Here is a 72,089-nt window from a genome sequence, read left to right as displayed (position 1 = left end):
GCTTGCCTCCCAGGGGTGGCTATGTGTGTTGGGTGATCAGATTGGTCGAATGTAATGGCAGTCTGAGACCACTTCAAATAACTGGGTGTCGCCGGAGCGACCATGTTCACTTCTCTGTTGATGACTTTCAGTCGACTTTTGCTCTCAACATTAGCAAAAATCATCAGAGTGGAATTGACGTGGGGGTAACCATCATCGTCTTCTTCTTTATCTTCAACTTTGTCCGATTCTTTCTCCTTCTCTTTGGGCTGTTTCTCTCGGAACTGTTGGATTAGGAGCCGACACTGTCGAGTGGTATGTTTCGGGTAAATGAGATTACCCTCCTCATCTTTTTTTGGTGTGAATGTGGCATGGTAAATCCAACACATCATTTCCATCTTGATATTTTACTTTCTTGGGGTTCCATGGCCCTTTGGGCTTCCCCTTGAACTTTCCTTGAGTCACGGCTAAGGCTTCTCCGGGAGCAGCTGGCTCGGCTTTGCGCTTCTGCTTCCAACTGGAGTTCCCTCCCCCGGTTTCGTGGGCGACTGTTTTGTGCTTGCCACTCCGGAGCCGATCCTCCTCTTCACCATTAGCATACTTGGTGGCAATTTCCATCATTCGACTCAGAGACATATCTCCGGTCCGACCGAACTTCAGATTCAATTCTCGATACTTGACACCTTCCTTGAAGGCACAAACTGCTTGGTGATCAGACACATTCTCCATCGTGTGGTGCAACGTGATCCATCTCTGGATATAATCCCTCAAAGTTTCATTCGGCTTCTGCACACAAGATTGTAGCTCTGTTAGCCCTGCTGGCCGTTTGCATGTACCTTCAAATGTTCTGACAAACACTCAGGCAAGCTCTTCCCAGCTATAAATACTGCCAGGTGCTAACTGATTCAACCACGCTCTGGCCGAGCCCTCCAACATCAGAGGAAGGTGCTTCATGGCCACTTCATCATTGCCACCACCAATTTGCACAGCTACTCGGTAGTCCTCAAGCCAAGTGTCAGGCTTGGACTCACTAGTGAATTTGCTGACTCCAGTCGCCAACCTGAAGTTGGGAGGAATCACTGCTGCTCTGCTGAAACACTCGGGACCTGAAACATGCACTTTGTTGCCAGTCGGGTAATCTCTATTGTGGCCATCTCTGTGTGCCCTGTTCCTGTCAACCAGGCCTTGAACGAGAATGGATCTCGCGTCAAAGCCCGGCTCCCGGGGGTCGACTGGAATCCTTCGCCCTCCACTATGAGGGCGTTTGTCATCGTGTTGCCGAGGCGCGTATGACCCACTCCTTGGGGGAGGTGTGGGCGCTCGACGACGATCATACTGCTCACGGTTTCTATACTGATCCTGTCGATCTCCACGTCCCTCACGTCTTGGAGGTGATCTTGCGCTGTGAGCCAACTGAACTGTGTCTGCCATTACAGATCTACTATGCATCCTATTCCGAGACTGTGACACTGTTGTGTTCTGCTCCCCCGCCGCCGGAGCAAAGCCCGGATCTGCATCAAACCCCTACCAGCTCCCGACTGGGAAGGCTGAATCGACTCTGCTATTCGGGCTGCAGCTGTGAGATTCTGGATCGGAGTTCGGTATACCTGGGTGGGAGGCGGAAAAAGTTGTCATCGACTGGACTCAGGAACCCGCTGCCGAGCACACTCGTCGAGTGTGTGCTGGAGGTTCTCCAGTCGAGTGCGCTCAGCCAAGTTGGTCAAGCGCGCCTCTTCCAAGGCCCGGGCCTCGGGGGTTTCCCCAACGATAGGAGTGTGAAGTGCATCCATGTTACGGTGGCGAAGCTCTTCCCTCTGCTGCGAAGAGAGGGGCTCGGGGCGGTACTCATCGTGGACGCGCGACGGATCGCCTCCGCCATCACCACCGTCGTTGCGGGGAAAGCCAGGGGGACTGCACGGTCCGTTGACCATCAGGACTTCCGCCGCGGGGTCACTGCTGTCGCACTCGGATGCAGTCTCGACGAAGCCAGTCGAACAGGCCGTAGAGAGTTTCGTCGGGCTCGATTGCCGCGACTTGGGAGGTGGCCGACTGGCGAGCCACCGCATGCCTCACCCACCGCTGGAGCCTCGACCGACCGGAACGCTTGCGCCGGCGGGCAGCAGGGAGTGAAGCCGCCACAGGAGCCGACCGATACTGGGTCGACGGCTGCCGCAGGAGGACGCGTGGACGCGGGCGCGAAAGTGCGTTGCCCCGCGGACGGGGAGCGCCTCAACGTCGAGTGGAGCCTCTTGGAGCCAAGCGGAGTCGTCGGCGATGAACACGAGCGCGCCGAGACGGATCTCACGACCCTCGGCCAATCCTCCGCCTGAAACCATGCTGATGGGGATCAGAAAAATCGCAACTTCTCCAATAAGTCGCTAAGACACCTGCCCCACGGTGGGCGCCAACTGTCGTGGTTCTAAGTCTGACAGTAGAATGGGGGTAGGTATGTAGAGGCAAGATCTTAGCTATGGAGAAGTTGTACGCATGAGTTTTACGAGTTCGGGCCCTTCTCGGAGGAAGTAACAGCCCTACGTCTCGGTGCCCGGAGGCGGTCGACTGGATTATATGCGTGTGTGTTACAGGGGGTGCGAACCCTTGTCACTGAGGAGGGGGGTGGCTTATATAGAGTTCGCCAGACCCCTCCGGCCCTTAATTACACAGGGTTTGAGGTACATTAAGATAGGGCGTTACTGGTAACGCTAGTAATAAAGTGACATAATGACCATTAAAGCTATGATGTAATGACCAACCGTTGCAGTATGGGGTGGCTTTAGACCTTCTGGCGGTCGAGTGACGGTCTCCATGGTCGAGTGACTTCAAGTCTTCCGAGTGGAACACTTCATGGTCGAGTGGATGATGATTCTTCTTCGAATGCTTCTGGTTTTAGGGTGATGGCCTTGGGGAGGGTATCTTGGACAGGCCCATGACCCTACCCTAGGTACATAGCTTCATCCGCCTCTTTTTTTTCTTTTCTTTTTTTTCGTCCGGAGTCTCATCTCGACTTGTGGGGGAATCATATTCTCCATCATCCTTTCCTCACTTGGGACAATGCTCTAATAATGATGATCATCACACTTTTATTTACTTACAACTCGATACTTAGAACAAAATATGACTCTATGTGAATGCCTCCGGCGGTGTACCGGGGTATGCAATGAATCAATAGTGACATGTATGAAAGAATTATAAAGGTGGCTTTGCCACGAATACGATGTCAACTACATGATCATGCAAAGCAATATGACAATGATGGAACGTGTCATAATAAACGGAATGGTGGTAAGTTGCATGGCAATATATCTCAGAATGGCTATGGAAGTGCCATAATAGGTAGGTATGGTGGCTGTTTTGAGGAAGGTATATGGTGGGTGTATGATACCGGCGAAAGGTGTGCGGTATTAGAGAGGCTAGCAATGGTGGAAGGGTGAGAGTGCGTATAATCCATGGACTCAACATTAGTCATAAAGAACTCACATACTTATTGCAAAAATCTATTAGTTATCAAAACAAAGTACTACATGCATGCTCCTAGGGGGATAGATTGGTAGGAAAAGACCATCGCTCGTCCCCGACCGCCACTCATAAGGAAGACAATCAATAAATAAACCATGCTCCGACTTCATCACATAACGGTTCACCATACGTGCATGCTACGGGAATCACAAACTTAAACACAAGTATTTCTCAAATTCACAACTACTCACTAGCATGACTCTAATATCCCATCTTCATATCTCAAAACAATCATAAAGAATCAAACTTCTCATAGTATTCAATGCACTTTATATGATAGTTTTTATTATACCTATCTTGGATGCTCATCATATTGGAACTAATTTTATAGCCAAAACAAACTACCATGCTGTTTTATAAGACTCTCAAAATAATATAAGTGAAGCATTAGAGATCAATAATTTCTATAAAATAAACCACCACCGTGCTCTAAAAGATATAAGCGAAGCACTAGAGCAAAATTATCTAGCTCAAAAGATATAAGTGAAGCACATAGAGTATACTAGTAAATTCCGATTCATGTGTGTCTCTCCAAAAGGTGTGTACAGCAAGGATGATTGTGGTAAACTAAAAAACAAAGACTCAAATTATACAAGACGCTCCAAGCAAAACACATATCATGTGGTGAATAAAAATATAGCATCAAGTAAAGTTACCGATAGACGAAGACGAAAGAGGGGATGCCTTCTGGGGCATCCCCAAGCTTAGGCTTTTGGTTGTCCTTGAATTTTACCTTGGGCTTCCTTGGGCATCCCCAAGCTTAGGCTCTTTCCACTCCTTATTCCATAATCCATCAAATCTTTACCCAAAACTTGAAAACTTCACAAGACAAAACTCAACAGAAAATCTCATGAGCTCCGTTAGCGAAATAAAACAAACCACCACTTTAAGGTACTGTAATGAACTCATTATTTACTTATATTGGTGTTAAAGATACTGTATTCCAACTTCTGTATGGTTCATACCCCCCGATACTAGCCATAGATTCATCAAAATAAGCAAACAACACACGAAAAACAGAATCTGTCAAAAACAGAACAGTCTGTAGTAATCTGTATCAAATGCAAACTTCTAGAACTCCAAAAATTCTACCAAAATAGGACGACCTATATAATTTGATTATTGTTCTACTGCAATTGGAATCAGTATTTAATCACTTTCTTGTGATTTTTAACAAAAATTTTCGTGAGCAGAAAGTTTCTGCCTTTTTCAGCAAGATGAAATAATTATCACCCAAGAAGATCTTATAGGTTTTACTTGGCACAAACACTAATTAAAACATAAAACCACATCTAACCAGAGGCTAGATGAAATATTTATTACTAAACAGGAACAAAAAGCAAGGAACAAAAATAAAATTGGGTTGCCTCCCAACAAGCGCTATCGTTTAACGCCCCTAGCTAGGCATTGATAATTTTAATGATGCTCACATGGAAGACAAGAATTGAAGCACAAAGAGAGCATCATAAAACATGTGATAAACACATCTAAGTCTAACATACTTACTATGCATAGGCATTTTATAAGCAAACAAATTATCATAGCAAGCAAAAATTAGCATATGCAGGGAGGAAGAAAGAGATGATAGCAATCTCAACATGATGAGAGGTAATTTAGTAAGATAAAAAATTCTAAACCATATTTTCCTCTCTCATAATAATTACATGTAGGATAATAGGCAAATTCAACAAAATAGCTATCACATAACATATTCTCAACACGATCCACATGCATGCGAAGTTGACACTCTTCCAAAATAGTGGGATTATCATTAACTAAAGTCATGACCTCTCCAAACCCACTTTTATCAAAAATACCATAAGATTGAACATTCTCCAAATATGTGGGATCTAAAGTTCACACTCTTCCAAACCCACTTTCAATATTATTGCAAACACTATTATCAATCTCATATTCATCATGGGGCTTAAACAAATTTTCAAGATCATAAGAAGAATCACCCCAATCATGATCATTGCAACAAGTAGTAGACATAGCAAAACTAGCATCCCCAAGCTTAGGGTTTTGCATATTATTAGCACAATGGACATCAAGAGAATTTATAGTAAAATCATTGCAATCATGCTTTTTATTCAAGGAGCCATCGTGAATCTCTTCATAAATTTCTTCATCACAATTTTCAGATTCATGAATTTCAAGCAAAACCTCATAAAGATAATCTAGTGCACTCAAATCACTAGAAATTGGTTCATCATAATTGGATCTCTAAAAAGATTAGCAAGGGGATGAGGATCCATAAACTTTCAGCAAGCGAAGATGCAAGCAAAAAAGAAGGCACATGGTAACACAAGATCGAACAGAAGGAGGGCGAAGAAAAGGCAAAGGTGAAGTGGGGGAGAGGAAAACGAGAGGCAAATGGCAAATAATGTAATGCGAGGGATAAGAGTTTGTGATGGGTACTTGGTATGTATTGCCTTGTGCGTAGATCTCCCCGGCAACGGCGCTAGAAATCCTTCTTGCTACCTCTTGAGCATGCGTTAGTTTTCCCTTGAAGAGGAAAGGGTGATGCAGCAAAGTAGCGTAAGTATTTCCCTCAGTTGTTGAGAACCGAGGTATCAATCCAGTAGGAGATAACACGCAAGTCCCTACTACCTACACAAACAAACAAGAACCTTGCAACCAACGCGATAAAGGGGTTATCAATCCCTTCACGACCACTTGCAAAAGTGAGATCTGATAAAGATAATAAGATAAATATTTTTGGTATTTTTGTTGTATAGATTGGAAAATAAAGATTGCAAAATAAACAGCAACAGAAATTGGCTAGTTGACGGGAGATCAATATGATGGAAAATAGACCCGGGGGCCATAGGTTTCACTGGAGGCTTCTCTCAAGATAGCAAATTCTAGGTGAACAAATTACTGTCAAGCAATTGATAGAAAAGCGCATAGTTATGAGAATATGTAGGCATGATCATGTATATAGGCATCACGTCCGTGACAAGTAGACCGAAACGATTCTGCATCTACTACTATTACTCCACACATCAACCGCTATCCAGCATGCATCTAGAGTATTAAGTTCATAAGAACAGAGTAACGCATTAAGCAAGATGACATGATGTAGAAGGATAAACTCAAGCAATATGATATAAACCCCATCTTTTTATCCTCGATGGCAACAATAAAATACGTGCCTTGCTGCCCCTGCTGTCACTGGGAAAGGACACCGCAAGATTGAACCCAAAGCTAAGCACTTCTCCCATTGCAAGAAAGATCAATCTAGTAGGCCAAACCAAACCGATAATTCGAAGAGACTTGCAAAGATATTAAATCATGCATATAAGAATTCAGAGAATAATCAAATATTGTTCATAGATAATCTTGATCATAAACCCACAATTCATCGGATCTCGACAAACACACCGCAAAAAGTATTACATCGAATAGATCTCCAAGAAGATCGAGGAGAACTTTGTATTGAGATCCAAAGAGAGAGAAGAAGCCATCTAGCTAATAACTATGGACCCGAAGGTCTGTGGTAAACTACTCACACATCATCGGAGAGGCTATGGTGTTGATGTAGAAGCCCTTCGTGATTGATTCCCCCTCCGGCGAAGCGCCGGAAAAGGCCCCAAGATGGGATCTCGCGGGTACAGAAGGTTGCGGCGGTGGAAATAGGGTTTCGTGGTGCTCCTGGATGTTTTCAGTGTATATGAGTATATATAGGCGAAAGAAGTAGGTCGGTGGACCCACGAGGGGCCCACGAGGGTGGGGGCGCGCCTCCCTACCTCGTGGCCGCCTCGTTGCTTCCTTGACGTCCACTCCAAGTCTCCTGGATTGCGTTTGTTCCAAAACAATCCTCGCGAAGGTTTCATTCCGTTTGGATTCCGTTTGATATTCCTTTTCTACGAAACACTGAAATAAGCAAAAAAACAGCAATTTGCACTGGGCCTTCGGTTAATAGGTTAGTCCCAAAAATAATATAAGAGTGCATAATAAAGCCCATTAAACATCCAAAATAGATAATATAATAGCATGGAACAATAAAAAATTATACATACGTTGGAGACGTATCAGCAGTCGCCTTCACGATCAGCCGGATGTTGATGACATGGAGCTCAGGTGCGCCATGCGGGCGGCCAAGCTTCGTGACATTGAGGTCACCACTGGTATGTCGTTCAACACGTCAAATTCGATTTTACATTTTTCCAATGATGAGATTGTTCACAATGCAAATCAATTAGGGGTTTCACTAGGTAGTAATGGTAGTGAAATCACTGAAACAGTTAATGATATTCTCGATCTCGAAGCGGAGCGCGCTTTGGAATTGATTCGTAACTTAGCAGCCATCAAACCCATGAACGAGTCAGACATAGATGCGTTGGGTGTCAGGGTTCTTGACAATCTTTGTGCGGATCTGGCCCCTTAACTTCCTGAAATAGAGGAGGATGAGGGTTTCGATTCCCCAGGAAACTCGATACATGTAGATGTTCCAGAAGTTAGGTCCACGGAGTCTGGTTGTGAGGACCGGATGGAGGATCCAAATAAGCCTAAGCGGAAGTGGAAACGGAAGGTTTATCCAACTTCAGCTATGCGTAGAAGTGCTAGGATCCGTACCTCTAAAAAATTTCATGATGAAATATGAGAGGCATTTTTTTGGAATAGCAGAGGTCTTAAGGACTTGGCTAAAAGAAGGTTTCTAGTGGATGCGTCTATTGAGTACCAGTTGGATTTCATTGCCATTTCAGAAACTGGAAGGGACAATTTCACCCCCCCCCCCAGTTTCTTAGTACTTTATCGGGGGTGTTGATTTTGATTGGCATTGCCTACCCCCAAGAGGAAGGTCCGGTGGGATCTTACTTGGGGTTAAATGTGAGTCGTTGGAAGTTCGGAGTGTGGTCATGGGAGATTTTGCGGTAAAATTCCGGGTAAGATCAAAGGCCGACGGGTTTAATTGGGCATTGGTGGTGGTGTACGGTGCTGCGCAGTCAGAGCTCAAGCCGGATTTTTTGGCTGATCTTGTACGTATTTGCGGGAGTGAGCAGCTCCCAATCCTCGTTGGGGGCAATTTTAACATTATTCAAAGGAGGGAGGAAAAGAATAATGGTAATTTTGACGGCAGATGGTCGTTTATGTTCAATACCATAATCGAAAGCCTGGATCTTAGAGAGATTGAGCTTTCGGGTAGGAAATTCACTTGGGCTAATACGTTACCAAACCTGACATTTGAGAAGCTGGACCGTGTCCTTGCTAGTGTCGAATGGGAACAGAAGTTTCCCCTGGTCACGGTCCAAGCGTTATCGCGCGCAATCTCGGATCACACCCCGTTGCTAGTTGATTCTGGCGAGGCCACTCACGTGGGGAACAAAAACACTTTTTCTTTCGAATTGGTGTGGTTTGAAAGAGCAGGGTTCCTGGATCTGATAGCCAGAGAATGGGCTAAAGATTCAGGTGAGAGATCTCCTGTTGAAAGATGGCAGAATAAGATTAGGCATCTACGAAGATTCCTTCGTGGATGGGCTAAGCCCATGCATTGGATTTATAAGGCTGAAAAGGAAAGGCTCCTTATACTTATTCAATCCCTAGATTTAAAAGCCGAGTCCACCATTTTAGATACCAGAGAGCTGGAAACTAAAGTGGAGGCGGAGTTCAGACTGAAAGAACTCCTTCGTGAGGAGGAGTTGAAGTAGGCAGTGCGGGCTAAGGTTCACAAAATCGTCCAAGGGGATGACAACACTCAATTCTTTCATATGATTGCTAACGGCAAGCACCGAAAAAAGAGGATCTTTCAATTGGAGCAGGACGAGGGGATGATTTTAGGACAAGAAAACCTCAAAGTATATATAACCAATTACTATAAGCAGCTGTTTGGGCCTCCGGAGGACAACTTTGTGTCCTTAGATGAGTCCAGGGTTGAGGATGTCCCTCAACTTGCGGCGGATGAGAATGATATTTTAACCGCCCCATTTACGGAGAAAGAGGTGTTTGAGGCTATCTCACAAATGAAGAACAATAAGGCTCCAGGGCCGGATGGTTTTCCGGCGGAGTTTTATAAAAAGTGTTGGCACATTATCAAAGGGGATTTACTTCCGATGTTCCATGATTTATTCTCTGGATAGCTTCAATTGTTTCAATTGAATTTTGGGACGATAACTTTACTTCCTAAGAAAATAGAGGCTGTTCGTATTGAGCAGTTCAGGCCTATCTGTCTTCTTAATGTAAGTTTCAAAATTTTCACCAAGGTCGGGACCAATAGGCTTACGCAAATTGCGCACTCTGTGGTGCAACCATCCCAGACTGCTTCATGCCGGATAGAAATATTCTAGAAGGGGTGGTCGTTCTGCATGAAACGCTCCATGAACTCCACACAAAAAAACTTGACGGAGTTGTTTTCAAAGTGGACTTTGAGAAAGCGTATGATAAGGTCAAATGGTCGTTCCTTCAACAGGCCTTGCGAATGAAAGGTTTTGATCAGGCCTGGAGACACCAGGTAGACTCTTTCACGCAAACAGGGAGTGTTGGGATTAAAGTGAATGATGATATAGGTCACTACTTCCAAACACACAAAGGATTGAGGCAAGGCTACCCGATGTCACCTATCCTATTCAACATAGTGGTTGATATGTTGACAATTCTCATAGGAAGGTCTAAGGATGCTTGGCAGGTAGGTGGCCTAGTTCTGGACTTAGTTGATGGAGGTGTATCCATCCTACAGTACGCTGATGATACTATCATCTTCATGGAGCATGACTTGGCAAAAGTGCGAAACATGAAGCTTGTGTTATGCTTATTCGAACAATTGAACGGGTTAAAGATTAACTTCCATAAGAGCGAATTGTTTTATTTTGGAAGAGCAAATGATGACCAAGAGGCATATAAACAATTGTTCGGGTGTGAATTGGGGGCTCTACCTTTCACGTATTTAGGTATACCAATCCACCATCGTAAGCTGACTAATAGAGAATGGAAGTGCATTGAGGATCGATTTGAAAAGAAGCTGAGCTGCTGGAAGGGCAAGCTGATGTCATACGGAGGCCAATTAATTCTCATTAATTCGGTCCTCACGAGTATGCCCATGTTTCTTCTTTCCTTTTTCGAGGTACCTGTTGGGGTCCGGAAAAGGCTAGACTTCTATCGATCACGATTCTTTTCGCAGAGCGATGAACTAAAGCGAAAGTACGGACTTGCTAAGTGGGATATCATTTGTAGGCCAAAAGACCAAGGAGGTCTAGGCATTGAAAATTTGAAGGTGAAGAACAGAAGTCTTCTTAGCAAGTGGTTGTTCAAACTTTCGATTGAGACGGAGGCCACATGGGCTCAACTTCTGCGTAATAAGTACCTTCACTCCAAGACCTTGTCCCATGTGATAGTGAGGCCGACAGATTCGCCTTTTTGGAAGGGATTGATGAGAGTCAAATCACTCTTTTTTAACAAGACAAGGTTCATAGTTGGAAACGGTACCACTACAAGATTCTGGGAGGATACATGGCTAGGGGACACGCCCCTTGCACTCCAATATCCGTCTCTGTATAGCATTGTTCAGCGTAGAGACGCGTATGTGGCTTTAGTACTCCAGTCCACTCCGCTCAATATTCAATTTAGGAGGACGCTAGTGGGAAACCGTTGGGAGGCCTGGCTCAATCTTGTGAGAAGATTGATGGATGTTCGGTTGTCTCAACTGCCCGATCGGTTATGCTGGAAGCTAACTAAGAATGAAGAGTTTTCAGTCAAATCCATGTACTTGGATGTAATTAACTCTAGCGTGATTCCTCGTTCTAAGCATGTTTGGAAAGTCAAAGTACCTTTGAAAATCAAAGTGTTTATGTGGTTTGTGCATAAACAAGTTATTTTAACTAAGAATAATTTGGCAAAACGCAATTGGACAGGATCTACAAGATGTAGCTTTTGCGACCAACATGAGTCAATCAAACACCTTTTCTGGATTGCCCTCTGGCAAAAATACTGTGGCGGTCGGTTCACATAGCTTTCAACATCACTCCTCTGAACTCTATCAACACGTTATTTGGGACGTGGCTAGATGGGATAGATTTCGCAACAGCGAGACACATTCGTGTAGGAGTGTGTGCTTTATTATGGGCAGTCTGGAACTGCAGAAATGATTTGGTCTTTAACAGAACAACAAATATTCATTTTTTGCAGGTTATTTTCCGAGCCACTGCGTTGATCCGTATGTGGCCGCTACTCACTCCGACGGAGGCCAGGGAGCGTTTGGTTACTGGATCTATCCGATGGGAGATGGTAGCTCGGGATATTTTCAACCGGTTTGGATGGCGGTCATGTAATAAGATAGGCATTTAGTTCCTATCGTTTTTGCCAGCCGGTTGTGGCTTCTCTTTTACTTTTTAGCTCTTCGTGAGCCTTTTTTGTTCCTTGATTGAGACAGGAAGACTTGTGTAAGACCTTTTGCTTATTAATAAACATGGTCATATGCATCGTTCTGATGCAGAGGCCGGGACGAACCCCCCTTTTCGAAAAAAATGAGAGGGGACGCGTAGTTTCAGCGAAGTTGTTCATTATGGTGCTCGCTAATTGTTCTACATTCACAGCGAAGGATGGTGACAAGTGGTCGACTGCATGTGCGACACTTGTCATAACCACGAAAGTTTTGCACTTTTTCATAGGTTCATTTTTTCAATACAAAACTGCTTCTTGGACGACACTTGTGCCCGACTTGTGCACGACGTGCACATCCAGCAGCTAGTGCCCTTCTCAGATAAATGTTGTCCGCCTGGATCCAACTTTCATGTGTGAATCGTGCATATTTTGTCGTGTGCATAGCATGACTCTTTTCAAAATGTTTCATCTTTTCAACCATGCGTCCAAATCACGAACCGCTTTCATCGTTGGGTTTCTCACAGCAAAATCTTTAAAACTAGATCTCATGCTAGTAGTTATAGACGAACATTTTCTCTCTCGAAAAAATCCGTAAAAACTGGAAACGGGAACAAACATGTAACAAAAGAATTGCAACCAAAAAACCCGGAAAACACAATTGCGCTTTTCACTTTTTGTGAAAGCACTCTTGCTTTCACTTTCGGGGAATCACAGATGCGCTTTTCAGTTTTCGAAAAGCATGGCTGTGCTTCATCGTGAAGCACACATGTGCTTTTCATATAGCGTGCTTCACGCGTGAAAAACTAAAAAATTATTTTTCTCAAGGAAACATAGGAAAAACTAAGCAAATCTGAAACCTTGAAAAAATCGGGTAAAACCCTAAAACGCGTGCAGAAAAAAAAGTGTGATCCCGCGGGACGCCCAACACATGACATGTGGCAGCGCTGGGAAGCTCCCCATGCTGCCAGCTAGGAATCCCCAAGGGGAACCTGTCAATTAGTTGATCTTTGTTTTATTGAAAATTTGTGAAGATTTGGATTTGATACAACTACTTGGGCAAGCATTTTACGATTAAGAATCAATTTCTACTTGTACAGGTTGTGTAGTAATTTACTATAACTATTGAATACTTTATATACCCGAGTTGTTGTGTTTATCCAAGTGATCCACAAACGACAAAAATCCCCCTTTTGCCTACCCTCTATCTCTCCCTTATTGCAGTCACTGAGTAATGCTAGATGTGCTAAAAGTTATGTAGATGTTTTACCGGATTGCTGATTTGGAGGATTATGATTGAAAGTGGGGGGGATGAAGGGGAACACCCCCATTGAAATTCCCGTCGGAGGGGGGGGGGGATTCAGTTTGGAAGGTTACGTAACGTAAACCGTTGTAAGTGTAGGATTATCGCTTTCTTCACTCCCTTTTTTCGAGAGTGTTATGTGATTGTCGGCCCAATAACGCACGGGCTACTGGTTCCACTTCTTCTTTTCTCTCTTGATCGAATTGAACAATAATGCCATAAATATGAATTGTTCTATGAAAACTTTTGTTAAATTGTTAGAAAGTGTGTTTTCATGTGTGAAATTATAACTTATTACTACCATTGATCTACAATAAGTGTCGCGGTTTTGAACTAATCCAATTTAAAACCGCGACACTTATTTTGGACCGGAGAGAGTACCATTTTTTTGCCAGAAACTTTTGTGTAAGTGAACAAACTAATAAGTAATGTGAAAAAATGCTACTAGAACTAGCATCGTGCATACATATGGACATTTTACTGAACAATGTGAATAATATTTAAAAGTTGGTGAACAAAAAGTAAGTAGCCTATGTATTACTAACATTTTAGTGCTTTAGGAAAACAAATTTTGTAAGTGGACAAAAAACTGGGTTACATGAACCGCTATTTTAGAATTCTTCAGATTGGTGTGACGTCGATCGAGGTGAAGTTAACAAGCAACTGGGCATCAATCTGTTTGGTGTCTTGGTGCTAAAAAACTCCATTTGTGGACAAAAAACTCGCCGCTGCGCTACAGCAGGAGAAATATTCTTTTTTGCGCAGCACAGCAAGAGATATTAACCTGCCACATTCAGCAGGCATTTTTTCTTCAATTAACGATTGATGAAAGAGGTAGCGACGTACCCACAAAAAAAAAAAAAACAGACTCTCTAACAAGCTAGCTAGTTGGCTGGGATCTTCACGGAGAGAAAAATCCTGAATGATCCCACGAGAATCTACAACTAACTGCGTCGCTAACTAAATTCAGAGAATTATTAGTCGATCTAAGAACAATCTACTCATTGCATGATCAAACAAAGACTATCTCTAGTTTACAGATCAATGCGCGGGCACGCCTGGCATGCAGCCGAAGGCTCTGGCCACGAAGGCCAAGCAAGGGCAGACGAACTTCTTCACGAACCTATGCATGGCGCCGCCGCGGCGTGTCCCGAGCGGCCCCGGGGACCGCCGGCGATAGCGGCGATGGGCGACGCGCGTGTACATCCGCGACGCCGTCGTGACGGCCCCCGCCTCCGACGAGCGGACATTGCCCTCCCGGAACGCCTCGAAGAGGACCATGTCCTCGAAGCTCACGTAGCCGAGATCGCCGGCGCGGCGACGCCCCTCGAAGCAGACCTCGGCTTCGTCGCTGCCGGCGCACTGCGTGCGGCCGACACGCACGTCTTCGTGGGAGCGCGTCCGCAGCAGGCCATTGTTGTTGTTGTTGTTGGGGAAGGAGCCGTCGCTGCTGCTGCCCTGCGCGCAGGAGAGGAGGTCGCCGGCGTTGTCGTGGTGGTGGTGGGCGAGGAGAGGCTGGGAGCGGGAGTGGGAGATCGGCATCGGACGCGTGAGGCGGCGGCGCTAGGAGGAGGCGGCGGCGGCGAGAATGAGGACTGTGAACTGTGATCTAAGTTGGTCTAGAATCAAGGGAAGTGGTTAAGATCAATGGGCTCCAGCGCCGGGCAGGTGGATATTCCCCCATGGGACGCGCGGGCGCTGACCGCGCACGCGTCGCAGGCTGACTAGCCGGCCCCACATCGGGTGGGCCCACGGCACATCAGGTGGGCCTGCCGCCACCTCTCCTTCCCGCCACGCGTCGCCCCTGGCCGCGGCAGAAACAATCTCAACGTCGCCGTCGTCCGAGCCGACGCGCTGGGCCCGGACGTCAGTGGCTGGAGGCCCCCCTCCCCAGTCCGCATCCACTCGAACTGGGTGAGCTCTCGTCCCCTCCTTCCCGGGCCGCTCCACCTCCACTCCTCTTCTCGGACAGTCCACACCGCCGTCGCCGCTCGCGGGAGCCATGCGGGCCCTCGTCTCCCCGGCCCCAGCCGCCGCCGCATTCCTCCCGCGGACCCCGAGCCCCGGCGCGAGCCCTCGAGGGGCCACAGCGCTCTCGCGGCACCGCTCTTCTTCCGGTGGCCGCGCTGTCGCCGCCGGGGCTGCTGCCACGGGCGACCACTGGGGCGCCGACGACCAGCAGCACCACCGGGAGCAGCAGCAGTGCCGCGGTGGCGCCGGCAGGGGCGGCACCAGGCGCGCGGGGCCCAGCGTGCAGTGCGACGTGGACGTGGTGTCGTGGCGCGAGCGGCGGGTGTTCGCGTCCGTGGCGGTGGCCGCCGACGTCGACACCGTCTGGCGCATCATCACCGACTACGAGCGCCTCGCCGACTTCGTCCCCAACCTCGTGCACAGGTACGCGTTTCCTTCTCGTCCACCGGCCCGTCTCGGTCCCTTCTTCACCATGGGAGCACCGTTGAAGGGTTCTGATTTGGGGGAAATTTCGTGCAGTGGGAGGATCCCATGCCCGCACGAGGGCAGGATATGGCTGGAGCAGAGGGGGCTGCAGCAAGCGCTCTACTGGCACATCGAGGCGCGTGTCGTGCTCGATCTCCGGGAGGTCCCGGATGCCGTACGTGCCGTCTTCTCTTCACCATAATCTCCTGCTAGTAATTGTTATTCAGTTCAATTGCATTGAACTTGATAATAGTTCAGTTTTTACTGCTTACTAGTACATTTTTCTCATTGGTTGCAAAATCGTGGGGCAAAATGAGATGCCACTGAAATGTTGGCGGTGTGCTCTTACTTACTGAATGTATTGGTGGCATCTGTAAATGATCGGTTGATTAAGTCATGACTACTGCATGCATATTACTGTTGGCGTCTCTGCATGTGTTGTTTCTTCTTGTTAGGTTGTGGGTAGCAGATTCAAAGAGGATTAATGGTCTCCCTCGTTCTCTACCTATGTCGAGCTATATAGCCTTATTTACTATAAATTGTTCAGTAAAAATTACTGCGCAGGTTGATGGACGAGAACTCCACTTCTCCATGGTCGATGGCGACTTTAAGAAATTCGAAGGGAAATGGTCTGTCAGGGCTGGTCCAAGGTGGGCATCTTTCAGTCATTTTTATGCCTTGTTTGTAACATATGCCTTAAGTGAGCATCCAGCCTTTTAAATCCACAGTGGCTTACTTTGCTACCGCTTAAGGCCTGGTATAGAAATATTTTGATTTCAGGGATCCTTAGATTATTCATCGCTTTAGGCTTTTGAACATCAGAAAAAGAATTCCGCTCATAAATCTCATATGACCCCTGTTTGGTTTTTAACAGGTCCGCTAGTGCGATTTTGCTGTATGAAGTTAATGTGATACCACGATTCAATTTTCCAGCAATATTTCTTGAGAGGATTATAAGGTCGGATCTTCCTGTGAATCTTACAGCCTTGGCTTTCAGATCTGAAAAAATGTATTTAGAAAACCATAAATTTGGACCTACAAAATTTACCGGTGCAGAGTCCAAGCCACTTAACTTGCGTAGTGCAACAGTCGAGAATGATGTCATATCTTCTAGTAAGTTCAAAGAAGCGCCTGCCTCTTCCGGTTTTGGTGGTGTGCTTGCTTCACCCCCTCCTGAGTTGAATGGGAAATGGGGTGTATATGGAAGTGTCTGCAGGCTTGATAGGCCTTGTGTGGTAGATGAGATCCATCTTCGACGATTTGATGGCCTCTTGGTAACTGACTAAGCTTATACCCATCAAATAATTATTCTTCGATTCTTAAATTTCACGGAAAGCGCACTAAGAAAATTATCTTCTCTTGTGGAATGCTTTGGGTGAAGGAGCGTGAAGGGGCTCACAGGTGTGTTGTTGCTAGTATCACTGTGAAAGCACCAGTTCGAGAAGTATGGAATGCACTAACAGCATATGAAAAGTTACCCGAGTAAGTAGTTTTATCTTTATGCGGTATTTGGAGTTCACATAATCTACTTCCAATACACAGCTATGACCTAATATAGCTATCTTGTAGGATTATACCAAACCTGGCAATCAGTCGGATTCTTCTTCGTGATAATAACAAGGTTCGAATATTACAGGTAGGAGTTCTGTTAATGTTTTACATGATATTCTGGTTGGTTGGTTGTAAATAGCTTTTAAGTTTGGGGTTGGAGCATTGCATGGATTTTTCACAGAATTGTCAGTCCACAATTCACTTTCTGGTCGTTAGCTAGCTCATCTTTTGTAGTTTCTTTCTTTGGCTTTTACTGAAAAGATTTCTGAAACTTTCTGGTGCTTAAGAGTTCATGTTTTATTGCACATATTATCCCAGAATACTGTACAGAAGGGATCACACCTGTCTCCTACTAGTGGGAAAAAAAAAGATCAATGCCCCCTGTCCCAGAAGATCCTTCTCGACATAATTTTGTTCAATTTTATTGTTTTGCGAGCTTTGCAAGTTTTGTAACATCTCAGATTATTTTTCCAGGAGGGCTGCAAAGGCCTACTTTATATGGTTCTTCATGCCCGTGTTGTAATGGATCTTCGTGAGAAACATGAACGTGAGATCAGCTTTGAGCAAGTTGAGGGGGATTTCTACTCATTTAAAGGAAAATGGCGCCTCGGACAGCTTGGAGATCAGCACACACTGCTGAAGTATATGGTCGAGACTAAGATGCATAAAGATACCTTTCTCTCAGAGTCCATCCTTGAAGAGGTATTCACAACTTTGTTCTAGGAACAATATGTGCATCTTATGCATGTGGCATTTTGCACTTAATCCAAAAAAGGCCCTATTGTTGTGAAGTAGAAAAGTTGAAATAAAAAATGGTTGTGTGTGCCCTCGACCTTCTAAATCATTTATTTGGGAAAGAACTACACTAGGACTGACGGAAGCCTGTGGTGTTACTATTAAGAAAGCAACCTTTGTGCGGATGTATCATCTTGTTGAATGTACCAACCATGCTCATGTGACAGATTTTACTTTTTATCCTTTTACCCATTCATTTTATTTCTGACACCAGTTACAGTCACAGGCTTGTTCCTGACAAATGATGAACTGAATGACTCTGTATACTCTGAACCAATATAAACTTGTATCCACTATCTTTACAAACTGACATTTATCTCCCCCAAGGATAATAACTGGTATTCCATTCCCTTGATAACAATAATTCTGTATGAAGTTATCTCTGAAGTGTCTGTCTCCTAGGGATTATTTATCCTAATTTTATGCTAGCTACAAACATCTATCTCAGGCATCCAAATAATTTGTTTTGAAGACATTCTTGTTACAAGGTATCATCGCTATGCAAACACGATGGCGAATTTAATAAAAACAGTTCTGATCTCAAATATTTGTAGGTCATGTACTTGTGTGGCATCATTGTGCAAATGACAACATTTCATGGTTATCTCACTGTTGTCGTTCTCATCTTTGGGGAAAATAAACTAAAACATTTTATTTTATCCTTTTCAGGTCATATACGAAGACCTTCCATCAAATTTATGTGCAATCCGTGATTATGTTGAAAAGGCAGAAGCTGAGAGAGGTAATTCCACAATTCACTCGGATGCGCCAACCAATCCAGATACTGTTCCTTTGTGTTACACAGAAGGACGACAGTCGGAGCAAGCATCTGTACATTGCTCTTCAAGTTCCACGAGGCAGAGACCAAAAGTTCCTGGCCTGCAAAAGGACATCGAGGTCCTGAAATCCGAACTTGGTAGTTTTATTGCAAAACATGGTCAGAATGGTTTCATGCCTAAGAGAAAACATCTTCGTACACATGGGAGAGTTGATATCGAGAAGGCTATAACACGGATGGGTGGGTTCAGGAAGATTGCTACCTTAATGAATCTTTCCCTTTCTTATAAAAATCGGAAACCAAGAGGTTATTGGGATAATCTGGAGAACTTGGAAGAAGAGGTGAGAAAATACTTTTTTTTTTCATCCCTCTGCTTTGTAGTAGACGTCCAGTCTTGTCATACAAGGCTGCTAGCATCATAATTTTCTTAGCTTCAACGCTGTATCATGTCTTGGAACTGAAGAAGCTAAATTTTTTCCGGTTAGATTTTTCTTTTTAATAACTTTGAATTGCTAGTGAAGGAAATGGTAGCAAGCGCTCCGTTCTACGTGTGCCGTACTTGTTGTATTATGTTTGCATTTTAGTTGTTACTTGTTCAGTTTACGGTCATAATTTAACTCTGAGAATGGCCATTGTCCGCAGATCAGGAGATTCCAGAAGAACTGGGGGATGGACCCTTCTTATATGCCAAGTAGAAAATCTTTTGAGAGGGCAGGTACCTGATTACTTGTACTTGGACCAAGTTAAATATGGGATTGACCGTTCTTCTTGCTAATGTTGGTTGCAGCCGGTACTCCATTTGGGTGTGTAATTAGTCAATGTATCCTTTTTATGGCCTAGTTCTATGCGGTCAAGTAGCCATGGGCCATGCCACTGCACTATCTGTTAGTACTCCAAATAGCCATGGCCAAAGAGTATTGCTTAAGATACCTAGGACCCCCCCCCCCCCCCCCCCCCCCTCACCTTTTAGCACCAAATTTCTGTAGTTTTCTACTACAGCCGTTATTGCTGACGTTTTTGAGTCCATGATCAAGAAATTGATGCACTAGTTGACATTACTGGTCGCATTCACGGTTTCGTATATGTCAGATTGATGACGGCAACATCGTCGTGCCATGGGTTTCTATCTATCACATGCTAGTGCCACCAGTCATGTGGTCTATAATTCTCTATCGGTCCACCATGGCCGGTCTTCCTCCCTAACGGTCTCCACACTCTGTTATCCTGTGCAGGGCGCTACGACATTGCTCGCGCCCTGGAGAAATGGGGCGGGATACAGGAGGTCTCCCGGCTCCTCTCGCTTGAACCAAGGCGGCCCCGGAAGCAAACGGACCCTGACGGCGAGCTGCAGCCCGAATCGCCAAGCGCCGCCGACGCAACCAAGCACCCGAGCAGCAGCAAAGCAGACAAGGCGAGCGTGCCCCTGGACGCGCAGAAGTGGCTCCTGAAGCTCAAGGACCTGGACATCAACTGGGTCGAGTACTGAACTGCAGGGCCGCCCGCATAGTTGACTAATCCGACCTGTAAAAACAAGTGTGTAACAGAAAAATAAAAGGTGAGGTACTGGCCGTGGTTTTCCTGCATGGAACGCCGATCGAGTTTTCTTTTTCTCCCGTCTGTCAAAGCTCTAGAACCGGAGGTTTCTGCCGGGTTTTCCTGACGTAGGGCTTGGGAAGTCTGTACAACTGTCAGCTTCCTCGTCGCGTAGAATTGGTAAAAGGGGATCATTATAAGTGGGAAGTGCGCGCATATGGTGGGAGAGGACTTTGTTTCAGTGCTTGCATTGCACTGGGTGGTCGTTGGATGGACGGACCTTTTCAAGCACACGTGCGTTGAAAAAACATGGAAGAATGCCTGTGCTCTAGATCTTCCTTTCCGTCTTCTTCCTCTTGGCCATTAGCCGGGACAGGGACAGTGATGTGCCTTGTGCACGGCTTGGGCTGATGATGATGATGATGCTCTTGTTTCTGTCACTACATAATATACTCCTACTAATAAAATAGTAGTATAACCAGCTGGAGTATAGATACAAGATAAGATGCGAGCGTGTCTGTTTTCTCAGGCGACATGGAATGGACTGCAAGTGCGAGCAAGTCGATGTTTTCTTTTACATGACAGCGTAATTGATGGTCTTGCAACAAGGAAAAATGAGCTAATAAGGTGCCACGTACGTACTAGTTATTACTACAAAGGAAAAACTAAAAAATGTAAAAACAAAAGAGGTCTCGCCGGGATTCGAACCCAGGTCGCCAGATTCAAAGTCTGGAGTGCTAACCACTACACTACGAAACCATCTGATGACAAGATTTCTGTCTTATCCTATATTAATTAAACCCCAGCAATCAAGCCGAGAAGCCGGCAGTGGATCTGAGCTCCCCGGCTCTCTCTCCACCGGCGACAGTACGCAGAGCAGCTGTTTCCAGGAACCAAGCATTAAACACGAACCTCAGCCACATCACATGCTTGTCCTCGTAATCATCAAGTGATGACAAAGAGTGACACATGATGCAGGATTCTCGTCTGGTTGGTGTGCTGGCAATTCATCCATTCTTTTCCTTTTTTTTTGCGGGGGCAATTCATCCATTCAACCAACCAACTTGCACACTTGTTCAAGTTGATGGACAAGTCTGCTGAAAACGGAACCCTGCACCCACCCACGTCCGTCCAATGCAGCCACACCCAGTGCCAGTGGTAGGTGCCAAACTGCCAGTGCCATAACACCAAGGCACTAGTACTAATGACAATCATCATACGAATCAAGCAAGCACCAGCGCAGAGTGCGGTCGGCATCCGAAATGCATCACAAATTTCGCCCCTCATCCTACAATACTCTGCCTCAAATTTGAATTGTTTGTACATGTGCAAATTACGATTAGTAGCGTTCGGTCTAGTTCTATTACTTACAAATTGTGGTTCATCTGGCACATACATGCATGCTTCTCAACCATGCCAAATCTCAAAAGGCAGAGCAGCTCCATGCTCTCCACCAAGAACAAAACCAAGCAGATCCTAGAGCTAGACCACCCTACCAATTCACTGACTCGCTCGATGATCTGCGCGGTTTCCCTTCGATCCGAGCACGGACGAATTTTCCATCGTTTTCACTGCGCCGGAGAAGACTGACGCCGGCAATGTTACATTGTCATGTACGGCTCCGACGAGCGCAGCGGGAGCGACGCGATCTCGCGGGTGCGGGCGGAGGCCGACCGCCCCACGGACATCTCCTGCTCCACGTTCGGCGACGGCACGGGCGCCGGAGGCGCCGCCACCGACGACGCGAACGTGGACGCCACGCTGCTGCTCACGCCGCTGCCCGACCCGCCGCCCGTGGTGGCCGTCGTCACTGTCATGAAGCTGTCCGACGACTTGGGCGGCGGCGGCCGCTCCAGCTCCATGATCCCCTCCAGCATCTGCACCACCTTGCCCATGCTCGGCCGCTGCGACGGCTGCTCCTGGATGCACCAGAAGCTCACCTGCAGCGCGCGCTCCACCTGCGCCATGTCCACATCCTCCCCGGCCAGCCGCCGGTCCACGATGGGCAGGAGGTTCCCCTTCTCGTACTCCTCGTACGCCCACACCGAGAACTTCTTCCGGTTCGTCTCCTCCGAGATGTCGAAGTTGCGGTGGCCGCTCACCGTCTCGAGCAGCACCATGCCGTAGCTGTACACGTCCGACTTGACGGTGATGGGCAGGTTGGCGAGCCACTCCGGCGCGAGGTACCCCCTGGTGCCGCGCACGCTGGTGAGCGTCCGGTGCCGGTGGTCCTTGGGGTTGATGAGCTTGGCGAGGCCGAAGTCGGACACCTTGGCGTTGTGCTGCTCGTCGAGCAGGATGTTCTCCGGCTTGATGTCGCAGTGCACGATGGTGTCGCGGCACTCCTCGTGCAGGTACGTGATGCCGCGCGCCGTGCCCACGGCCACCGCGAACCGCGTCGCCCACGACATCGCCTTGCCGCTGTCGCTGCTGCTGCCGGCGCCGAAGAGGAAGGAGTCCAGCGAGCCGTTCTTCATGAACTCGTAGACGAGCAGGCGGTGCCGGCCCTCGGAGCAGAAGCCGATGAGGCGGACCAGGTTGAGGTGGTGCGTGCTGCTGATGGTGGCCACCTCCATCCGGAACTGCTTCTCCCCCTGCTCGATCCCCTCCAGCTGCTTCACCGCCACCACCGTCCGGTTCGCCAGCACGCCGCGGTACACGGCGCCGAACCCGCCCGCGCCCAGCTTCTCCTTGAACCCCTTGGTCGACCGCTGCAGCTCGCGGTACGAGAACTGCACCGGCGCGCCGGACGCGTACTCCAGCAGCGCGTACTGCGCAGACGCCGGCCCGTACTTCGGGCTGTTCCGGCAGAACGCCCACCACAGCGCCCACTCGGCGAGGACCAGCCCGGACACCACGCCGAGGACGACCAGCGCCACGACCCACCCGCGCAGGCCGGAGGACCCCGAGGAGGACGAGCCGCCGGTGCTGAGGGGCGGGTTGGCCTGGCCGGGGAAACAGACCTTGACGAAGGACGTGCTGGGGAGCGACGCCGACTGGTATGCGCTGACGAAGTTGGACACCTTGAGGAAGCAGAGGCCGGAGCCGTCGGAGAGCGCGGTGGAGGCGACGCAGGAGCTGCCGGACAGGCAGTTGAGGCGGCACGCGGTGATGCCGACGAAGAACTGCTCGGTGGTGATCTCCGGCGGGTAGGTGAGGAACTGCGTGTTGTCGAGCTGGAGCATGGTGGAGTTGCCCGGGCAGTTCTGGAGCTCCACCTTGCGCTTGCACCCGCTGCGGGGGTTGTTGGCGTCGTTGAGCTCGAAGTTCAGCGACGGGCACCCGCACACCGGCGACGTGCCGTTGTAGCCGCACACGCCCATGTTGCCGCAGTAGCCGAACACCTCGCACTGGTCGGCCACCGCGGACCACTGCTCCGTCGCCGTGCCGCTGCCGCGCCCGGCGCTGTAGGCGCGGAAGTTGCCGTCCGAGTCGAGGCGCACGAAGCGCAGCATGTCGCCGCTCTCGCCGTAGTTGCTGCTGTAGGCGACGACGACGGGGGCGTTGAGCGTGCCGTCGGTGAGGGAGACGATGCCGTTGGTCTGCATCGTGAGCGTCGGGGAGCTGAGCGTCTTGTTGGCGGTGAAGGTGGAGTTGTAGCCCTTGTTGAAGTAGGTGACGGTGGCGGAGCCGGCGGTGGCCCACTTGAGCGTGAGGTTGCCGGTGGCCCGGTCGACGGCGAAGACGTAGGGGCCCGAGGTGAGGTTCATGCCGGAGGCGAAGTTCTGGGACATGACCACGGTGTCCGTCGGGTGGTCGAAGGACTGCCACAGGGCGCCCCCCGTGGAGTTCTTGAGCACGAGGTTGCCGCTCTCCTGGAGGGCGGCCGCGGAGACGCCCCGGCCGGCGGTGCCGGACGACCAGAGCACGGCGCCGGAGCCGTTGACCAGCTGCAGGTCGCCGGTGGACGTGAGGCGGAGCGAGCCCCCCGAGTCGACGGGCGCGCCGGCGCCCGCGGACCAGACGGAGATGCCGCCGGCGTAGGTGACCGCGGCGACGGAGAGCGAGGGCGCGGTCGGGGACGGCGCGAAGGCGAGGGAGAAGGTGGAGTTGGGCGACGACCACGCGGCCGAGTTGCCGCCCGGCGTGAGGGTGGAGCCCAGGGGCATGTCCTTGCCATGGGACAGGAAAGGGAGGAGGAGGAAGCAGCAGCAGCAGAGGACGGCGAGATCCCCCCGCGGAGGCCGCATCTTTCTTGGACGGACGGGAGCGTGGAAGATGACCGCGGATTCTTGCGCCGGGAGCTGCAGCGGAGAAGCTAGCGGGGGCTATGTAGCTCGGCTTCCCCTCTCATGGCGTGAATTGCGGCTGTGAATCGGGGCTTGGGAAGAGGGGGAGAAGCAGGGGAGGGGAGGGGATGAGCGTGAGCGAGGGAGGGAGGAAGGGAGGAGGAACTAGCCGGAGCAGGAGAGCGACTGTGACGCACACGCACGCTCAATGACCGTGCTCGGTCCTTGTAGTTGTTCGGTCACATTCCCGTATGTTTTTTTTTTCGCGAAAAACCCCGTATGTTTGTTGTGGACTACAGTATTTTTTTAAGAAAAATTTGCGAATAAACTGGTATTTTTTTTGAACTGGACTAGTAATTAACAACTCTGTAGACCAGTGCTTCCCGATGGGAATTTTAGCCGAGTAAAATGCACACTTGTTTGGACTTGTATTTTGTAGTTCACGAAGTCAAAATCAAAAGTTGCATCATAAATTCACTTAGGTGATCCACTTCTGATTCAAAATGATTTGTTTGCGAGGGGGGAATCGGCCAGTTCTTCTTCGTCGAGCCCCCCTCACGAACTGCCTTCCGCGCCGCACCCTTGCCGGCGACGAACCGCCGGTGCACAGACCTCGGCATCATGCTTGTCATTTAACTTGGGACGGTTTTTGCACTAGCATGTGGCGGTTGATGACGAGGGCCTCAGTGTCACACGACATTACTTAGCGATGACTAAGAAATCCTCTCTCCGTTTTATAATATAAAAGCTTGACAATACACTAGTGTCAAAAACGCTCTTATATTATGGAAGGGCAAGAGTAGTATAGTACTCCCCTTTCTATTTATTTTTTGGTTGAAACAATAAATGTATTGCCCTGTCGTTTGGGAATAGCGAAAACACAAAGTAAAGTGGATGCTCGTATATACCATATATTTCCATTGGATGACATCCAATCATTCAAATTTCCAGCCTAACCAATGAGCAAACGGCTGTTTAAGCTACCGGTGGTTAGTTTGAGCATAATTATGGCCTATGCTAATCAACTGCTGGCACCAACCAAAAACTAAAGGTATAGAATGGTCAAGGTGTCTCCGGACCAGACGAAACAAATTGAGCGAGCATGGCCGGTGAACTCAAGACCAAGCCCACTCACTGCCCTCTTAAATGTCAGCTGCTCTAAGCGATCTCAGCCGTCCAAGATCACACGGAGGGCCCTGATGAGACGGTGGCGACTGGACCATCGACATGACTTGGTGGCACCTGCAGCGCTGGTCGTCGGTCGGAGGGTCAACAGGGGCGGCGGCTTCCGGACGATCGAGCAGCCCACTTATGTTTGTTCGGTTGCTTAAACCAAATGGACTTGTTTTGCTAATACTGGCATTCTTTTCACCATCTTGTTTGACTAGCACTGTGTTACTGTTAATTTGTTGTGTTGCCCAAAAAGAAAAAAAAAACTGTTAATTTGTTACTAGATGATCATGGGCGTGTACGCTCGTTCCAAGAACAAGAAGGAAGACAAGACAATGCAAAACAAAGTAACCCACCAGCGTCAAAAGTATTGAATGTTTGTATTGACCTTGACTTTGCAGAATGAGTTTTTTTTTTGTTATACTAGCAAATTTTTATGTGAGGATCCAGGCTAGCTGAGCAGAACATCGTCTTACGCGTACAACAACGATGTTAGTGTGTCACGATCACTGCCATCAACTTGCATCCGTATGGTGGCGAACATAGGCTTACACTGTAGGGTCATTACGACCAAGTCTTACACATGGAAGTCAGGTGGGAGGAAAATCAAATAAGGTCATGTTTGGAACACAGAATATGGAACCATTATCATGTGGAAAACACGATGAGGTTTTTTTTTTATTAAAAAACGACTGGGGAGTTTTCTCACTCGAATATATTACCCAAAGAGGCAAAGCCAATATATTGTCGCCATCTTAGTTTCGGTTGATCCACTTTATAAGGAAAGTCGGATCGAAAACCTAAACACTTTGACTTATTTAAGAGGGAAATAGTGCCGAAAACCATACAAATGTCAAAGAAAACTAAAGAAGATGAACTTGGATGTCCGTGACAAGGCATACCCTCGCCAAGAGACATCATTACCATCACCAAGAGAGACACAAACATATGTGGTGTGTTGTCGAGGGTATGACAATATCAAGAATTTACTAGCCGCCAAGAACGCCCACGTGAATGCCGATCCCCATGACACGATACAGGAACACAAACAATCAACGAGAAATATAGGCATGATCACAGGCTCCGCTAGAGGCGACATGATACTAGAGCAATGCAAGTCGAGAGGTTGTCGAGGAACATGAACCCTGATTGGGAGCTCCGCCGCAGAAAGCCGGACTGATTAGCAAGTAGGGATGCATCTTGCACCGTCTTAGAGCAAAGATCAACCGAGATAACACCAAGAGCATGTTGCTCACCGCAACACAACGGCCATCATGGAGAGTATTGAGCATGCATGACAATAGGGGGTAGAAAATGGCGACACTACGACGTAGAAGGCACCGCCACCGAGCCCCAAAGAACACCGCCGAAGACGAACACTTTGGGGGCAATTGACAACTCAAAGCACCGAGATTTCTGTTGTCTAGACCCCATGAACACACACACACACACACACACACACACACACACACACACACACACACACACACACACACACAATGCACGCATGCACACACACACGCACCCACACGCAGACGCGCGCACACACACATCAAAACATTGAACTTGATTTGGCTTCACAATGTTACTAGCAACAAGGTTTATCCCATGCCCTCAAGAATGTAACGAACTACTCACAACACATCATATGGATCATGATTAGTGGAGATGAATATATGAATAACAATGTCAACATATGAATTTTTTTCACTAATAAAACTTCTATGCATCAACTACAAGGAGTAAAAATATGAATAACAATATGAACATATGAATGTATGGATTTTTGAGGAAATGTAGTACCCTGTCGTTTGAGAATAGCGAAAACACAAATTAAAATGGATGCTATTTTATTCCATTGGTCGACATCCAATCGTTTAAATTTCCAGCCTAACCAATGAGCAAACGGATAAACTGCTGTTTATGCTACCGGTGGTCAGTTGGAGTAAGTAATTATGGCCTATGCTAATCAACTACTGGCACCAACCAAAAACAAATAAGGCAGAATGGTCAAGGGTGTCTCCGGACGAGACGAAACGAGTGAGCGAGCATGGCCGGTGAGCTCAAGACCAAGCCCACCCACAGACCTCTCTGATGTCAGCTGTTCTAAGCGATCTCAACCGTCCAAGATCCCACGGAGGGCCCTGATGAGCCGGTGGCGACTGCACCATCGACACGTACGCTTGACTTGGTGGCACCTGCGCCGCTGGTCGTCGGTCGGGGGGTCAACAGGGGCGGCGGCTTCTGGACGGTCGAGCAGCCCACTAATAATTATCTTTGGTTGGTTATATGATAAACCAAATGTACATCTTTTGGTAATACTGCCATTTTTTTCACCTTCTGGTTTGACTATCGTTGTGTTAATTTATTACTAGATGATCATGGGCGTGCACGCTCGTACAAGAAGGAAGACAAAGTATTTGTCGGTGACAGTGCAAAACAAAATAACCTACCAGCGTCAAAAGTATTGAATATTTGTCTTGACCTTGACTTTGAGGAATGCGATTTTTTATACAGTAGCAAACATCTATGCGAGGATCCAGGCTAGCTGAGCAGAACATGGTCTTACGCGTATAACAACGATGTCAGTATGTCACGATCACAAACATCAACTTACATCCGTGTGATAGTATTGAACATAGTCTTACACTGTAGGGTCATTACGACCAAGTCTTGCACATGAGACTCAGGTGGGAGCAACAACAAATAAGGCCATGTTTGGAATTAGAGCATCTACAGACGGGCGGACTGTTCAGTCACTGACAAGTCAAAATATCCGATCCAGACGGACGCCTTAAACCGAGCTCAAACGTCTGAGCTGACCGACACCCCTCATATCTAGTCCAAATATGGGGTGGCCTGGGCATGATCGAGCGCGTCTGCCACATCAGACCTGGCCCAGGCTGACCCACTCGAGCCCACATATATTCGTCCTCATCTGCTCCTCGAACCAAACCCTAGCCATTTCACTCCCCTCCACGAGCTGTGTCGCCGCTGCCTCAACAGAGATGGTGCAGTTCGTACGGCGTCCGAACACGGTGGTGGATGCGCAGCCGCTTCCTATGCGTGCCGAGGCGGAGGTGAACGCATGGGCGTCGTTCGACGCAAATATGGCGCGACATGCCCGCCGTGCGAGACAGGGGTGCGGGAGATGACAGCCGCCCTCGCGGCGGTCGACGTTGGCGAGGCGGAGTCGCATTGTCCGGCGCCCCGTATGGTGCGCCAGTCCGGGTGCCGCACCCGCGTCATAGTGGACGTCACCGGCTCCTCTGAGGACGGATCCATCATAGATCTCACGCGCACCTGAACCGTGAAGGTTTCAGACTCCGACGAGGAGGATTAGGGCACGGGAGACGATGGCGCCTCGAGTCTCGTGAGCCGGTGCGTGTCCCACGTCCCACTCTAACTTGGCAGCGACCGGAGCACCACTTCGAGGGGTACAGCCGGCCGCCGGACATGGGCATGCTAGAGTCAGACGAGCTCCGCTTAGGTTAGATTTTACGTTGCATGTAATAGTATGAGTGTGATGTTTCTAATTGAGGTAACTGGAGATTTACCGGTCACTGTCCGCGGGCGTTTGAGAGGTCGGATTTGCTGTATCCTGCTTTAGATGCTATTACTCCATTATTATGTGGCAAATACGCTGATATTTTTTTTGGGAGAAATCACTGGGGGAGTTTGTTTACTTGAATATACTACTCAAAGAGACCAAAAGCCAAGAGAGAGTCGTCCTCTTGGTTTCGGTTGATCAATTTTATAAAGGAAACGGTGCCGAAAATCATACAAACAACAAAAAGAAAAGAAAATCGGGTGTCCGTCACAAGGCATACCCCAGCCAACAAACATATGTGGTGTGTTCAAGTGTCTATATTCCCACACAATTGACAACTATCAACATTAGTCATCTTTGACTTGCAAAAAAGAAAACATTAGTCATCTTTCTGTTGAGTTGGACATCCTCAAACGACAACGAGTGTTTCGCTGATCTTCAAAGGAATGCTCTGATTTTAGCCGGTGATGAAGCTATGCACCTAGGGTAGGGTTATAGGCATGACCTAGACACCCTCTCCTAGGACATCACCTTAAAGTCAGAAGCATTCAAAGGATAACATCGTCCACTTGACCAGAAGCATTCCACTCGGAAGACTCAATGTCACTCGACCATAACAGAAATCACTCGACAGACAGAAGGTCTAAAGTCACTCTGCACAGCAACGGTCGAGCGTTTACCCATAGACTTAATGATCATTTATATCACTTTATTATGGACGTTACCTGTAACGCTCCCTCTTTATGTACATTGAACTCCTTGTAACGTGGGCTGGCTGGGGTCCTGGCGCACTCTATATAAGCCACCCCCTCCTCTGGCACAAGGGTTCGCACCCCTGTAACACACACACACGCATAATCCAGTCGACCGCCTCCGGGCACCGAGACGTAGGGCTATTACTTCCTCCGCGGAGGGCCTGAACTCGTAAAACTCGTGTGTACAACTTCACCATAGCTAGGACCTTGCCTCCTTATACCTACCCCCCATTCTACTGTCAGTCTTAGATCCACGACAGTTGGCGCACACCGTGGGGCAGGTGTCTTAGCGACTTATTGGTGAAGTTGCGATTTTTCCGATTCCTATCATCATGGTTACCGGCGGTGGATCGGCTGAGGGCCGCGAGATCCGTCTCGGCTCGCTCGTCTTCGTCACCGACGACTCCGCCTGGCTTCAAGAGGCTCCACTCGACGTCGAGGCGCTCCCCGTCCGCGGGGCGGCGCACTTTCGCGCGTGCGTCCGCGGCGTCCTTCTCCGGCAGCCGTCGACCCAGTATCGGTCGGCTCCTGTGGTGTCCTCGCTCCCCGCTGTTCGCCGGCGCAAGCGTTCCGGTCGGTCGCGGCTCCAGCGGTGGGTGAGACACGTGGTGGCCCGTCAGTCGGCCACCCCGCAAGTCGTGGCAATCGAGCCCGACGAAACTCTCTACGGCATGTTCGACCTGTCGACTGGCTCCGTCGAGACTGCGTTCGAGTGCGACAGCAGCGATCCCGTGGCGGAAGTCTTGATGGTCAACGGGTCACGCAGTCCTCCTAGCTTCTCCCGCGATGACAGTGGCGATGGCGGCGGCGATCCGTCGCGCGCTCACGAGGAGTACCGCCCCAAGCCCCTTTCTTTGCAGCAGAGGGAAGAGCTTCGTCGCCGCAATATGGATGCACTTCACACTCCTATTCGTTGGAGAAACCCCCGAGGCCCGGGCCTTGGAGGAGGCGCGCCTAGCCAACTTGGCTGAGCGCACTCGGCTGGAAAATCTGCAACATGCACTCGACGAGCGTGCTTGGCAGCGGATTCCTGAGTCCACTCGACGACAGCTTTTTCCGCCTCAAACTTAGGTATACCGAACTCCGATTCAAAATCTCACAGCTGCAGCCCGAATAGCAGAGTCGATTCAGCCTTCCCAGTCGGAAGCTGGCAGAGGTTTGATGCAGATCCGGGATTTACTCCGGGCAGCAGGAGAGCAGAACACAGCAGTATCTCAGTCGCGGAATAGGATTCATAGCAGATCTGTGATGGCAGACACAGTTCAGTCGGCTCACAGCCCAAGATCACCCCCGCGGCGTGAGGGACGTGGATACTGGCAAGATCAGTACAGAAACCGCGAGCAGTATGATCACCGACTCGACCACGATGACCGTCGCCGAGTGCCCATGCCTCCCCCGAGGAGTGGGTCATACGTGCCTCGGCGGCATGATGACAGGCGCCCCCATAGCAGCGAGCGAAGAGTACCAGTCGACCCAAGGGAGCCGAGCTTTGATGCGAGATCTATTCTCGTGCAAGGTCTGGTTGACAGGAACAGAGCACACAGAGAGGGTCATGACAGAGATCACCCGACTGGCAGCAGAGTGCATGTTTCAGGTCCAGAGTGCTTCAGCAGAGCCATCAGGGCTGCAGTGATTCCTCCCAACTTCAGGTTGGCGACTGGAGTCAGCAAGTTCACTGGTGAGTCCAAGCCTGACACTTGCCTTGAGGATTACCGAGTGGCTGTACAAATCGGTGGTGGCAATGATGAAGTGGCCATGAAGCACCTCCCTCTGATGTTGGAAGGCTCGGCCAGAGCATGGTTGACTCAGTTGGCACCTGGCAGCATATACAGTTGGGAGGAACTCGCCCGAGTGTTTGTTAGAACTTTTGAGGGTACTTGCAAACGGCCGGCAGGGTTAACAAAATTGCAGCACTACGTGCAGAAGCCGAATGAAACCCTAAGAGACTATATCCAGAGATGGATCACGTTGCACCATATAGTGGAGAATGTGTCAGATCACCAAGCGGTTTGTGCCTTCAAAGAAGGTGTTTAGTATCGAGAGTTGAATATGAAATTCGGTCGGACAGGGGATATGTCCCTGACTCGGATGATGGAGATTGCCACCAAATACGCTAACGGGGAAGAGGAAGACTGACTCCGGAGTGGCAAACACAAAATAGTCGCCCAGGAAACCGGAGGAGGGAATTCCAATCGGAAACAGAAGCGCAAGGCCGAGCCAACTGCTCCAGGTGAGGCTTTAGCTGTGGCTCAAGGAAAGTTCAAGGGGAAGCCCAAAGGGCCCTGGAACCCCAAGAAAGTGAAAGATCAAGCCGGAAATTATGTGTTGGATTTACCATGCCACATTCATACCAAGAAAGATGAAGAGGGTAATCTCATTTACCCTAAACACACCACTCGATAGTGTCGACTCCTGATCCAGTAGTTCCGAGAGAAACAACCCAATGAGAGGGAAAAGGAGTCGAACAAGGGTGAGGATAAGGAAGAAGATGATGATGGTTTTCCCAACGTCAATTCCACTCTGATGATTTTTGCTGATGTTGAGAGCAAAAGTCGACTGAAAGTCATCAACAGAGAAGTGAACATGGTTGCTCCGGCAACACCAAGTTATTTGAAGTGGTCCCAGACTGCCATCACATTCGACCAGTCTGACCATCCAGCACGTATAGCCACCCCTGGGAGGCAAGCATTGGTGGTCGACCCAGTTGTTGAAGGCACTCGACTGACTAAAGTGCTGATGGATGGTGGTAGTGGCCTGAATATCCTTTATGCTGAAACCTTGAAGGGAATGGGCATTCCGATGTCCAAGCTTAGTGAAAGCAATATGAGCTTCCATGGTGTTATACCTGGCAAGAAGGCTGAATCACTCAGCCAGATCGCCCTTGATGTGGTTTTCGGTGATTCCAAGAATTACCGCAAGGAAAAGTTGACATTTGAAGTAGTGGATTTCCAGAGTGCTTACCATGCTATTCTAGGTAGGCCTGCCTATGCACGTTTCATGGCTCGACCATGTTACGTGTACCTCAAATTGAAAATGCCTGGTCCCAGAGGAGTGATCACTATCACTGGCAATCGGCACAAGGCAGAAGAGTGCTTCCAGAAGGGCTAAAAAATCGCCGATGCACAAATAGCAGCAGTCGAAATGCAAGAATACCATAAAAATGCAGACCCGAGTGATTTGCTGCGCTCCAAGAAGCCTGTCACAGATTCTGCATTTCAGTCGTCCGGTGAAACCAAGCCGATTCATATTCACCCGACCGATCCTAATGCTGCTCCTACTCATATCTCAACATCACTCGACAGCAAATAGGAAGAAGTGCTCATCCAGTTCCTCCGTGAGAACTGGGACATCTTTGCATGGAAGCCTTCTGACATGCGGGTGTACCCAGGGGACTGGCTGAGCATCATTTGCGAGTCAACCCGAAAGTAAAACCAGTCAAGGAACATCTTCGACGGTCCGCCGTACAAAAGAGAAAAGCAATTGGTGAGGAAGTGGCTCGGCTCCTGGCAGCTGAGTTCATCCGAGAGATTTACCACTCTGAGTGGCTCGCCAATGTTGTCATGGTCCCCAAGAAGGATGACTCACTTCACATGTGCATTGACTTCAAGCATATCAACCGGGCCTGCCCGAAAGATCATTTTCCTCTCCCCCGCATCGACCAAATCGTCGACTCGACTGCGGGATGTGAGCGATTGTCTTTTCTGGATGCCTATTCTGGGTATCATCATATCCGACTGTATGGACCCGATGAAATAAAAACGACTTTCATCACTCCATTCGGGTGCTTCTGTTATGTCACCATGCCATTCGGCCTGAAGAACGCCGAAGCCACATTCATGAGGATGATTCAGAAGTGTCTGCTCACTCAAATCAGTCGGAATGTGGAAGCATACATGGATGACATTGTGGTCAAGTCGCGTAAAGGTTCCGACCTGCTGGCTGACCTTGCTGATACCTTTGCCAACCTGAGAAGGTATGATATCAAGCTTAACCCATCAAAGTGCACATTCGGAGTTCCTGGCAGAAAGTTACTCGGTTTCCTCGTTTCCGAACGAGGGATCGACGCGAACCTAGAGAAAGTTGGTGCCATACTCCGGATGAAGCGCCCTGTGCGTGTGCACGATGTCCAGAAGCTTACTGGTTGTTTGGCCGCCTTGAGTCGATTCATTTCTCGCCTCGGTGAAAAGGCATTGCTTCTTTACCGACTGATGAAGAAATCTGACAAGTTCGAGTGGACTCCTGAAGCTGATGCAGCGTTTGCAGAGCTCAAAGCCCTGCTTTCCACCCAGCCGGTGCTCGCTGCCCCAATCAGCAAAGAGCCTTTACTGCTTTATATTGCAGCCACTGGACAAGTTGTCAGTACAGTACTCACGGTCGAGCAGGAAGAAGAAGGAAAAGCCTATAAAGTTCAACACCCAGTATACTATGTTTCTGAAGTTCTGACTCCATCCAAGCAAAGATATCCACATTATCAGAAGCTTGTTTATGGGATTTACATGACCACGAAGAAGGTTGCACACTATTTCTCTGATCACTCCATCACATTCGTCAGCGACGCACCATTGTCAGAAATTCTGAACAACAGAGATGTAACTGGTCGAGTGGCAAAGTGGGCGATTGAACTCCTTCCCCTGGATATCAAGTTTGAGGCAAAGAAAGCTATCAAGTCCCAAGCAATAGCAGATTTCCTCGCCGAGTGGGTCGAACAGTAACTACCAACTCAGATTCACTCGGAGCATTGGACCATGTTCTTTGATGGATCCAAGATGCTGAATGGTTCCGGTGCTGGGGTGGTATTGGTATCCCCCCGAGGTGACAAACTCAGCTATGTTCTCCAGATTCATTTTGACTCCTCCAACAACGAAGCTGAATATGAAGCACTTCTGTACGGGTTGCGTATGGCCATTTCACTCGGCGTCCGTCGCCTCATGGTCTATGGTGACTCGGATTTAGTGGTTAATCAAGTGATGAAGGAGTGGGACGTCAGAAGCCCAGCTAGGACTGGCTATTGTAATGCAGTGAGAAAGTTAGAGAAGAAGTTTGAGGGGTTAGAGCTCCATCACATACCCCGACTGAAAAATCAAGCAGCCGATGATCTGGCAAAGATAGGTTCCAAGAGGGAGGCCATTCCCAGCAATGTGTTTTTGGAACATATTCATACACCTTCAGTTCAAGAAGATCCTTTCACTGAATAGCCCCCACAACCAAAGAGTGCCACTGATCCGACTGAAGTTGAAGTCCCAGCCGTGGTCGACTTGATCATGGAGGTTTTGGTCATCACTCCCGACCGGACAGTACCGTACATCGCGTACATTCTTAGGAAGGAACTCCCAGAGGATGAAGAAGAGGCTCGACAGATCTTCCATCGATCCAAAGCCTTTACTGTGATAAGAGGAAAGGCTGTTCAGAGAAAGTGTAAGTGGAGTCAGCCAAAAATGCATAACACCAGAAGAAGGTCGAGTGATCCTCAACGACATCCACTCGGGGACCTGTGGCCACCATGCGTCCTCTCGGACCATTGTGGCCAAAGCATATCGAGTGGGATTTTATTGGCCACGAGCAAATGAGATGGCAAAAGAAATAGTCGACAAATGTGAAGGTTGCCAGTTTTACTCCAACATGTCTCACAAGCCTGCATCGGCCCTGAAGACCATTCCACTCGTCTGGCCCTTTGCTGTTTGTGGGTTGGATATGGTTGGACCTCTGAGGACCGGTAGGAGCGGCTTCACTCATGTGCTCGTGGTAGTCGACAAGTTCACCAAATGGATTGAAACCAAGCCTATCAAAAATCTTGAAGCTAGTGCTGCTGTTAGCTTCATCAGAGAGTTAACATTCAGATATGGTGTTCCGCACAACATCATCACTGACAATGGGTCGAATTTCGATTCTGATGAGTTCAGAGCTTTCTGCGCTTCCCAAGGCACTCAAGTCGACTATGCTTCCCAATCGAATGGACAAGCTGAAAGAGCAAACGGATTGATTCTCAAAGGACTGAAACCCCGACTGATGCGTGATCTCAAGCACGCAGCAGGCGCCTGGGTCGATGAACTTCCATCAGTGCTTTGGGGATTTAGGACAACTCCCAATCGGTCGACTGGCCGAACTCCATTCTTCTTGGTCTATGGAGCTGAGGCTGTGCTTCCGAGTGACTTGCTTCACAATGCACCCCGAGTCGAGTTTTTCTCAGAAGATGAAGCAGAACAGGCACGGCAAGATGCAGTTGATCTCCTGGAAGAGGAAAGAGAGATGGCCCTGATCTGGTCGACCATCTATCAGCAAGACCTGCATCGGTTCCACGCCAGAAACATGAGGGGCCGAGCATTTCAAGAGGGAGACTTGGTTCTTCGAGTGGATCGGCAGAAACCACACAAGCTTGCTCCTGCTTGGGAAGGCCCCTTCCTTGTCACCAGAGTGCTCCACAATGGAGCGTACCACCTTTAAAACGTCGAGCACAAGAAAGACGAGCCACGCGCTTGGAATGCGGAGCTGCTCCGCCCCTTTTACACTTAAGCATTCAGACTGTTGAGATGTAATAAGAAATACCTTCTAGTTTGATTATCAAAGACACAGTTTTACAGTCTCCTAAATGTTTGATGTTTCTTTTTTTATATGTTTCAAATCCCCCAGTGGGTGCCTTAGATGCGAATCCGTTTCGCCAAGTTTAAAAATCCTACCGAGTGATGAGCAAGCTTCTCACTCGGGGGCTTAGCTGCGAATCCGTTTCGCCTAAGTTTGAAAAATCCTACCGAGTGATGAGCAAGCCTCTCACTCGGGGGCTTAGCTGCGAATCCATTTTGCCTAAGTTTGAAAAATCCTACCGAGTGATGAGCAAGCCTCTCACTCGGGGGCTTAGCTGCAGTCCAGTACTCGCCTAAGTTTGAAAAATCCTACCGAGTGATGAGCAAGCCTCTCACTCGGGGGCTTAGCTATAGTCCAGTACTCGCCTAAGTTTAAAAATCCTCCCGAGTGATGAGCAAGCCTCTCACTCGGGGGCTTAGCTGCAGTCCAGTACTCGCCTAAGTTTGAAAAATCCTACCGAGTGGTGAGCAACCCTCACATTTGGGGGATTAGCTGCAGTCCAGTACTCGCCTAAGTTTGAAATATCCTACCGAGTGGTGAGCAACCCTCACACTCGGGGCTTAGATGCAGTACCGTACTCGCCTAAGTTTAAGAAATCCTACCGAGTGATGAGCAAGCCTCTCACTCGGGGGCTTAGCTGCAGTCCAATACTCGCCTAAGTTTGAAAAATCCTACCGAGTGGTGAGCAACCCTCTCACTCGGGGGCTTAGCTGCAGTCCAGTACTCGCCTAAGTTTGAAAAATCCTACCGAGTGGTGAGCAACCCTCACACTCGGGGGCTTAGCTGCAGTCCAGTACTCGCCTAAGTTTGAAAAATCCTACCGAGTGGTGAGCAACCCTCACACTCGGGGGCTTAGCTGCAGTCCCGTACTCGCCTAAGTTTAAGAAATCCTACCGAGTGATGAGCAGGCCTCTCACTCGGGGGCTTAAGTGCAATCCAGTACTCGCCTAAGTTTGAAAAATCCTACCGAGTGGCACTACAAAAAAAATACACTTCCGTGATGATACATGTTTGTCACAGTAGGTCGCATTTTCTGTCATGCATGTACATCCATGACGATTTTATGACAGAATCAAGATAGTCATACCTGTGATGTCGTAGAAGTGTTCCATGACATTACCAAAATTATCATCACGGAAGTGTCCACTTCCATGACGATAAATCCCGCGTCACAGAAGTGCTTTCGTCAAGGGTGACCGACACGTGGCATCCACCGTAACGGAACGCCGTTAAGCTATCGGGTCGGGTTTTGGATCCGATAACCCGTTAACAGCCCCGACCAATGGGGATTTTCCACGTGTAAAATCATCATTGGCTGGAGGAAACACGTGTCGGCTCATCGTTGGGACAGATGTCATCCACTCATTGGACAGAAGGCGCCTATGATACGTCGACACGTGGCACGGCCCAACAGAGGCCCATTCCTGTGAAAAGGCCGGCCCGTTTGACTTGGTCAAAAGGTGGCGGGCCGGCCCATGTAAAGCCTGTTAACGGCCTGTTCGCATATAGCCCATTTACAGCCCGCTAACCCAAGGCCCGTTACGCCCTATCCGAATTAGGCCCAGTAGCGTCATCTGGGCCACCCAATATGATTCCAGCCCGTTTTCACTTCTGGCCCATGTATGGCCCATGACGTCTTTCGGCCCATATGAGGCCCTATGTAACTCTTGGCCTATTAACGGCCCGTGGTGAAACTGGCCCGTAATGAACAGTGTATCACTTTACACCCATTAACGGCCCGTGGTGAAACTGGCCCGTAATGAACAGTGTATCACTTTATACCCATTAACGGCACGTTATTCCGTTGGGCCGTTTCCAGCCCATGTTATCTTTCGGCCTTCTCAGAGCCCATTTATTCTTGGGCTCATTTCCAGCATTCGTTTACTTACGGCCCGTTACTGTCATTTTCTGCTTGTGGGCCAAATTCAGCCCGTGGTTACAGTCGGCCCGTTTGTGGTCCGTTAATACGTTGGGCCGTTTTCATAGCGTCATCAAATACGGCCTATTAACGATGGCCCGTTATGGTCGGCCCATGAACGGACGATTCCAACTGTAGCGCGTTTACGGCCATAATGCGGCCTGTTATTGGCCCATGTTTGGCCAATCGATCATACTGCCCGTATAAGGCCCATTGATGATACGGCCCGTAGAAGGCCCATTGTTTCTATGGCCCGTAGAAGGCCCATTGTTTCTACGGCCCGTAGAAGGCCCACTGTTTCTACGGCCCGTAGAAGGCCCACTGTTTCTACGGCCCGTAGGAGGCCCAGTGTCACTACAGTAAATATTAGCCCATGGTTATTGTGGCCTAGTTTTAAAAAATAGGTTATTGCAGCCACTAGCAAACCGCGGAAAAAGAACTGCAATGACTACAAGCAAACAAATAAACAAGACAACAAGGAAATAAATAAGCAAGCAACTTACGCTAGGCTATCACGGCTATCACACATATTACATCCACTGGGCATCAAAGTTCGCCACCAGTGCAAATAAACGCGCCGACAAAAGAATATACAAAACTGAGAGCACTTCAGAAGGCACTAGGCCTGGCCAGGTCGGGCCCCCCAAACAGCTGAAGAAGCTGAGTAGACCTCAGTTGTGTCAATGATAGATGCATCAACACTAGATTTAAGGCATGATGGTGCGCACGGCAGTCCTCTGACATCTTCATTGCATCTTTGACTTCAAGTCGGAGCTGAGCTGAAGCAAGCCTTTCCGCTTTAAGTTGAGACTGAAGAAGTCGAACTGATTGAGGCAGCGACTGCACAGAGGTTGTCTCACACCTGCTGGTGAGTAGCTTCAACTCACTGTCTTCATCAAGACAGGACCTTGGGGTCATCTCGCTGTCCTCAAGATGGTTTGGCTCACTATCTTCCCTAAAGTTCTGCCTGGCGTAAGAGATACGAGTCTGAAAGAGAAACAAGGAGACACGTAACAGGTTTCACAATTATATAAGCAAATAAATGGATCTGTTCTGCATAAGGAACATGTTTTTACAACTACAATTTGAAACTGGTAGTTGTTGCAAACATCCAATCAGATGTAAACAGCAAAGCAAACAACAGTGGAGGAAATGATGCCTATCCAAATCTATACTAGAACAAAGTTTGAAGGCTTGAGAAGGATGAACTTACATTACATGTTAACACGGGCTGGACAAAGCCCTTCTCCATGTTGATGGAAGGATAATTCAATAAATTCCCCAAAGAAAATTCTTTATAAGCGTTGCCATTATTCTACATTTTGCAAAGAGTAAATATAGATCAAATAATATTGGAAGAAACAGAGGATAATGAAGCTCAGGTGCAGACTGATGATACATAATCAAATAGCAATTAATTAAGTACAGCGTTACAAGGCAAAAGGGAGAGAGGTACTGACAAGAGCAATGCAGAGCCCATTATTGTTTTGAGATCGTATGATCCTTTGAGCAAGGAGATTCATCTGAAATTAGTTTTCATACAAGAGAGAAGGTAAGGCACAAGCAGAAATTTAGGAGTTCAAATTTTGAATTGATATCATAGACAGTACCTGACGCTGGGCTCCCAGCAGTTCTAATAGGGGTTTGGCCACTGGAGTAGGGGTAAAGTGTGGTACAGTTGGGCCTGTGTTTTCTGTGGCTGCTGATCTATCTGATTTAACAGGTATCACTACCTTTTCCAAATACCTAGTTTGTACTCCTTGAGGATCTGCACTCACCCTCTTCCTTTTGGACATCTATTACGAAAGAACAACATTTGACTGGAAAAACATAGTGTGACGACACATGGAATAGGTACAGAAAATGGATAGGTATGGCATATACTCATATATGATGCTTAAACTAAGCAGATGGTGTAACAAAGTAGAAGTAATGCAAGAGGTCAGATGCAAAATATGTGCGACCAATACAACTTTGCAAAGTTAGAGCAAGCACCTTGATGGGTGAATAAGATAGGCCATCCTCCACCATGCCAAGTTTGTTAGCCAGTGGATCGTTCCGCAATATTCCTCTCGTGCGCCCATTCTCATATTCATTTTGATAATGTTCAATATCTGACATGCATGAAAACATAAAAACAAGTGAGATTTTCTTTGTAATGCAGAAGTGATTCTAATCCAATACTGCCTCCCTGTAAACCCCTTTGTGCTATCTCTGCAATTCTTTTAAAAGATGCCATGCATGCTGTAATTTGTTGTGTGCATTAATATAATGTGGCCTACTACTCAAAATATGAGAGCTCCAGAAGTGATGACACTTCGCAGATGATAGCTTCAACATATAGTAAAGAAGAACAAGTCGACCTGACCTGACAGATTCAAAATATACTAAGGGAGAACAACTCGACCTGACCAGTCGACCGCAAGAGAAGAGTATCATCTTAAAGAAGAGCAGAAGAGCAAGCAGATTGAAGATATTACAAGTCTTTCAATACAATGTCGGTTGGCCACCCATGATGAACCAGAGCGCACAGAGAAATACTATTCTTTCCGGTCTCTCCATATGTGGCTCACATGCATTTCGAAACTAAAGTAGGAACATTTAGCTAACCAATTAAACATCTCTCAGTTTTACTAATATCAGCAATAATATCAGATATGAATTTGTACAACTAAGCTTGTTTAGCTCGATGGGTGGAGCAGTGCTATTACGACACGAACCACGTAGGCTGATTGTGGTCATCATAAAATGGGGAAAACATAAGCATGATGAGTACAGTGTTGACCGTGGCAGTGGGATGGCAGATCTGAAGCTGCAAACCGCGCAAAGGGTAGTTAGCAACCGATGTTTGCTTTGAAATAACAACTAAGATTTGGTATGGACAAGAAAGTACGGTCAACAAGTGACAAAGAAATGCAATTATGCTGTCTCTCTATATGTCGCGACATGCATTTGGAAACTCAAGTGGGACCTTTAGCTAACCAATTAAATGTGTCGGTTAACTAATATCAGTATCATATCACAATCATATTTGAACAACTAAGCTTTCGAATTCTGAGTGTTGTGTTGTTTAGCTTGAAGGGTGGAGTAATGCTAGTACGACAGAAAGCACCTACGCAGATCATAGTAGAGTAGATAAAAGGGGAAAACCCTAAGCATCAAGAGAAAAATCAGGAAAGTGGAACTAGCTGGACCAGTGGGTGGCGCACATGCTTTTCGAAACGAATATAGGAACATTAGGTGACCAATTAAACGTTCTCTGTTTTAGTGATATGAGCATCATATCAGATTCGTATTTCAACACGTAAGCTTTGGGTTGAGGTCTTGAGGAGCAGTGCTAGCACGACACGAAGCACCTACGATGATGGTAGTGAATATAAAGGGGGGAAACCATAAGCTTTACGAGTATAGTGCCCGTGCCATGGCGGATCTGAAGGTGCAAACCGGACAAAGCTACTTCGCAACCAATGTTTGCTTTCAACTAGCCACTACGATTTGGTACGGACAAGAAAAGTACAGTAAACAAATTACGATCTATTTTCCGGGTGAGATCAATAACTTAAGCACATATGGAAGAGTACCACCTCTCTTGCGACGCCGTGTAGGCCTATGCTGATACGTTGAGGGTGCTGCGGGTGCGATGGCTGTCGGCGGCGGGGAAGAAGACTTTAGACGGCAGACGGCCGGGTCGGGGGATATATCCTGTTGCCGTGGACGAGGCGGTCGTAGGAGCGGCAACGGCAAGGTGGACGACGGCGCCGATGAAGCGAGAGGAGGCGATGAAAGGATCCTGGTCCAGCGCCGTGGATGAGAGACGTCCATCTCTTGCAGTGGACGACGGGGTAGGGGTAGCGGCTCCGGCAAGGTGGAGGATGGGGTGGCGGACGGAGGAGGCTGGCCGCAGTGCGGAGGTTGTCGTGCCGCCGACGGTGTATGAATGGGGAAATGGAGGGGAGGGGGGATCTCAAACTTTGGGACGCGCTTCTCTGAAATGGGGGAAAGTTACGAACTTATCCCCCGTTTAAAATTTCGGACATCGCGTCGGTTGGGGATAGGACGGTAATCTCGCATCTCCCAAATATTTGCCGGTAACTATTTCGGGCGAGGAGAGGGTGTTTTGCCGCCCACGGTTGGCCCACGGTGTATGAACGGGGCTGACAGGTAGGGCGGTTGTGTCACGTCTGATGGAAGTTACACATCTGCCCCTATTTAAAATATTAGCCTACATCGATTTCGGACGAGGAGAGTTTGTTTTGCCGCCCACCGTGTATGAATGGGGAAATGGAGGAAGAGACACATGTCTTTCGGACGAGCTTGAATCAAATGTGTTTTGCCGCCCACGTTTGGCGCCCACCGTGTCTGAATGGGCTCAGAGGCCGTCGTGTCACGTCTGATTGAAGTTACTAGTCTACCCCTATCGACAGCAGTGTAAATCCGGTCGATAAGGATGTCAAGTGTCAGGGGTAGACAGTAATTTCCATCTCGCAAACACTTGCTTCGGGCAGCCCACAAATTATAGTGGGTGTTTAGCCGCTTCGTTCAAAACTTGGGAGAATTAGCATTCACGTTTGCCCTGGGACCTGGCAAACTAAATTCAAATCCAATTTGTATTCGATTACGAATATCCACAGATAATTATACGTTTTGTTATTTATTTCTTCAAAACCACAACAAAGATTTATTCCACCTTTATATATGATTATGATTTAGAAATGTCGTGATCTTCGAATTCAGTAGGTTGGATACACTCTGAGTCAAACAGTTATTTCATCCAATACAATATGCTCACACGAAAAACAGTTCACCTTATGTCAATCATACAAGTACTGAGGATTACCTCGCCTAAAAAATTCGGATCATTACAACACATGGACAACATAGGGGGTCTTGCAACATAATCCATTCAGAGACATGACACAACATGCAAGTACAATAATCTAATGACAATTTCAACTGGTATCTAAAGAAGAACCGGGATTACCTTGGGCTTCAGATAGCAGAAACAGCAGGACCTCCTCCGTCTTCAAATGCAACATTCTTACTTCCTCCAATTCTTGGGTTGCTTGCATAATGCGTGCCGCTAATTCCGTAATTTCCAGCCTCAAGATAAAGATTACCTCATTCATGGCAGCCACACCATCTCTTTCTGCCTCTAGTAGAGCCTCAAGCACTATAATATCTGTGCTCAGACTGCTCTCCGGCGGTGTTGCCTCTGAACTGCTACCATCTGGTAACATGGATGGCGCACTGCTTCCACAAATAGATTCTGGGGTTGTACATTGTGTCCTAGTGTGAACGGCATCCTGAAAGGTTTCCGCTGGACATCAGTAAGAGATAGTTATCGTATGATCCAGGCAGTAAGCTTACATGGTAAACGACGGACGAATTATTGCCGAGCATGGCAAACTATATTTAAATGGTTCGAAGCAGCATCAGCCGAAAAGAAATTAAAATGGTAAGATGAAACTAGGGATGTAAGTGGCAAATAAACGACATCCGCCAGTCCCATCTAGTTAGTTTTTGCTACCTCCCTAGTTCATTTTCCTCAAAAAACAAAAACTCTTTTGAACTATCATACCACTAGTGGACTTTAATCGGGATTAAACGGGACCCAGTTGACATCCCTAGTTGAAAGGGAGTGTACAACCGCTATATTTAAGTTGCCAAGGCATCTAAGCAGTTGAAATAATCTGAGAAAGCACTTAACAGTGTGGCCTCATATAAACTACGAAGACAGTCTTGTGATGAAGTTGAGAGGAAAAGTTAAGGACTCAAATGAAATAGGCATGCATTTCTTTACGATAGTACAGCAGGCACTGCTGACATATTGGCCAACTCAGGTATAGCGTAACAACAAATAAGCATTCGAATCAAGCAATACAGCAAAGCAGACAACTGAACTATTTGTAATTCGGTAGGATTACACGTTGAGGGCACAAGCCAAGAAAGCAGCCCACTCGCATTACATTTCACATGTACTAAAACACACTGGCTTACCATATGTTGCTGTGAAGCCTAGCTGCTGTTGCAATGTTCTTTGAAGATATCGTCAGCATCCCGTGGTTGCAAATCTAGTTGTTGTAGTTTATTCTGCACCATCTATTTAGGTAAAATTAATTTTAATCGCATGCACTGGTCCGAATTGATCATCAATGGTTCATCTAAACTAATGAAAGAAGGGTGTGTGCATACACGACAATATATCTGCTTCCCTCTATTTTTATGCTTGTTCGAGGTGCCAGCCCCAAAAGAACAAATATTTTGCTTGATGGGGTTGGCAGCTCCATAATTAATAGAAGCATCAAATTAGTCATGCAACTTGGGAAGATCAAGAACACACAAACAAGTAATGAACAGAGGCTCGGAGCAGTGATGTAATAGCTAGCATCAGAAAATGTAGGGTAAAACGAACAAAAAGCAGCGGAACCACATGCTAGTTTGCTGATGTGTAATTAAGCATAGAGAACATTAAGCAGTTTGATGGAACCAACAGGTGGCATCAGAACAAAACTAAAGCATATTAACTATATGTGCACTGGTATGTAATTTAGCACATGTAACATGTTCACTGCCAGAAGTATGGCCCTACAGGTGCAAGCAGAATAACGCGTCTCATGAAAAACTGAATGATGCCCTGAAGAAATTCAAAGGTGCGGTGCTTATGCTAGGAAAGTGAACGTAGGCGCCGGCCGTTGGATAATAGTACCTGATTCTCGGCGGCGTATGGGTATCGTTGTCATACTTGATAGCTAAGGATCGTCGATGGTGCTCGTGTTGCGGTTGAGTTTGGGCCGGCTGTCGCCGTCGCTGAAGCGGCTCCGGTGCTACGGTTGCGGCGCCTGTCGACATACAAGAAAGCTCATCTGTGGTAAGTGAACAGTTGCACGATAAAGAGAAAAACCAAAGGAGTACAAATCGAAATAACCTGATGAGGCTGCGGCGTCGGTAAAGCAGGGCCGGTGGAGTTGAATATGGCGTCCGTGGAGCGGGTCCGGTGCAGTGGACGAAGGCTTCGGCGGGCGCGTTGTACAGTGCTTTCGGTGAGGCGGATCTGTTGCGGCGGACGAGGGCTTGTATGAAGGGCCAGCGAAGGGGCGGACGAGGGAGTCAGTGAAGGGCCTACGCTGTGGTGGACGAGGGCGCCGGTTAAGCAGATCCGGTGCGGTGGACCATGATGGCGGTCAAGGAGATCTGGAGCGGTGGACAAGCCAGTCGCTGAAGCGGCTCCGGTGAAGTGGTGAGTTGGCAGTTGGGGGTTCCAAGGTGCGGAAGGTAGATCCGGCGGGGTGTGAGGTCCACCGCTGCGGCGGAGGACTAGATTCGGCGGCTTGCCGTGGTTGGGGGGTCGGGGAGGGGAAGGGGAGGGGCTCTGGGGAAGAATGTTGGGGGCAAAGAGGGGAAAACAATGGAGTTACCAAAGCAGCCCTTTTCCGTTCATGTGGCAGGGGTAAAACAGGAATATCGCAGGGCTAAACTTTCGGGCGCGTGATATTTCGATGTGAGCGGGAAGTTTGAAAGCTTTTGGCGCCTAAAATTATAAGTATTCTGCTCTCGTACGGCCGACTATGATATCATGGCCGACAATTTGTTTGTTTTGCACGCAAAAAAATGTGCAAGTTTTGAAAATCAATGTCTCCAACTCGAAACTTAGATTGTCCATTCAATTCAAATATGGATCATTGAGCTACTACAAGCAAATACCATCATACGGTCCAATTCAAATGAAATTCCAAATGTGTTTATCCTAAATATGATGACAAAAGCAAAAATGTGTATGTGTATGAATAAAGTGGATGATTATAAAGTTTGAACATGCCCGTATGTGTATATCTCTAGGTTTGATATATGAATTTGAAATCACGAAATCCCGGCTTAAAAATGTACCTCCATTTAAATGAATTACAAAAGCTAATGATGGAGTCGAATTCCAAAATTCCAATCTTAGGTTTGTAATTCTGGTACATCAAGGTATATCACGCATGTTCAAAAGTATCGTTATCTCATAGTACAAACTGTGAAACAAATTGATCAACCATGAGTGCACAATATCTCAATTACGCTAAAGTCCCTCAAATATAGACACCTCACTCTTTATCTGAAGTCAACCCCCCCCACCACCACACACACACACACACATAGAGAAGTCGTTCTCTCCCCCAAACACCAACACACGAGCACATTAACACCCCTCTCTCTTGTAAAGTCCGGACCCCAACATAGGTCTCTATCACTTTGTCTCTCGGGCATGCACACATCTCTTCCCTCACTCTCTAGGTCTCCCGCTATCTCTCTTACCCAAGCACACGCACTATGTAGAGTGTATATTTCCCATACACACAAAACGTCGCCCCCAAACGTCTATCTCCCTAGTTATGTGGTTCTCGCGCACTCACCTCACACACCACCCCCACTGCAAACAAGCACACTTTGTCTCCTTGTGCACCACTCTCCTCTTTCTATCTCTCCCACATGCGGACCCGCCCCAGCTCCTTCCCTGTATACATATATGTCGTGACTCTTTGCATAGCTCCCTAATGTATAATCGTTCTCGATTTCGCACATTGTTCTCTACACCATCTATTCTAGATCTCTCATGAAGTCCCTATCACACACACGATGACTCGCTTCCCTTGCGTCTCCGTTCATAGGCCAATTTCGGACAACATCAACATTGTCTCCCTATCTATACGCCATTTATGGACACAAACGACCCCTCTCGCCCCTCTCTTCCTCTCTCTCTCTCTCTCTCCGTCGCTAGCTCTCTCTTTCTCTCGCTCTCACACCCCTCTCCCACACACACACTCGATGTCTCTTCCAAATAGTCTGCTCCCCCCGCCCGCACCCGTGCTATCTCGCTACTACACATGTCACACCATTCCCCCTTCCCTTATACTAGGTTTACATCATCAGTGGTCTCTCTACTCCACATACACTCTCTCCCTCTCACACACAAACGCGTGCACAAACACACACAGACACGCACAAACACCCATTTATCTGGATCCTCATCTCTCCTCATGTCCGCATGTGTATCTCACACACTCACTCTCTAATTATGTATATGTGTCTCCACGTTACACAACACAAAGCCCCATGTACATGTCTCTCTCTATCCTCCACACACATACACACAAAGAATCTGTTATCATTGCCTCAGTCTCTAACATATCACACACGCACACTGTCTCTCTCTCTCTCTCACACACACAAACATGCTCAACAAGGGCTTCCCCGTGAATAACTTACCAACTATTCATCAACAGTCGTGGCAGTACGGCGAACATGAGATGTGAAAAAGAATAAATCTACACGTGCTTAGCCCACCTAGTATGACTACTAGGACTAGAGCAAGCCAAAAAGCGTGCCGCCGTCACCCCCTCCTTGTCGGTGACGGGAATATCTTTATTTTACACAGTCGAGAAGTCATTGTGCTAAGGCCCCACATGCCGAAGCGTTGAATAGAATGTAGATGCTAGTTTACGGAAGCAAGTATCAATAATACATTTGTATCTCCATACTTATAATTCTTCTCTTATAAAAAACTGAGTTGGTAATGATGGTACGTGTGCCATCTTGCAATATAGACCGTCCGATCTATATCTGACAGATGGAAATGAAACTAAAAGATACCCGCACCCCTCTCCACATTTGCAGACAAGGCCTTCCCTCGTTCATCCTTATCTCCAACAAACCTCATTGTTGAGCAATTAAGAAAGGAAGCCTCTGGAACAAACTGGCCTGGTGGCCGCTGCCGGAGTCGTCAATCCCCATACCTCCGCTCAGTCCGACCACCAACCACCACCACACCCCACTCCTCTTCACCTTATCTCATATTTCTCGAGATATCATTAGTTTTTACACATGGGATTACTCCCGCAAGGGTCAATCACAACAAGTGTTTTATAAAAAAATGCATCTTGATGTTCCGTGCAATGCACGGATCTTGCTAGTACTCCTACACAAGACTAAGTTGGTGATGCTGGTGTGTCTGCCATCCGTCGTTTCTGACCATGAGATCTACATCTAACGATTGTGAGGTAAGTTGTTGCCTTTTCTCACCAACATGCCACTTGTCTACCAATTTGCAGAAAAACCCATAATTAGTATCTTAAAACCAACCACATCCCTCCCTGACCTCACCAAAACAGCCCAAGGAATATATTCTAATTGAAACATAATATATCTCTAGTGACATATGTATATCAAAATTAGAGTGTTTTGTACCAAGTTTGTGAATAAGAATTATTCTAATTATGATTCGTTGCAACGGACATGAACATTGCTAGTATTTCCAACCATGCATTTTTTCCTAGTATTCCATAGTTTCGAGTTTTCCATCAAGATATTAGTCACTCATGGTTGATATTTACTTTCAATCATGTACACATATGCACTATGTAACTAGCCTTGCTTATTGGCTTCCAAAGCTTAACTTTCACTCCTACTTACAATATGTAGAGTATTTAACAAAAACTACCACTTTCAACCAGCCCTAGGAAGAATCTATTGTACAAAAAATAGCAAAAACATACCCATAATTTCTTAATCCACGCCAAAAACTACCTAGTACTCCTACCGATTAGGTTCGTTTAAACCCATTTATGACAGGGTTGGCCCACACGTACGTGCTGAGAGGCAGCTTAAACCAACACATTTTGTTTGACTGTTGACACGAGGGACCCACATCTGACCTTCTATCCTGTTATTCCCCCTCAAATCATTATTTTTCCTGAACATTACTTCAAACAGTACTGATGCGTGTTCGTCGGTGGCGCCGGTGATGAGCGAGTTGGCCGCCGCTCCGCCGGACGGGCCGGACGCCGCGCTGACCTCCGCACGGGTTGGCAGGTTGGCCCGAGCGTGACTCACGAGCAAGCAAGCCGCCGCGCTGGCCTTCGCTCGAGCCAGATGGCTGGCCTTAGCGCGGCGCGCGTGAGCAAGCCGCCGCGCTGCTGTGCCAATCTAGCTAGCAAACCTTGCAGACAAGTAGTAGTAGTAGTCCATACTGCGTCCTTTCCGATTAATATGGCTTAATTTCAAACAAGAAAAATACATTGGTGGTCAACGTATGTAACAATACGCTCTTTACGGTCACTACATATAGTTTTGCGGCGATTATACGATCACTAGCTCATCGTAGAGCACCGTATTGCACCCCTACTGACCGGCCACATAGTCGACGTGGCACTTTGTTGACTGGTTAAATTGTCACCTGGTTTCTGGGTCCCACCTGTCAGTTGGCAGAGCAAAGAAATCAGTTAAACAAAACTTTACGCAGGCACGACACGAGTCCAACCCTTGCGCGCGAACCGCCCTGGCTGTGTATGTGAGTGCATGCACGTGTCCTCCCTCGGTCTTCCAACAAAGAGTGTACATCGGCTATAAAACAAAGAGTGTAGTACATGATGTATATCTACACTTCCAATGCATTTAGCCTTTAATCTAAATCGATATTGATTGACTAATGCACCAACTTGTGCTATAGGTATAGGCTACATGTCTATCCTTAATTACAGCATGCAACGGCTTCATTTAATCTTCTTATCTCAATGGTCGCATGCACACATAAGTCTGCTACTTTTGGGCGTTAATTATGCCCTGGTCAATGTGTAAATCTCTAAATGTACAGTCTTTCACGGACGTAGGGAGTAGGTTGAGCACTTGAGCGTGAGCGTGTGTGTTGCGTCGTGTGCTGTGTGCCGCATGGGTGCGTGAGTGTTGCGTGCGTCCATGTGTACGTGTGAGTGTTGCATGTTGCATGCATGCATGGGGCTTACTCCCTCCCATTGACATGTTCATATTTTGAGCTTCCTCTGTTCCCTCCATATGGTGATACTCCCTCTGTTCCCAAATAGTACAGAGTAAACGCCTCCCTCTGTTCCCATACGGAGTATTTGTCTTTCTACAGATTTCAACAAGTGACTAGGTACGGAGCAAAATGAGTTAAGTGAGCGTAGAGGCATAGGGATACTGTAGAAAGGAAGTCCTCGCGATCCATTATTCCCCATCTCAGTCAGAGAGAACTATTCAACTAGTCTTCGCAGTGAAGTGACAATACACGCTGTAGCAGATGGGACACGTAATTAATAAGCTGAACCAGCGTGTTGGTGTTACTAAATCAGCCTTACCCAGTACTGCCATCATGTTTGCCAGTAGAGCACGCTTCCGCAAATACGCCTACGCACCTCTGTCCTCCATTAACTGACATATGGGCCCTGTTGTGGTAGACCCACATGTCATCGGTGTAACTATTTACACTCCGAAGGACGGTATATCCTGGTAGTAGTACTAGTAGAATTGAGATTGAATGCACTTTCTTCCCCGTCTTCCACTCTTCTTCCTCCTCTCTTCCCCATTGTTGGCCGCACACCATTTACCCCCGCTCACTGCTCGCCCGCACCATCTTCCTTGGTAGCTCGCGAGTACCATATCCCCCCGCTCACTGCTCGGCCACACGAGGAGAAGCTTCTTCGCTCGCCCGCCCGAATCCACTTCCCCGCTGGCTCGCAGGCACCGAAAACCCCAATGGCAGAACCGACTGACACGCAGAGCCGTGATTGGAATTCCCTCCCCGATGTTCTCTTGGAGCAGATCTGTAGTCGTATGGACCTACTCAGCACCGTCCGTCTGGCCGCATGCTCGGTGTCTTTGTACCGTCTACTCGTCTGCAACCGGCCTGCTCTTTTCAAGACACCCTGCTTGCTGATGCCCGATCATCGCAGGTGGCCCAGACACTGACTTGGCGATCCTACGGAGGTTGCCGTGGTTCCCCTTGACATGCTACCACTACCCGTCCACCTGTCCTTCATGCGCGGCCACTACTGGGCGGGCATGAAGGCCAACTGGATCGTCCTCATCCACCACACCGGTAGTCCGTGGCGTCTCGTGGATATCTACACCCAGCGAGAGATCACCCTTCCATCGTTGGATACCGCCTCCATCGAGCCTCGCGGCCCGCCGGACACTCCTGGCTACTACGCACGAGACACGTCAAGCTTTTGGCTCGACCTCTGTTTGCAGAAAGTTGTAATCTGCGAAGTGCCCACACCATCAGAAGACTACATGGATTACAAGCTCATTGCCTTGTTCAACATGGGATTAGTCTATCTGGAATCCGGTCGCCATACATGGTTATGGCTCATCATCAATCCTGTTGAGGCACCATTTCTGTCTGATGCTATAGTGCACGATGGCATCGTTTACGCGGTCGACGCACAGATTGGCTGCCTATACTGGTGGAATCTATCGTCGTGTAATTGTTCTATCTCATCTCATCTTTACCTTATGAATACGACTGCATGTTCATTTGTTACAAATTTAGAATGCATAGCATGTCTATAACCACATCATTGCTATATGTTCCTCTCATTTCCTAGATTTTTATGACCACACATGTTATTGTTAGAGTTGATATGAGAACAATTGGCATCTAATGATTGTTAGAATACATATTATGAGCATAACATCATGATTGCTATATGTTACTCTCGTTTACAAGATTTTTATAACAACGCATGTTATTGCTTAGAGTTGATATGAGAACAGTAGTAGTAAGTGCTATGGTAGAATATGAGTAGGCGCTGTCATAGTTGTTTTCCTCTCATTGTTACATGATGTTTGAACCATGACATATTGCTAGAATATGAAAGCCATTGGCTTATTTTTTTAACTTGGGGTATGATTATGACCACGACATTGCAATTCTCTGTCTATGATATGTGTCACTGTTATAATAATCTTACTTCCACACATACTCTGAACATGATTGTTTATTTTTGTCCTTTTGGTCTCCAATTTGAATTGTTGCAGCAGACGCAAATGCGCTGGCCTTCATGATTCCAGGACCTGGAATCATACCAGCCGATGGGTGGTGGTTTATCGCTCGTTCAGCTAACGGCAGTCATTTGATGCTCATTCGCACGTACCAAATTGACCAAACCATTACATCAAACCACATGCAGTACAATGCGTGGGGCGTTCATGACATTGATGGCTATGGCTGCTTCATGTTCGAGAAAGATCCCGGCTCCGTTGGGCCAGGCGTATTCAACTGGAGGCGGGTTTACAGCCTCGGCAACCACTCCTTGTTCCTCGGGCTCAATTATCCGATCATCCAACCAATCATCGATCATATCACCGGCGATGATTACTGTGCTATGCAACTTCCATTCGTGAGGGGGGCTGTGTTTACACATCATACCATGGGTTTCATGAATCACCATATCCAGATATTCGTCGACACAGCTTGTTGCCAGATAATCTTCAGTGTGTGAAAGGCATCAAGCTTCCATGCGATGGATGGCTTTTGCAAACCCGACATGCGGCGATGTGGTTCATGCCAACAGCAAATATGCACAACTTGATTCATGCTGATATCTAGACTGAGCCATGTATTCTGCTGCTGTAGCACGACCCTCTTTTGTTGGATATTATGTACTGTTGTTACTTTGAAGCACTCCTCTGGTTTCAAGGATAGATACCTTCCTGGGATCAAGTGCATCCTAACTCACCTGCGTAGGATGTACTGATAATGATGATGGAGATGCTGTGCAGAAGCCATATATTATATATATATGTATATATATATATATATATATATATATATATCAGTTAGGCTTCAAGTGCGTACTTGTTAGTTAAACCTATGTATAAATTGTGACACTAAATACGACTAGTAAGTAGTACAGTAGCAGTACTAGTATACGTCGGTCAAATTATTCATCATGTCCACACATTGAATTGACGTGACAACACGCTGCACGTGAGGTGACACAAGAATCCCGGCAGCGTGTTCGGGTATTCTGGACTTCAGATTTGGAGTACCACTTATCTGTCGAAATCTTTCATCATTCACTTAAAACAGTCGATTGATCATACATTGAGTACCATATAACTGGAATTACCGATGCAAGTCGAAGAAGGATTGGCCGGTGCTGCCGGCTGGCGTCAAGTTCGATCCCACGGATCAGGAGCTGATCGAGCACCTTGAGGCCAAAGTGAGTGCTGACAGCGCGAGATTTCAGTCTCTCATCGATTTGTTCATACCAACCATCGACGGCGAGCACGGCATATGCTACACCCAACCTAAGAAACTTCCAGGTAAGACACCGATCGGCCGTCTACTTGCACAAACATATTCCTTTGTTTATAGCTCTATTTTTCTTTTTAGACGCAGACCTGGTGAAGCAATTACAATTTGACAGTTAATAAAAAGTGAAACAAGTGACTGCAACATGCCAAAGATGTTATGAAAATGCCAACTAGGTACACTAAAACCTGTATTCCACAATACTGCAGGTATCACACTGAGTGGCCTAAGGAAGCATTTCTTCCAGCGCAATTCCAGGGCGTTCAAAAGGGGCACGTGGACGCGTCGCAAGATACAGTCGGAGTGCGGCATGCACGCGATGTGGCACAAGACCGGCAATACCTTGCCAGTGATGGTCAACGGCCGGCAAGACGGGCAGCAAAAAAGGTTCTGGTGCTGCACACCAACAAGAACTTCGACCAGCAGAGGACCAACTGGGTGATGCACCAGTACCACCTCGGGGACCTGGAGCAAGAGAAGGAGCGGGAGCTGGTCCTCTACAAGATTTTCTACCAGACGAACACTAGGGCCGGGAGTAAAAAGATTATAAGTTAGTTTGGTATTGGTAGTTGTACTACCTTGTCGTCCGCAAGTTGGTATTGTTGTTAACGATCTTTTGGTATGAACTTGCATTTGCTTCCAACCATTATGCCGAGGGTCGACGTGGATATAGAGCTGAATCATTTGTTTCGAAACGAATTTTCAGGCACCTGGTTTTATTTGATGGGTAGCATAAGCACCCGCCCTTCGAATTCCCAGTTCTCCAATTTTTTCGAAATAAGTGCATGCACTTATTATCATGATAAAAAAACAATATCCGTGCTGCATCCCAGTTATCAGTCTGTACTTGAGAATTCTCTCGTTTATTGAGCACGTATATTGTTTTTTCAGGTCGAGCAAGTTTCAACTGGGCTGTAGACTGCCCAGGGTTGGTTTTGTTTTTAACAGGCCCAGCCCATGACGACAACGGGGCACAAAGATCCAGTAGGTATCTACTGGCCTCTGGCTCGCCAGCGTTAGTTATATTTTGTCTTACAACATCCACAGGCAGTTTTTTTACTGAATCAAACACACAGCCCAGTTCTATTTTCCTCTTGAAACGCATGTCCTACATCCGTTTTCTAATCTCTACCTATAGTTTTACTAGTTCATATACACGTATCATTATATTGAAAACACATAAAATTCCCTTTTCATATTTACATCCTTATTTTTGTTGTTTTTTCCCACCCAGCGCTGATTTTTTACCACTGGTTTTCCCTTAAACCAACTCAATTGTCCCACGTCTTATTTGCTTACAAAAACAAAACGATTTTTTTGGCAAATCAATAAGTTCTTAAAAAAATGTTTATCATTTCGGGATTACAACAGTTCGGACTCCACCGAAATATGCAAAATAATGTTGAACTTTTTGACTGTGGTCCTGGGCACAAAATGGGCTGTAATAAATTACTTAAGAATTAGCAAATGGGCTGCAAATTATAAAAAATAGCAAATGGGCTTTATGTTGTCTGCCACAGATTTGGAGGCTGACTTGTGGGCCTACTAAGTGCATGCATACACAAGGTTTCTCAAAAAAGAAACTTAGTCAACAATCGACTCTACCAGTGTCAGACCGTTAGATGTCAATCTAACGACAATCGTGCTTCTTCAGTCTCTGATCTTCCTGCCCCAGCCGCCCAAACCAGCGCCGTCGGAACCGCCTGCTCCCGCCTCCCGTGGCCGGCAGTGCTGCCGGGCAGGCCTCACGGCCCCATCATACTCGCATCCCTGGTCTGTCTATCCTTCTACTCACCCACACCTCCTGTTATTTTCCGGCGACGGCAGCCGAACCAGTCAACCCTCGTACTCTCCGCCGCGTGGGCAGCCACTGCCGTGTCTTCCCCGGCTCCGTGTCGTTCCCTTCGTAGGCCTCGCCGTCGTCCACCGCCCTGGTGCTCTCGGCGCGGCGTGGTCAACGATGTCCATCCAACGGCCGTAGTGCTTCTTCAACCTCTGGTCTTCTTGCCCCAGCCGCCCAAAGCAACGCCGGTCGTGCCGCATGCTCCTACCTCCCGTGGCCGGCCGTGCTGCCGCAGAGGCCTCACCGTCCCCATACTACTCCCACCGCTGGCCAGGCCATCCCTCCACTCACCCACTCCCCCTGTTATTCTGCGGCGACGGCAGCCTCACACCGCAGCCGAACCAGTGAACCCTCGTACTCCTCTCCGCGTGGGCATCCACTGTTGCGTCTTCCCCGGCTCCGCGTCGTCCCCTTCCTAGGCCTCGCCGTCGTCCACCGTCGTGGTGCTTTCGACGCGGCGTGGTCAATGTGGTCAACGACCGACTTCCATCGGAAGAGTACTATACGTGGAGAGGCTGACAGCTGGGTCCATGGCAGCCGCAAGGAAGTGCCTCCTTATTACGCGCAAAATAATTATTCCTCCACCTGACAGCAGGGACCCACCGGACGGGCCACCAGTATTTTCGCAGAAAAAACGTTTCCCCCCTGACTGCTGGGACCCACCGGACGGGCCACCGTATTTCGTGAAAAAAATGTTTGCCCCTGACTGCTGGGACCCACCGGACGGACCACCATATTTTGCGAAAAAAACGTTCCCCCCCCCGCTGTCAGCTCGGACCCACCGGAAGTGCCTCCTTATTACGCACAGAAAAATGAATACTCCCCCTGCTAGCTGGGACCCACCATGGTCGGAGGCTGACTTGTGGCCTACTAAGTTGACGGGGACGGAGGGCTTTGTCAACTTAGTCAATATGAACGATTCTAGCTCCAGTGACCGTACGATGTCCATCCAACGGCCGTAGTGCTTCCTCAACCTCTGGTCTTCTTGCTCCAGCCGCCCAAAGCAGCGCCGGTCGTGCCGCATGCTCCTGCCTCCCGTGGCCGGCTGTGCTGCCGCGGAGGCCTCACCGCCCCCTACTATTCCCACGGCTGGCCAGGCCCTGCGGCGACGGCAGCCTCACACCGCAGCCGAACCAGTGAACCCTCGTACTCCTCTCCGCGCGGGCTTCCACTGCCGCGTCTTCCCTGGCTCCGCGTCGTCCCCTTCCTAGGCCTCGCCGTCGTCCACCGCCGTGGTGCTCTCCGCGTGGCGTGGTCAACGTGGTCAAGGAACGACTTCCATCGGAAGAGTACTGTACGTGGAGAGGCTGACAGCTGGGTCCACGGCCACAGCCCAATTTTTTTGTGATTTGCCAAGTAAGTCGCTTTGTCAGGCCTGTTGGGCTGCAAATCTTTCAAGACGAGGAGAGCTTTCATTCGGATGGCCGAGAAAATGGCCCATCAGTAATGAGAAATGGGCTGTACATTTTTAAAACACATCAAACCGGCAATTAGTTTCAAATATCTTTTTTTTCATTTCGAGATTTTAAATTACATTAATTTTTATGCGTGGAGAATTTGTTGGATTTTATATTGATATACATTTATTTTAAAATCAGTTTGAATGTGAGTCAAAATTTCGGGATTAAAAACAGTTCGGACCACACCGACATATGCAAAATTTCGTATAATTTTTTAACCGTGGCCACAATATGGGCTGTAATGCTAACAAAAAGAATATGGGCTCCAAAAAAACCTTAATAATTAGCAAATGGGCTGTAAATTATTAGAAATAATGGCAGATGGGTTGTATGCTGTTTTCCACAGATTTGAGGCTTTCCTAAAAAAAGGTTGACGCACAAGCAGTGACTGTTGGATGGCCATCCAACGGCCGTCGTGCTTCTTCAATCTCTGCTCTTCCTGCTCCAGCCGCTCAAACAAGCGCCGGCGGGACTGCCTGCTCCCTCCTCCCCGTGGCCGGCTCTGCTATCGCGCAGGCCTCACCGCCCCACCGTACTCCCATTGCTGGCCTAGCCATCCCTCTACTCACCCACACCTGCTGTTATTCTCCGGCGACGGCAGACGAACCAGTAAACCCTCGTACAGTCGTACTCCCCTCCGCGTGGGAAACAACTGCCGAGTCTTCCCTACCTCCGTGTCGTTCCCTTCCTAGGCCTCCCCGTCGTCCACCGCCCTGGTGCTCTCGGTGCGGCCTGGTCAACGTGGTCAACGACCGACATGCATCTGAAGTGGGCTGTACGTGGAGAGGCCGACAGCTGGGTCCACGGCCGCACGGAAGGAAATGCCTCCTTATCACGCATAAAATAATGATTCCTCCACCTGACATCAGGGACCCACCGAAAGGGCTTCTGTATTTCACGAAAAAAATGTTACCGCCGCTGACCCACCAGCTATATTTTCGCACGCAAGGAAGTGCCTCCTTATTACGCACGAAAAAAATGAATACTCCCCCTGTTAGCTGGGACCCAGTATAGTGGCAGGCTGACTTGTGGGCCTACTAAGTTGACGGGGACGGAGGGCGTTGTCAACTTAGTCAATATGCACGATTCTAGCTCCAGTGACCGTACGATGTCCATCCAACGACCGTAGTGCTTCTTCAACCTCTGGTCTTCTTGCTCCAGCCGCCCAAACCAGCGCCGGTCGTGCCTCGTGCTCCTGCCTCCCGTGGCCGGCTGTGATGCGGCGGAGGCCTCACCGCCCCCTACTACTCCCACCGCTGGCCAGGCCATCCCTCTACTCACCCACACCCCCTGTTATTCTGCGGCGACGGCAACCTCACACCGCAGCGAACCAGTGAACCCTCGTACTCTTCTACGCGTGGGCATCCACTGCCGCGTCTTCCCCGGCTCCGCGTCATCCCCTTCCTAGGCCTCGTCGTCGTCCACCGCCCTGGTGCTCTCGGCGCGGCGTGGTCAACGTGGTCAAGGAACGGCTTCCATCGGACGTGGACTGTACGTGGAGAGGCTGACAGCTGGGTCCATGGCCGCAGCAAGGAAGTGCCTCCTTATTACGTGCAAAATAATTATTCCTCCACCTGACAGCGGGAACCCACCGGACGGGCCACCGTATTTCGCAAAAAAAAAACGTTTCCCCACTAACTGCTGGGACCCACCAGCTACACCTTCGCACGCAAGGAAGTGCGTCCGGGCAAAAAAACAAAACGATTCGCCCCCCTGACTGCTGGGACCCACCAGCTACATCTTCACACGCAAGGAAGTGCCTGACAGTCGGGACCCACCTGGTCGAAGCGTACGTAGCGTTGTCATTCTGGTCGCGAACGTGTACGTACATATATACTGGTGGATGTAGAGGCGTGCACGTGCCGTAGTAGAGGCGCGCACGTAGCATGTACACGTACGTACAGCGGCCAGGGTGCAAGAAAGAAAATACGGCCACGTATGTGTACATACGAGCGGCGTCTTGAACGCCTACTCGCGCATACGTACGGCCAGGGCTCATGTACATGGCTGGGTCGGAACGGAGAAACAGCGTCGTCGTCGTGTTCATGGGGAGGCAACGGAATGCGTCGTGTTCATGGGGAGGCAACGGAATGCGTCGTGTTCATGGGGAGGCAACAGAATGCGTCGTGTTCATCGGGAGGCAACGGAACGTGTGGGAGCCAACCGGCTAGGTCGGAATGGAATGCGTGGTCGTGTTCATCGGGAGGGCTTGGACGGAACAGGCGATGGAAACGAGGCCTGGCGTACCGCAGAACGGAGGAAACGAACCTCCTACGGTCGAAACGGGGGTCCTGTTGATCGGGAGGGGTGTGGCGTACCGCAAAACGGAGGAAACGGACCTCCTACGGTCGAAACGGGGGTCCTGTTGATCGGGAGGGGTGTGGCGTACCGCAAAACAGACGAAACAGACCTCCTACGGTCGAAACGGGGGTCCTGTTCATTGGGAGGGGTGTGGCGTACCGCATAACGGGACTCCACGGGATACTGTTCATCTCCACCGTCGACCTCCTCCAGCCTCCACGGGCTACCGTCGACCTCCTCCAGCCTCCACGGGCTCCTGTTCATCCAGCCTCCACCGCGCGCTACTCCACCGGCTACTGTTCAACCACCCCTCCACCGTCTACTGTTCATCCAGCCCTCCACACCACGGGGTCCTGTTCAACCACCCCTCCACGGGCACCCCTCCACCGTCTGCTGTTCATCCAGCCCTCCACACCACGGGGTCCTGTTCAACCACCCCTCCATGGGCACCCCTCCACCGTCTATTGTTCATCCAGCCCTCCACCACACCACGAGGTCATGTTCATCCAGAGGCAACGCCACCGCTCACTGTTCACCCAACCCCCCCCCCCCCCCCGCAACGCTCACTGTTCATCCCAGAGGCAGCATCGATCGGCTTCAATTAGCAGCAGTAGCGAAGGAATCGCTCGATCGGGTTCAGTTAACAGCCATCGATCGATCGCTCGGGTTCAGTAACGCGTAGCCTGCAGTGCAATCGCTCGGGTTCAGTTAGAGCCCAACGCCTCGCTCGGGTTCAGTTAGAGCCAACGCCTCGCACACACGCGCGTACGTGTACGAGAGAAACGCGCATCGCTCGGCCCCCGACCTCCCACCGTAACCGGGAACTCCCCGAAATTTTCCTCCCCTCGCTTCTACCACGGTTTTTCCATCATGGACGGCCCAAAGAATGTCATGCAGCTGTGTCTCCGGCCCGCCCAGGACGAAAAGCCCATTTTCTGTCATGATTTTTTGTCATAGAAGTAGGAGCCCACCACATCTATGATGATACCGGGTTTTGTCACAGTTATCGTCATAGAAGTGTCATATGTATGACAGAATTTTTTTTCGTTCGGCCCAAAATGTCACGGATGTGTCTTTTTTTTGTAGTGTGGTGAGCAACCCTCTCACTCGGGGGCTTAGTTGCACTCCAGTACTCGCCTAAGTTTGAAAAATCCTACCGAGTGGTGAGCAACCCTCGCACTCGGGGGCTTAGCTGCAGTCGAGTACTCGCCTAAGTTTGAAAAATCCTACCGAGTGGTGAGCAACCCTCACACTCGAGGGCTTAGCTGCAGTCCAGTACTCGCCTAAGTTTGAAAAATCCTACCGAGTGGTGAGCAACTTTCACACTCGAGGGCTTAGCTGCAGTCCAGTACTCGCCTAAGTTTAAAAAATCCTACCGAGTGGTGAGCAACCCTCACACTCGGGGGCTTAGCTGTAGTCCAGCACTCGCCTAAGTTTAAAAAATCCTACCGAGTGGTGAGCAACCCTCACACTCGGGGGCTTAGCTACAGTCCAGCACTCGCCTAAGTTTGAAGTCCATCCTCATCCGCAAGGACGACGAGGTGCAGATCGACTGCAACCTTCTCTTTGGAGCTGCGCCACAAGTATAACGTGCGCTCCATCCTCATCCGCAAGGACGACAAGGTGCAGGTCGACTGCAACCTTCTCTTCGGAGCTGCGCCACAAGTATAACGTGCGCTCCATCCTCATCCGCAAGGACGACGAGGTGCAGGTCGACTGCAACCTTCTCTTCGGAGCTGCGCCACAAATACAACATGCGCCCGTCCTGATCCGCAAGGACGACGAGGTGCAGGTCGACTGGTGAAAGATCGTGGATGTCGCCTAGAGGGGGGTGAATAGGCGCTTTAAAAAAATTACGGTTGAGGCTTGAACAAATGCGGAATGAACCTAGCGGTTAATTTGTCAAGCACAAAACCTACAACAACTAGGCTCACCTATGTGCACCAACAACTTATGCTAAGCAAGAAAAACTACTTAGGTGATAGCAAGATATATGACAAGAAACAATATGGCTATCACAAAGTAAAGTGCATAAGTAAAGGGCTTGGGTAAGAGATAACCGAGGCATGCGAAGACGACGATGTATCCCGAAGTTCACACCCTTGCGGATGCTAATCTCCGTTTGGAGCGGTGTGGAGGCACAATGCTCCCCAAGAAGCCACTAGGGCCACCGTAATCTCCTCACGCCCTCGCACAATGCAAGATGCCGTGATTCCACTAAGGGACCCTTGAGGGTGGTCACCTAACCCGTACAAATGGCAACCCTTGGGGGCGGTCACCGAACCCGTACACTTTGGAAACCCTTGGGGGCGGTCACCGGAACCCGTCAAATTGCTCGGGGCGATCTCCACAACCTAATTGGAGACCCCGACGCTTGCCCGGAGCTTTTCACCACAATGATTGAGCTCCGAACACCACCAACCGTCTAGGGCGCCCAAGCACCCAAGATGAACAAGCTCAAGGGTACCAAGCACCCAAGAGTAATAAGCTTCTCAACTTGTAACTTCCATGTATCACCGTGGAGAACTCAAACCGATGCACCAAATGCAATGGCAAGGGCACATGGAGTGCCCAAGTCCTTCTCTCTCAAATCCCACCGAAGCAACTAATGCTAGGGAGGAAAATGAGAGGAAGAACAAGAAGGAGAACACCAAGAACTCCAAGATCTATATCCAAGGGGTTCCCCTCACATAGAGGAGAAAGTGATTGGTGGAAATGTGGATCTAGATCTCCTCTCTCTTTTCCCTCAAAAACTAGCAAGAATCCATGGAGGGATTGAGAGTTAGCAAGCTCGAAGAAGGTCACCAATGGGGGAAGAACACGAGCTCAAAGGATAAGGTTCATTGGGGAAGAAGACCCCCTTTTATAGGAGGGGGAAAACCCAACCGTTATGTGCTCAGCCCGCACACGAGCGGTACTACCGCTCGGGCGGAAGAAGCAGTGAAAAGGAGCAACAAAACAAGAACCTTGGGGCGGTAGTACCGCCGATAAGCGGTACTACCGCTCACCCCAACGGTACTACCGCTGGAGGAACAGAACATGGGACAAAAGGAGGCAGGACAGAGCAGAGTACGGTGGCAGTAGTGCAGTAGCGGTACTACCGCTCGACCGGAGCGGTACTACCGCTTATGGGCGGTACTACCATGCCTTACTGCCGCGCGACTACTGCTGAACCCGACACGAAAAGAGCAGACCCAAAATCGAGGCGGTAGTAGAGCGGTACTGGAGCGGTACTACCGCTTGACGCTACAAGCGGTACTACCGCTGCCACCGCGGTACTACCGCAGGGAGAAAAACAGAACTGCCAAAACTTCTTCATATGAGCTCCGAATTGAGCAAACTCAAGCTTGTTGGATACAATACAACTCAAGCTTGTTATAGTAAGAAGAGGCAGGGGAGGTATGCCTAACAAATAGAGTAGTGAAACCTCCAACCGAGAAGAACCGGCATAACCTCCAACATCGAAAACATCATAGAAGATGCGAGTGAACTCCATTTTCGATGAACTCGAGCTTGTCATCAAGATGACCATAAGCTCCAAAACTCACAAAGAGAAGAACCAAACAAGAACCAATAAAGATGATGCAAGGATGCAATGGTTTGAGCTCTCTATGAATGATACGATCAAGCTACTCATCGAGAGCCCCCCTTGATAGTATGACAATCGATCCTATAACCCGGTCTCCCAACTACCATCATGAGATCGGTAAAATAGAAAACCTATCAAGAGCAAACCTTTGCCTTGCACATGGTCCACTTGAGCTAGATGATGACGATCTTGACTCCCTCAAGATGGACCACCTTTCTTGATTGCGTTGGCTCGATGAAGACTAGTTGATTGCTCCCCCATACTCCACTATGGGTGAGCCACCCTTCCGCACATCTTCACAAGTCCATTGTCACCACAATGGATGGCAAGCTTCAAGCATTTGATCTCTTCGTGATGCTTTACTTGAACTTGCCCGCTTCACTTGAACTTGCACACCGCAACCTAACCCCACAAAGAACTCTCACGAAGACCATGGGTTAGTACAGAAAGCGTAATTGACAATGCTTACCATACCATGGGATCGCTTGATCCCTCGGTACATCTTGTGCGCTTTGTGTGCTGATCAACTTGATTCACTCTTGACTTAGTCTTGATCAACCTTGACTCTTTCCAACCCTCTTCATTTGGATGATGTCTTGAAGGTAAACATGAATGATCACACAATCTTCTTCTTCAAGACATGCTTGAAATAAGCTCAACTCTCACATGACCAATCTTTGGATAATTCCTTAATAACACCTTGGTCACCACATAAACTCCTTGAAACCAGCACATGGACTTCAAGAAATGCCTATGGACAAATCCTTCAAATATTACTCAAGGCAACCGTTAGTCCATAGAGATTGTCATAGATTACCAAAACCAAACATGGGGGCACCGCATGTTCTTTCAACTGGGACCTCCTCCTCAGAGCTGCATCTCAAGTACAAAGACTATTCTGAGTGAAGAACAAGTTCCACTCGAAGGCAAACACAAGTATATTCGGAGATAAACCAAGTTCAAATAAAATCCCAAGGTTCCGGACCACGGATTAAAGTACTCGGGCATCAAGCCCGAAGGAGTTTAACAGTTACAAAATCACTCGGCATTCCGAGACAAATTTAAGGTGAGGCATAAAAGTTTGTTCACTCCGCAGGAGGAGGGCTAGCAGGCTCGACGAACTCGTCCAGGTCGATTCCGTCAGCAATCCGAGTGGCAGCAGCAATAAAGGTCTCCATGAAAGATTGGAAGTCGTGCCTCTTGGTATTGGCAACCTTGATCGCCGCCAGCTTCTCTTCTCGCGCTTCCTTGCAGTGGACACGAACCAAGGACAGAGCCACATCAGCGCCGCACCGAGCAGAAGACTTCTTCCATTCTTGCACTCGACCGAGAACCTCATTGAGTCGAGTCATCAGAGACTCGAGGTCATTCTGGAGCGTCGCCCTTGGCCAGAGTGCTGTGTCGATCCGCGACATTGCGACTTTCAGTCGAGCAAGATAGTCGACAACACCAGCAAAGTGAGACTCCAGTCGGAGTACGTTCATGGCAGCTTCATCCTTCACTGGAGAGTGGATGGGGTCCAAGCTTGTCTCAACTTGCCCAGTCTCTTCCTCGAAGTTCTGGCAAAATTCTGCACTCACAATTCAAAGATGAGTCGGTGGTTGTATGTCGAGTCGACAGTAACAAGTCAGTCGGGCCGAAGAAAATACCTTCAAGCATGACGAACAGCTTCTTGGCAAGACCTCCCAGATAGTTCTCCAGATCGTCCCTGTTGCGAGCGATGCCTTCCATCTTCTTGGTCAGATTATTCTTGTCCTTCTTCAGGCGAGTCGCTTCCTTATTGCCTTTATCAAGGGCAGTTTTCAGCTTGGCGTTTTCTTCTTCCAGTTTGCCGACTGAAGCTAGCTTCTGTTCAGCGAGTGCAGTTTTCTCATCAGCTGTTTTCTGTGCGGCTGCAAGGTCTTGATCCTTTTTCGCCAGAGCTTGGTTCAGGTTCTCTGAAAGAAATAACGCTCGATTCAGAAAAAGCAAATAACATTCGGTTCAGAGACAAATCAGTCAACAAGTTTTCTCTTACCGGTGGCTTCATCCTTGGCCTTCTGCAGATTTGTCTTGGCCAGCTCCAGATCGAGGCTGAGCTGAATCTGCTTCTTCTCCAGGTCAACAAAACGAGCTCCAAGTTCACAGGATTTCTATAATCAAAATACAGTCAATCGACAGATGGAAAGATTTGGTTACTTCAGAGCAATGGTCTGATAAATTCACCAAGTTCTAAGACTACTTCCGAATCAAACATCCAACAGTAGTCTCGGGGACTACACCCAGTGGGTGCACTTAGCGTGTCCCCACTGGTCCAGTTTCCACTCGACGTGACCTGTCCAGGCCGAGTGTAAAAAAAAGAGGCAAGTTGTTCTCAGACCATAGCCGACTGCCCGCAGTCGACCACGGTCTCGGGGACTACACCCAGTGGGTGCACTGAGCGTGCCCCCACTGGTTCAGGTTCCACTCGACGTGACCTGTCCAGGCCGAGTGTAAAAAAAATTCTAATTTTAAGACCACAGTCGACTGTCCGCAGTCAACTATAGTCTCGGGGACTACACCCAGTGGGTGCACTCAGCGTGCCCCCACCAGTTCAAAGATCCAATCAACACAACCTAGTCGACTCAAGATACAAATTTGCTAAATGGCAAGTCAAAACACCCAGTGGGTGTATGAATGCGAAATGTAGACAGATGCAAAGATTCTTCAAAGAAAGTTTTCAGGTACCATATCCTAACAGAACAAGCGACAAGTTAAAGAGTCAGTCCGAGATCAACCAACCTGGACGTTGCTCTGAAGGGCTGAGCTGGCGTCGTAAGCCGCTTGGCTATCTTCCCGGACCACCTTCATCTGCTCCATCATGATGCCTGATACGTCTCCAACGTATCTATAATTTTTGATTGCTCCATCTATATTATCTTCTGTTTTGGACATTATTGGGATTTATTATTCACTTTTATATTATTTTTGGGACTAACCTATTAACCGGAGGCCCAGCCCAGAATTGCTGTTTTTTGCCTATTTCAGAGTTTCGCAGAAAAAGAATATCAAACGGAGTCCAAACGGAATGAAACCTTCGGGAACGTGATTTTCGGAACGAACATGATCCAGAGGACTTGGACCCTACGTCAAGAAATCAAGCAGGAAGCCACGAGGTAGGGGGGCGCACCTACCCCCCCCCCCAGGCGCGCCCTCCACCCTCATTGGCCCCATGTTGCTCCACCGACGTACTCCTTCCTCCTATATATACCTACGTACCCCCAAACGATCAGATACGGAGCCAAAAACCTAATTCCACCGCCGCAACCTTCTGTACCCACGAGATCCCATCTTGGGGCCTGTTCTGGAGCTCCGCTGGAGGGGGCATCGATCACGGAGGGCTTCTACATCAACACCATAGCCTCTCCGATGAAGTGTGAGTAGTTTACCTCAGACCTTCGGGTCTATAGTTATTAGCTAGATGGCTTCCTCTCTCTTTTTGGATCTCAATACAATGTTCTCCCCCTCTCTTGTGGAGATCTATTCGATGTAATCTTCTTTTGCGTTGTGTTTGTTGAGACCGATGAATTGTGGGTTTATGATCAAGTTTATCTATGAACAATATTTGAATCTTTTGAATTCTTTTATGTATGATTGGTTATCTTTGCAAGTCTCTTCGAATTATCAGTTTGGTTTGGCCTACTAGATTGATCTTTCTTGCAATGGGAGAAGTGCTTAGCTTTGGGTTCAATCTTGCGGTGTCCTTTCCCAGTGACAGTAGGGGCAGCAAGGCACGTATTGTATTGTTGCCATCGAGGATAACAAGATGGGGTTTTTTTATCATATTGCATGAATTTATCCCTCTACATCATGTCATCTTGCTTAAAGCGTTACTCTGTTCTTATGAACTTAATACTCTAGATGCATGTTGGATAGCGGTCGATGTGTGGAGTAATAGTAGTAGATGCAGGCAGGAGTCGGTCTACTTGTGTCGGACGTGATGCCTATATACATGATCATACCTAGATATTCTCATAACTATGCTCAATTCTGTCAATTGCTCAACAGTAATTTGTTCACCCACCGTAAAATACTTATGCTCTTGAGAGAAGCCACTAGTGAAACCTATGGCCCCCGGGTCTATTTTCCATCATATTAATCTTCCAACACTTAGTTATTTTTATTGCCTTTTATTTTACTTTGGATCTTTATCATAAAAATACCAAAAATATTATCTTATCATATCTATCAGATCTCACTCTCGTAAGTGACTGTGTAGGGATTGACAACCCCTTATCGCGTTGGTTGCGAGGATTTATTTGTTTGTGTAGGTGCGAGGGACTCGTGCGTGGCCTCCTACTGGATTGATACCTTGGTTCTCAAAAACTGAGGGAAATACTTATGCTACTTTGCTGCATCACCCTTTCCTCTTCAAGGGAAAACCAACACAGTGCTCAAGAGGTAGCAATGCCCGCCTGGCGTATAGCTTCCTTGGCAGCACCCACTTGGTCCTCTGGGACGTGATGTGCAGTAAAGAGCGAAGATGGATCGGCTGGAGTCTGAGCAGTCGACGCTGAAGGCTGAGCACTCGTCAGTGGTACGGCGAAGGTTACATAATTCCGGTTGGCATTGACACCTTCCTGGATTGCCGTTTCGGTCGCCGATGCAGACTGAGGTGTCTTTCCAGCTGACGCCTTCCTGTTTCTTCTCCCCTGGGATCTCAGTGGCACATCCTCGTCATCATCTGGAAGATCAATGACATTGGGAGGAGCTGCAAAAAGAATCAATTGCCAGAAATTCAATCGACCAATAAAATGACCGAGTAAATGAGGACAGGATTACGAGAATCGTACCCGGATTGGAGGTGACTGCATCTTCCATTTCTTCATCTTCATTCCTGTAAGCGGAAGTCTCGGAGATAGCAGCACTACAAATTTCAAGATTCAGTCGGTCATGTCTATAACTGTGAGTCGACCAAAACCCAATTCGTACTAAACAAAGAATTCAAGTCCAACTATTACCCGAAAACAGTGGGAATGGTCACTTTGATCTTGGGCAAGGCTTTCTGCGGTTTTGACGGCACAACTTTCGATTACTTCGGTGCCTTCTCAGTCGGTGCTGGAGAAGACGTCCGAGGGTGCTTTGACGACTGCCCGGTCTGCGCGGTCGCTTTGCCGCGGATGCTTGCCGGGTCATGAGTGTGATTGGATCGCCTTTCCCTACGGGGAGGTGAGTCGACCTCTTCTTCGTCACTCGGGTCGTCGCTCTCCTTGTCCTCCTCTCCGTCAGAGTGCCACTCGCCGCTCTCGCCTCCACTCGCCTCCCCCTCTGGATCCTGCTCCTGCTCCCCATTGGGCATCGAGTACATCTCAGTAAGGGCCTGAAGACAACAAGTGAAACAAAAATCAGTCGGTTGACAACAAGCAGTTACATGATAAATCAAGAAAACACTCGACAATTCAGAGTTGGACCTTGTCTGTTTCATACGAGTTGTCGAGTGGAGGGACTCTCCTGGACCCCCTGGGATTATCTTTGTTGCCAGTGATACCCCTCAACCACTTCTCCACCGTATCCTCGTCGACCTCTTCTGGGTGGATCCGAGTGGAATCATCAATGCCCGAATACATCCACATCGGATGGTCACGAGCTTGAAGCGACTGAATGCGGCGTCTGAGGAAGACCTCCAACAGGTCCATGCCGGTCACGCCATTCCGGACGAGCTGGACCACTTGCTCGACCAGCACCTTCACCTCCGCTTTCTCCTCCGAGGTCACTTTCAAGGCAGATGGCTTCTCTACTCGAGCCATGGAAAATGGGGGAAGTCCAGTCGACTGACCTGGAGTCGGCTAGTCTTTGCAGTAGAACCAGGTCGACTGCCACCCTCGGACTGACTCGGGAAGGATCAATGCTGGGAAAGAGCTTTTACCCCTCATTTGAATCCCAAGACCCCCACACATCTGGATCACTTGCGTCTTTTCATCACTCGGATTGGCCTTCTTGACCGACTGAGAGCGACACGTGAAAATGTGCTTGAAGAGGCCCCAGTGTGGTCGACAACCCAAGAAATTCTCGCACATAGACACGAAGGCAGCAAGGTACACGATGGTGTTGGGAGAAAAGTGGTGGAGTTGTGCTCCAAAAAAGTTCAAGAAAGCTCGGAAGAAAGGATGAGGAGGCAAAGAAAACCCGCGGTCGACGTGAGTGGCGAGGAGAACGCACTCACCCTCCTACGGCCGCGGCTCGGTCTCGCCCTCCGGGAGCCGCGCGGATCCGTGGGGGATCAATCCCCCCTCGGCCAGATCGTCAATGTCATCCTGACGAATCATCGACCGGATCCAATCGCCCTGGATCCAGCCACGCGGCAGGCCGGACCTCGACGAAGATCCGCCCCGGCTGGACTTCTTCCCCTTCGCCTTCGCCGTCGCCTTCTTCGCGCGCTCCAAAGCCACCGTCTTCTCCTTCCCCATTGCTGCGGGCGGAGATCGAACAGAACAGCGGCGCCGGGAGCAGAGGTGGATGCGATGGAGATAACAAAGAAGAAAGAGGAAGAATGGGAACGCACTGTGCAAAGACCCCAGTCCGACGCCTTATATGAGGTCGTTTCCGAGTGGCTGACCCGTGGGCCCAGACGATCCTATCAAATCCCGCAACAGTTGCGCACGCGATACGTGGCGAAAAAGGTGGTGCGGAAATCGAGGTGGCCCTGCCTAATCCAGCCTGATTACTGCGGCCTCCTCCGCCCTGCACGCTTCCCAAAATTCGAATCCCGCGAGATCCGCGAGCAGCAGAGCAACCTGTCAGACGTAAGATTTTTTTCCATACCAACACTCGAAGCTTGGCGATTAAAGTTCACTCGACAAAAGCAAGAATGGATCAAGGCGACTGAAAAAGAAGTTGGAGTCATCGTATTGATTCGTTGGACCAGGCAAGACACTTCCGAAACGCAAAAATTGAGTCGGAAGTATTCTCAACTCCTTCTCCACTCGAACCCTGAACCATTCGGGGGCTAATGATGAAGCTATGTACCTAGGGTAGGGTCATAGGCATGACCTAGACACCCTCCCCTAGGACATCACCTTAAAGTCAGAAGCATTCAAAGGATAGCATCATCCACTCGACCAGAAGCATTCCACTCAGAAGACTCAATGTCACTCGACCGTAACAGAAATCACTCGACAGACAGAAGGTCTAAAGTCACTTTGCACAACAACGGTCGGGCGTTTACCCATAGACTTAATGATCATTTATATCACTTTATTATGGACGTTACCTGTAACGCTCCCTCTTTATGTACATTGAACTCCTTGTAACGTGGGATGGCTGGGGTCCTGGCGCACTCTATATAAGCCACCCCCTCCTCTGGCACAAGGGTTCGCACCCCTGTAACACACACACACACACACACGCATAATCCAGTTGATCGCCTCCGGGCACCGAGACGTAGGGCTATTACTTCCTCCGCGAAGGGCCTGAACTCGTAAAACTCGCGTGTAAAACTTCGCCATAGCTAGGACCTTGCCTCCTTATTCCTACCCCATTCTACTGTCAGTCTTAGATCCACGACAGCCGGCACCTAGAAATTCTAGAGGGACATCTAGTGCTTCTCCTCCACATATCCATTTGAACTTGCTTCTCTTTCTTCTAGCCAATCCTCAACCTATTTATTGTGCTTGCTAACATTCTATATAGGTCGATCCCACGGAAAAGAACCCTTCTTATCAAACTGACAAGCCCAGAAATCATCCACCGGGAGAGTGCAAAGAGGAATACTTTTCATTGCAGTTGCATCAATAGGAAGAAAAATATATTGAATTAAGTAGTCTCTCCATGTTACAAAAGTATTACTCCCTCCTTCCCAAAATCTTGGGTGTATTAGTTTTGCATGCAATCCCATAATCTTAGGCTCACATGCCTTCTTCCCTCATTCAGTTACACCATAACTAACAATCCCTAGGTTTCTGGAAAGGAAAACGAATCGCTGGCTGGGTCTCTCATAAGGTTAGCTCACAGCGCCATCTATGTTTGAGATTGGATCGCTCAAGTAAACCTGCGCTAATTTTCGTGCTGAAACTAATACGCCTAACATTATGGGAAGGAGACGCTCTTATATTATGGGCTCTTATATTATGGGAGAGAGGGAGTAGCTCACCAACAACACATGGATGAATTATTAGGTAAACAAGCAACCGACCTCATAGAAGTGCCCTTTGTATCAGTTCTATGCCCAAATATGTGCCCAAACTCCATTACTGCACCTTCTGATGAGACCTTGAGAGAGCTCGTCTCTACCTTCCACTATTGAACCCCATATTTGAGAGGGATTGGAACCCACTTCAACAATAACAATAGTACCAGCGGAAAAGTAAATAAAATTGATCATCCGAGCACACATGGAATCAAGGCTAGTTAGGGTACGCCAAGCTTGTCGAGCCAAAAGAGCGAGGTTAAAATGTTTAGATGTGTCATTGATTTCCATGATACCCAATGTCATTTCCGTTGGCCTTCCTTGCTTCCCCCAAAAAATTGTATGATGAGTTTCTTTAGATGTTCACATAATCCCCGGGGTAGCTTGAAACATAACATCGAAAATATCAGAAGTTGCTCCTTTTATCCATCCATTAACTTTCCCCCATAATCTATCTTTCACATTTTTAAAGGTACATGACTTATAAAAGCTATACAAGATCTAGTTTTAAAGATCCGGACACGAGAACTCCAACGGTGAAAATGATTCGGTATTTGGATGCACGGTTCCAAAGATAAATGTTCCAAGTTTTTGAAAAATGTCCTCAAATTTAAAAATTGTTCACGAATTTGAAAGAATGTTCCCAAATTTTGAATCCAAAAATTTAAAAATGGTCTCAAATTTTTAAAAAATGTTTTGAATTTCAAAATGCTCACATACTTCAAAAAATGTTCACAGTTTAAAAATTGTTCTGTATTTCAAAAAATGTTCCTGAATTTCACGAAAATTCATGAATTTGCAAAATGGTATTGAATTTTTTAAAAATTCAAGATTTCAAAAAATGTTCGTGATTAAAAAAACATTTCAAAAATTGTTCATGAAATAAAAAATAAAAATAAAAAATGAAGGTAAAAGAAGAAAAACGAAAAGAAACAAAAAAGAAACTGGAAAAAAGAAAACCCATAGAGCCTTCCCAAAACTGGCGGGAAGCACACAGAAAAACATGTGAACTAGGCCGCGTAGTACGTTTCGTGCGTTGCGAGTGGGTGCGCGTTTGGTTGATATCTATCGACCTACGTGGGAGATAGGGACCACGGTGATTGGGAGCTCTCCGGGTTTTGTGCTTTTCTTCAAAATCATTAGTTAAGGGTTACCTTTTGCAAAGTCCACTTCCCCATTTTCTCTGATTTGACAAATGGGGGCACTGCATGTGCATCAATTGTCGGAACCAGAAAGTTTTCCTTTTTTTTATAGATT

General features: G+C 48.2%; 2 protein-coding genes and 1 non-coding gene across 4 annotated transcripts; 1 reads left to right on the top strand and 2 right to left on the bottom strand.

Moving 5' to 3' along the window:
* The first annotated feature begins 15,010 nt into the window (after positions 1 to 15,010).
* LOC123123689 (uncharacterized) lies at positions 15,011 to 20,384 on the top strand. 2 transcript variants are annotated; one of them, XM_044544261.1, is made up of 10 exons: positions 15,011 to 15,508; positions 15,605 to 15,725; positions 16,115 to 16,200; positions 16,425 to 16,824; positions 16,935 to 17,032; positions 17,120 to 17,186; positions 17,576 to 17,803; positions 18,566 to 19,015; positions 19,317 to 19,389; positions 19,907 to 20,384. In XM_044544261.1, exons 1-10 carry the CDS (start codon positions 15,117 to 15,119, stop codon positions 20,158 to 20,160), a joined length of 2,169 nt encoding a protein of 722 aa, XP_044400196.1. In that variant the 5' UTR covers positions 15,011 to 15,116; the 3' UTR covers positions 20,161 to 20,384. The 2 variants fall into 2 exon arrangements, with proteins under 2 accessions (XP_044400196.1, XP_044400195.1); XM_044544260.1 differs by having other exon boundaries at positions 15,015 to 15,508; positions 16,932 to 17,032.
* A 510-nt stretch (positions 20,385 to 20,894) lies between these two features.
* Positions 20,895 to 20,966, bottom strand: TRNAQ-UUG (transfer RNA glutamine (anticodon UUG)). The gene has a single exon. It is a non-coding gene; the product is annotated as a tRNA-Gln (tRNA).
* A 504-nt stretch (positions 20,967 to 21,470) lies between these two features.
* LOC123123688 (G-type lectin S-receptor-like serine/threonine-protein kinase At1g34300) lies at positions 21,471 to 24,634 on the bottom strand. Its single transcript, XM_044544259.1, has one exon. It carries the CDS (start codon positions 24,395 to 24,397, stop codon positions 21,809 to 21,811), a length of 2,589 nt encoding a protein of 862 aa, XP_044400194.1. The 5' UTR covers positions 24,398 to 24,634; the 3' UTR covers positions 21,471 to 21,808.
* Between the last annotated feature and the right edge of the window lie 47,455 nt (positions 24,635 to 72,089).

Source organism: Triticum aestivum, chromosome 5D (genome assembly GCF_018294505.1).
Source record: "Triticum aestivum cultivar Chinese Spring chromosome 5D, IWGSC CS RefSeq v2.1, whole genome shotgun sequence".
In the NCBI taxonomy this organism is placed as follows: Eukaryota; Viridiplantae; Streptophyta; class Magnoliopsida; order Poales; family Poaceae; genus Triticum; species Triticum aestivum.
The sequence above is the reverse complement of the archived record's forward strand: the minus strand, read 5'-3'. Positions and strand labels throughout refer to the sequence as shown.

What these genes read in the sequence shown, in the direction of transcription:
- LOC123123689 (XM_044544260.1), top strand. Translation starts at nt 15,117, where the DNA reads ATGCGGGCCCTCGTCTCCCCGGCCCCAGCCGCCGCCGCATTCCTCCCG. An exon ending in TCTGTCAGGGCTGGTCCAAG is followed by an intron (nt 16,201 to 16,424) that starts GTGGGCATCTTT and finishes GGTTTTTAACAG; the next exon opens with GTCCGCTAGTGCGATTTTGC. An exon ending in AAAATCTTTTGAGAGGGCAG is followed by an intron (nt 19,390 to 19,906) that starts GTACCTGATTAC and finishes TATCCTGTGCAG; the next exon opens with GGCGCTACGACATTGCTCGC.
- LOC123123688 (XM_044544259.1), bottom strand. Translation starts at nt 24,397, where the DNA reads ATGCGGCCTCCGCGGGGGGATCTCGCCGTCCTCTGCTGCTGCTGCTTC.